The sequence below is a fragment of the Cryptotermes secundus genome, unplaced genomic scaffold (assembly GCF_002891405.2).
Source record: "Cryptotermes secundus unplaced genomic scaffold, Csec_1.0 scaffold666, whole genome shotgun sequence".
NCBI lineage: Eukaryota > Metazoa > Arthropoda > Insecta > Blattodea > Kalotermitidae > Cryptotermes > Cryptotermes secundus.
Window position 1 is genome coordinate 99 of NW_019731229.1, and position 72089 is coordinate 72187.

General features: G+C 39.1%; 1 protein-coding gene across 3 annotated transcripts; it reads left to right on the forward strand.

The window, feature by feature from the left end:
- The first annotated feature begins 17330 nt into the window (after positions 1-17330).
- On the forward strand, positions 17331-46424 carry LOC111866586. Of its 3 annotated transcripts, XM_023855673.2 has the most exons (7): positions 17406-17488; positions 23972-24132; positions 34408-34530; positions 36771-37004; positions 41026-41416; positions 43731-43978; positions 45537-46347. In XM_023855673.2, the coding sequence occupies exons 2-7, from the start codon at positions 23992-23994 to the stop codon at positions 45753-45755; spliced, it is 1356 nt and encodes a 451-aa protein (XP_023711441.1). In that variant the 5' UTR covers positions 17406-17488; positions 23972-23991; the 3' UTR covers positions 45756-46347. The 3 variants fall into 3 exon arrangements, with proteins under 3 accessions (XP_023711440.1, XP_023711442.1, XP_023711441.1); XM_023855672.2 differs by lacking the exon at positions 23972-24132 and having other exon boundaries at positions 17331-17488; positions 45537-46348; XM_023855674.2 differs by lacking the exons at positions 23972-24132; positions 36771-37004 and having other exon boundaries at positions 17331-17488; positions 45537-46424.
- The last annotated feature ends 25665 nt before the right edge of the window (positions 46425-72089 follow it).

The following is a 72089-nucleotide window of genomic DNA, read 5'->3' on the forward strand; positions in this document are numbered from 1 at the left end:
ACACTGAATTTTGCATAAATATTCAGATTATGACAAGAAAATTTGTAGTTAGATGCAATGAAAGGTGCCGGAAATCACTAACTAATAGAAATTCGAGAAAAAACGCAACCTAACTGCGTAACTGTTACTTTTTAAATTACGATGTCATCTCTCTACAGAGGGAAGGGTTTGATACTTGACATACACAGCCAAACTTTGCGTACAAATGCCTCTAATACTATCAGCATATCGGTATCTCGGTCTGACCAATCATTTCCTGGTTTCCATAATGCAGTTATTTACATTACGATGCTGTGCCAACGCATAACATGACACGTGGACGAAGCTACTGACGTATATTTCGAGCATTCGCCTGAAGGAACTAAGGAAATCCACGTAATATAGAAAAATCTCATATAAATGTTTGTAGATTTTTGCCTAAAGCGTCCCTTATCTTTGTCAGATTTATAATAAAAGAAAACTTTTATTAAGTTGTAGTAAATTCAAGACATCAAATTTATTGAAAATTCATCTAGCGATTCTGAACTCAATGTCACGTGTTTTTCGGTGGTGTGACTATTAGACGAGATATGTATTGGATGACTGGATTTATTGCACACTTATACGACTCGTTACCACACTTAAAAAATCACTATATGAGACACTATGACTTCTCTGCTTGTTACATTCTTCACTAGCCGTTTCACGGTAACGGGTATTAACAATGGCTATTCCTCTGCTTCCGTGTTCAGGTCCCGTAAAGAACTCCAGTCAACTGTCAACTGACAGCTACCAACTATCGCGCCATCTCTTCTCAGCCTCCCTTGCAGAACTCAGCTGAACTTCCAACTCTCAACATTCTCTCAGTCATTTAACTGCCATCCCAAGAGACAACCTCGATTATTAATTCAACTGGCCTGGGATCCTCGTTAAACTATAACCTCGGCGCGGATGCAACAGAGAACACCTTTCCAATCATTATAGCTTGTTGTTGCTTGTGTATTTCTTGCCACGGGAACATGTTTACCGAGTCGTTGCCTAGCAATAAGGATCTAATCCGGTTACACTAGTCCGACTTTCAGGCGTCATGTCACATTACTATACGGGGACAGACGGACGTATACAAAGATAACGTTCAGTTTCGGACGGGTCAAAATGGTACTACTATGCTACAGAAGCGCTTCCCAGAGCTGTACGATTGAAGGAGAGTCCAAATGATCGGAATTCTTTGAGATTCGCTTGTATCTCCTGCGTACATAACGAAAAAGAAGAAATGCCTTCCTCCTAATGCGATGGACGGGAGAGTAGGGTGGTCGCCTCGTTATGAAGAACGCCGTTAGGGTTCAGTTTGTGCTGTATGTTCCTGTATTCACTGTTAGTTGAACACTCATTATTTTAATTTCCCATTTACAACATGGATACTCTGCGCAAAAGTATCGTATTTAACAGGATTACTTGGCCGCGCCATAGCTCAAGCGGTTATTTGCTAGCTTCCCATCGCGGCGGCCCGGGTTCGATCCCGGGTCTGGTCAAGTGGGTTTTCTGGTGGACAAAGTGGCGCTGGGGCAGGTTTCCTCCGAGTACTTCGGTTTCCCCTGCCAATCTTCATTCCACCACTTGCTCCACGATCACCCTCACCTATCATTTGGGGCTGGTACAATAGGCCAGAAGTGGCCGCAGTACAAGGGACTTAGCCCCACCCCAGTAGCAATAAAAAAATAATAACAGGATTACTTTCTTTAGAGATTCGTAGGTTATTTTGCGATGTTGTGTATCTGCGAAAGGTTACTTATCATCTAAAATAATAGTAAATTGTAGCAGGTTTCTGCAGAAAGATTGTAGAAGAAGTAATTAAAAATATCATCTTGAAACGAAAAAATGCTCTTGGATTATTTACCAGAAGGAAGAGATTAAATGAGACACCGAGAGGAGTATACACATTTTGTACTAACACAACACACAGAAGTGTTGCTTAGAAGGCTCGACTTGGCTTTGGAGACAGGATGGCAATAAGTTGCTTAATGCTTTCAGGATGCGACGCATTACTTGAGATCAATTTCGTAATGTTATGTTATATGTATGTTGTCTTGTAAATTTTCAAAGAGACGAAAGCGTCCCTATTTCCAGATAATTAAAAAAATACTGTAATTATAGTACATAATTTATAGAGGTATTTTTCATTAAATATCTTAAGTAATTCTCGAGTTCTTATATTGTTTCAATTAACGTTCCCTTCAGTGTAATAGTTTCTCGAAAACAAACTTCGCTCTTGTTTTAACGAAGTGCATTCCCTTTCTTCCTTCGGTTGCTGGTAAGATTTCAAACAGAGAAACACAATTACTTTGTATTCCTTTAGAGAGCTGGAAGGACAAAACTTTTTAATAATGAAGGAGGAAGGACCAAAGAGGATGTAGCAAAAGAGCATTCGCCCCTTTCATTAGAAATAACTAGTTAAACTTCTTTTATATTCGAACTTCGAAGTATGACACAGACACGCTACAGTGACGTATTTCATGATCGAACAATGTTACTGGAGACTGGAATAAGATTAAACGTAATAAAAAGTATTAGAATGAGACCAATTGGGCTCATGGATGGTGCACTTGAGGCGCTCGGGGCTTCCTCCCTCTTGTCAACTGCTCTATTCCCCTCCATTCCCTTCTGGCATATGTCAAAAGACCCACAGCCCTTGTCGCTGGCACAGGTCTTCATTGTCAATATTTCTGTGAGAGAAAGGGCCACACGACTGAGGAAATGCAGTGAAGAGAGATGTATAAGCTCGCGACAAAATATAGCAGGGGCCAAGCCAGTGGACTTTTCTCCACGGCCAGAATGTAGTTATAGCAATGTGTAGAAGTGGAAATGTGTGCTTCAGTTCGCAGTACAGAAACTGGGAAGACCAAGGCGTAGGTTGGTGGACAATATTGAAATGGATCTTAGAGAGATTGTATGGGATTGTATGGATTGGATTGATCTGGCTCAGGATAGGGACCAGTGGAGGGCTCTTGTGAACATGGTAATGAACCTTCTGGTTCCATAAAATGCTGGGAAATTCTTCAGCAGCTGCAGATTTGGCTTCTCCCCAAGAAGGGCTCAGCTCCATAAGTAAGTAAGTGCATGAAGATACAAATGCTTTACTTACAGTTTCACAATGTTATTAATTTGATGTTCAAGTCTAACTTGTGAGAGGTGCCAAGAAGAAAAGGAAACAGCCACACATATCCTGTGAGAATGTGAGGTCTTAGCTTATTTAAGATTCCGCCACTTGGGTCAATATTTTACGGAACCAAGTGACTATTTCGACGTCCCCATGTACAAAATCCTACGCGTCCTTCGAAGTGCAGGATTGTTGAGGGATAATCAGAAGGGAAGGCACAGTAGATCACTGTGGTCGCGGTGCAAGGGCCAAGAAAGGCCACCCCGTTTACATTCATTCATTCAATTTGATGTTCATATATATATTCGTTGCCACTTTAGAAGTAGAAATGCCATATGGCGTTAGGTCATAAATAATCCTCTTACTGAAGCTGATCAGCAGTAGAGATATAGCAGTTTATAATAGAGGAAAAGTAGTAAATTTTTCTTTCATTTTTTGGTATATTAAAATTAAATAATTGTTAATTAAGAATTGTAGAATTTAAGTCTATATGTGCATTTAAAAGTGTGAAAATATTAATATAATAGGGAGAGGTACAAGACGTCGCCCACGAACAAATGTCTTCATGAACATGTTGCCCTCTTACGCGAATATTACGGAGACGCAGGTACTGCAGGATTGGTTGTGACAACATTGGTTCTGCTCCCTGCTAGCTTGACGTGATGAAATGCTTTCAGTTTTTAACGGGTTAAAGTAGCACATTGGTAAATACTATATGTGTCGTGTGTTTCAACATTAGTAGTCTCGGCGTCTTATTCACATCTGTATTCACGAGTTTGTGATTTTTAGAATAAACAGCGAATTTTTCCCGAAGCAACACAATTTATTCCTTTTGTAATGGAGGCCCATTGTGATCTCTGTGAGGCAGGAATTTTATTTTAAATAATATTTAATGAGTTTAATCTTTCTGTTCTCTTCTCCTCCTTAACCCAGCTCATACAGAGGGGTCAGAATGTGGCATAAAGTTGGTGCCGGAGTGAGGGATGATCTGTCAATTCTGACAAGACGGAACTTGTGGTTTTTACCAAGAATAGGAAGTGGACGGTTCAAGAAACCCATCCTGCTGCATAATGAAGCAAGACTCACGGACAGTGACATGCCTGGAGATTACCTCGATGCTAAGCTGGCTGGAACGGAGCAAGTGAAACAAAGGATTACTCTTTCCTTTGGTTATGTCGCAGGATGTTATGCAAGGCCTGGGACCTTACATCAAAGTCTGCGAGTTGTTTGTACACGGCCTTAATAAGGTCTATGCTTACGTATGTGGCCCAGGTCTGGCTGCGGTTAAGGCCGAACCTGGCCTTCTGCTAAGCGTACCCATTGACCCGTGGCGAGGCCACTACGGCTCCTCTCGAGAGTGTGCTCAGCATTTGTCAGCAAAGGCGGAGGCCATGGTATCGACTTGCAGCCTCTGGTCTGGTAGGAGTTGGAATGTGGGCCATGCCCTTATCTTCACTGACTGATAAATTCGGATCCTATCTTTTAAATGAGTCAGGATATAAATATACCCATAATCACGCACGGGACTTCCTTAGAGATGGCGAGCCCAAAACGTGAGCATACTTGAAAGGACATTTCGATCCAAAGAGGTTGTCTGTTATACGGACGGGTTCAGTTGGTGTTCTGGGGCAGGCAAATGTGGGGGTAAACCCAGGGAAAATTTAACCCTTTCGCTTTGTGGAAAATCTTCTGTCAGGCCAGCGCAAAATTAATTAGAGAAACGTCTGTGGCAACATCTTTCAAAATTGTGTCTGTTGAAACGTTAGTCAGTTCCTCATGTTGTTTTGTTACTACTCGTTATTACGTCAGAGAGAACATTTAATGAGTTTCATAAACCACTGAACATCTTCTTCCACAGATGAAAAATAATTTTTCACTGTAACCTGTAGGCCTCGTAAATGTTCCACAACGTGTCAAGAAACGTCATCACTTACCTGATTTTCAAGTCCATTAGAAAATCATTCAATATCGGAAAACAGTCGTTGATAACTTTTGTAAATGCAAGTCCTCCAGAATTCCATTTTGTTTAGGAAGTCCTCAGTTTTTCCATATGCCTATATAACTGTGACAGGTAAAAAAAACATGGAATGTAAACTTAATTCATTTATATACGTGTATGTAAAAATGTCTGTTATGTATGCTTGCTAACCTCTGGAGAGCCACAAATTCTTGCACGTGTCATGAAAGCTGGAAGGCATGGTTACATAATGTAATAAAAGTTCTGAAATACACAAACTGAAAATCCAAAGAAAATATCCGCCCAAATTCCGAGTTCAGCAGTAGCGTCGTGTAACTGCCACGCATTTTGTCACAGAGAGTAATTAATATGCTGCTATTCAGGAGCTGCATAATGTGTAACCTTCATACCAAGTTCATTTAAATGTGCAGTGCTTGTTGCACTCATGGAAGATATATGGAATATTTCCAGAAAATTTTCTGGATGTATTGAAAAGAACTTGAAAAAAAACGGGTGCATATGTGAATGTTCTACTGAAGGGGATCTTGAGAATGTGGTGTGTGAATGTGTGTGCAGGATTCATCTGGCTCTGTGCTTGACCAAGTAATGGGCCGATGTGAACACTGTGCTGAAATTTCGGGTTCCACAAAATCTGGGAAGTTTCTTGCGTAGCTGACTGACTAGTAGCTTCTCAAGAGGACTACTCTTCTGCATGGAGTCTGCTAGTTAATTAAAATCAATCCTTGAATTAGACAGCGCAGCAACACTAGAAGAGGGATGCTACACCTCTCAGATGTTCGTGATAGCGAGGCTTCATGCTCAAGTTGAGTACTCAGGAGTGGCAAGCGGGTTGCTGCGCTTCACTCCGGCTGAGCATTCCTTTGATTCTAATGTGCCTAGCTTGCGCCTGCGTTCTCGGTGTGCAGACAGTCATTCGTAAAACAGGATTGGGTCGCAAATAGCGACCATGTAATCATATGATTCTGTGTCTGTCCCTTGTTACTTACACCAAAAGAGAATCGAGCAGGTTAGAGCAGTGATATGTCTTGTATTGAGATTATATACGGTTCGATTCTTGGCCTCGATATCAGCTACATAGACCAAGAATTTTCTTATTTTTCTCCAGTTACTTCTCTTGAGTACCTTGAGCGAAGTGGTAAGGTTTCTGAACTCTAATTCGAAGGTGTCTCATTTCGAGTCTCAGCTTAACACAAGCTTTTGTGACTGAAGTTAGAACACTGAGAGAGCATAATTTTAAAATAGGCTGTAGACACTTTTAGTCTCTTCTTGTATGTCCTTTCATCCCATTCGAAGCTAAATAACTTAAGACTTATAGAGAGTTGTTGTGAAACACAGAGGTCAATAAATCCAATCTTTCCAGGTGAATTATTGGAAAATATCTTTAAGTAGACGCAGTCTCTTTTCTCCTTGTAATAACTATTCATAATTTATGGCTACTTTCAGTCCTCACTCGATACCGCATAAGAGATGAAGTAGAAGTTACATGTCCACCACTGTGCACTCTAGGTTAGGGACAGTTCACAGTTCAAATATTTCTTCTTGCCATATTTGTACTTTGATATTCGATTGGTGTGATCATGTAACGTTATAATGCTCTACAGCTCACAATTTAGGCAGAGCTCCATGTAAAACTGTACCCAAATAGGAAAAAAATTTATTCAATATCTCACACATCATAAAACATAAACGAGCACATGTATTCAGAAAATACTCACAGAGGATACCTAGGGTTGCTACACGCTTGAAAATGCCACGACCGTAAACTGGAGTGTAAAGCGTGTTTATTTAATCTAATCTCAAAAAAAAAAAAAAAGATTAAAACGAAAGNCGCTTGAAAATGCCACGACCGTAAACTGGAGTGTAAAGCGTGTTTATTTAATCTAATCTCCAAAAAAAAAAAGATTAAAACGAAAGTACTGTACGTGTCCATATATTTGCCTCAACTCTTTTTCCTTAGACAGCTACTTGCTCAGCCTTCCTCATCATTTTAAAATATATTCCCCAAAAACAAAATAAATAAAATTAAAAAGCTGTCTCATTATAAGTTCTCCATTTTTATATACTTTACTCTCTGTAAGATCCAACGTTCCGAACCCCCCCCCCCACACACACACAATTTCAGATTTTCTTCAACATATAAGTAAGAAGCAGAGTTCTATATATTTTCTTCTTAGAATGAAGGAGAGAAGGAGTAAGATTTTTAACTGAAATATTCCATGAATTTCCTGAATTTGCTCTGTTCCTTCAGTTGATATAGACAATCTAGAATGTTCGACCTTTTGACACAATTCCATAGTTTTCTATCGTCAGTTTTTTCCTGGGTTCTGGCGATGATATGTGAAAATACATTTAGTTGTTAGCATATACAAGTGTGTGTCCAAGTCTAGCAGCCATACGAGTTTGTGTGTGTGTGTCCGACTGTAAACAAAATCTTGTGTCAAACTGTATCGAATCGCACTGGATCCGAACGTCGATGCGCGAGTATAATGTGTGCAGATGAACAATGACAAGTTAAGTTTGCCAGATTTTGCTATTTGTCGCTGCGAATGAAAGACGCTGGACACCAGTGCATCACAGCCCGCGTCACACCGCCGAACAGATTAATGAAACATATCATCGACACTTCGCATTAACTCATCACCAGAATCCCACCCCATCAATACATGAATCCTGTCCTTTTCCCCGTGAAGCTCCCCAAATTACTTCACCATTCATCTTAAACTTCAGAATCCCATGGTTCACCATCTGACAGAAATTATATTGTCGTCAATTAATTTGGCCTTACACAATGAGACAAAAAGCACAAATTAAAAAGTTGTCCCTGTTCTTAATTAGTTAAGCACTATGGCATAAAACTTATAGGGGAGTGGAGGTATAGCTCTACCTTTCTTGACCTCGGCACTAGATGGAAGTGAATGGTCAGTTTCACACCCCTGCCGCTTAACCGTCGGGGAGACCCAAACACACACACACAGACATACATAATAAATAACACGTACTTAATATTCATGTTATGTTCTGTGCTTTACTTAACAACGACGCATCAACTGCATATGACATATCTGAACTATGGGAAAATTATGCAATACTTCTACTAGAAAACTTATGATTCGTGACACACCAGTCAGAGACAGATATGACGGTATGGAGCATAAAATTAATTTAAACAATATTCAGAGATTCAGTTATTGGAGCACATGAAACACGTTGCATCCCCATTACGAAGGCCAGCCGGTGAAAGTGTTGAGGGATGCAACTCCGCCTCACTCCGAGAATTAGACGAAGCCTCGTATGGTAAAATACAGGGCACTTCAAGGAGTTAAGGAGAATGAAACACAGAAAAGTTGTGTTTGTACAACAAAATACAAGGTATCATATATAATTAATGTTATATTCAAGAAATATTACACCCTTAAAATGCTTAGGTCTAAAGTAAATATGATTTATGGTAAACATAGCGGACTTAATATTTGATGTTCATGGCATTACCTCTCACTTTACTAAGTTCAAGGTTCATTTCGAGCGTGGATTTTTCTGAATACTTAATTTTCTATGACATATATATCAACGCTGTTAATAGCTCAGACAATAGGCCTATAGCATCTAGCTGTAGGGTGACAAGTGAATACTAAATTGGAGAAATATGGAAGGGAGCGGTCGTGGACGAATTTAAGATATTATGAAGAAATTTGACTGGATGGACGGGCTCAGGTTAATATTGAACAATTTCTGTCAGGAGCCCCTGACCTCCTGAAAATGTACTAGGAAATCTACCAGTATTACTCGACCGTGAGGTTTGATTTCGGGTTTCTTCAGTTTTATTCGAAGCTCTATCAATCCTCATTCTGAACACCACAAACCAAAGACTCAGACTTCTGTCATCAGTTGCCTCCTCACGAAGACCATGATACTATCACCTAAAGAGTCGTTGAATCTGATTCTCAGAAACGCACCTCCTAAAATCTGGGAAACACCGCTCTGAGAAAGATAAATGCATTTTTTTTGCAGAAAATCTCATAGAGCTTAAGATAAAAGTAAAACGAGACTCTCGCCGTTTTTGCCACGGTGTCGTTTCAACAGGTTCGCGTGTCCGTTCTCAAGTGGTGACTGAACTGAAGATGAATAAATGAATTAGTGGATCGAATAGCAATAGACAGTTACACAACAGCTGAGACAGAATCAGAGAGTCTCTTGTGTCAATTGACTCACGATTAAGAAGTGCAAGCTCACGCTCTCATCCTCACAGACAGGGCAATGTAAAGTATAAGTTAACGTTTACATTAAATTTATAGCGTCATATCTATAAAATTTTGCTATTATATAACTCCAGTACCGGAAACTAAACCACTATAAAGTCAAACTTCCGAACTGCTCCCCCCCCCAAATGTGCGTAACTTTCAACAGACAACACAGCTCTTCTCACGCTTGAATTGTAGATACATTATGATCAGCAACTAGACCAGCGTTTGCTCGCCTATAACGCATCCTGAAGAAGACAGCAGCAGACTTCTCAAAAATGTTTGTGTCCACCTGCAAGACTACGCCTGCTTTTAATCTACAAGCCCACGATCTAACTCGCACGCTTTGTTACAACAGTGTTCGAACAGCGTATGTCGGCAACAGAGGGCCATCTTCCGTATTATGTTCAAGTTAATATGTAACTCAACATAAATGGACTCTGAATATTTATCAGTAACATTAATTGTAGTAATTCAAGTCAATTCATAATTTCTATGTGTTAACTCAAGAGTGTAACTGCGCTAACTCTGTAATTATGTATTTTAGCTAATTACAGAGTTAGCGCAGTTACACGAATAGAAAGGAAGGACACGGTACAGAAATGTAGGGTGGACAAAAATATGGAAACACCCAACAAAAAACACATTACCGTGACTAATATGGAGTAGGACAACCTCTGGCTTGCAGAACTGCTTGCAGTCTCCTTGGAATGGATAAACAAAGGTCCTGTGTGATTTGCAAGGGAATCTTGTACCATTCTTCCTGCAAAACATTGGCAAGTTTTGTTAACGATGATGGTGGTGGATAGAGCGCACGCAGATTGCTCTCCAAAACATACCACATAGGCTCAATAATATTGATATCTGACGATTGTGGGGGCCATGGCAGACGTGACACTTCATCTTCGTGCTCAGGAAACCAGTCCTGGACGATGTGAGCTGTGTGAACACGGGCATTGTCGTCTTGGTAAATTGCATCACCATTAGGGAACAAAGTTTGCACCATGGGATGGACCTGGTCGCCCAAAATGGTCACATAGTCGTTGGCAGTGACGTGACTTTGCAGGGTAATGATGGGTCCGACAGAATACTACGATATGGCTGTCCATACCATGATCGAACCCCCGCCATGTTTCACTNGCAATATTCGTCTGTCTCGATCACTCAACACACATTTCCATCCACGCTGGTGTTTACCGGATGCGGGTTTTCCAGTCTTCATCTATGCGATCATAATCTTGGATAGTGTGCCTCTCGAAACACCAAAACCTCGGCTACCTTTGTTACGGAAGCACCCACCATATGGGCCCCAACAATTTGCCCGCGTTCGAATACTGTTAGCTCTGACATGATGCCCTAAAAACTGCACAGAACACTGTCTTGACAACAGATGAAGCTTGGGCAGATATGACAGCGTTACCTACAAACGTAGCTAAAATAAACACTTCAATTCNCAACATATTTCGGAGGTTGTACAGGTAGTGGTGTTTGGCAGATACGACAGCGTTACCTACAAACGTAGCTAAAATAAACACTTCAATTCAGGCATGCATTTCACGAGGAGTTTCCATATTTCTGTCCATCCCCTGTACATTCATGTACGATATTCTAACGCGCAGTAGATGCAGAACAAGCACAAATTTATAATAACACTGAATGTAAGAGAATACACCGGGCTTAATGGTTACACTTTTTTTGTGCTTCTTTTGCTATGCGGGCATTATATGTATTGAAATTATACCGAAGCACGTTTTTAGTGACACCGCTGGCTTTTAAGATAACATTCTAATAAGATCCATGTTACACCCTTGGATATATGGGGTAAAGTGAATGGAAGCGACTTTAAGAAAACTCGGTAGCCGCTACCACAGTGCCGCAGCTACAGGGAAGCGGAACCAGTATCTTGCGTGTTTATTACTTGCAGAGGGGAAAGTGTTTACCGAGCCGTTGCTTAGCAGCTATAGTGGGATACACGTACAGACACACAGATAGGTCTCTTCTGGCTCCAGTATTCCTGCTTTCAGGCGTTAGAAGGAATATACAGGTACACAAAGAGCAAATTGATCTCATAAGCTTCTTTTCAACTTTTGAAATAAGGAAAAGAGGCTAAAAATTGCACATTTTCAAATATGTGTTCCAAGACATAGCTCCCACCGCAGAAATATGTTTAATTTTCAAATTTTTACTATTGGTAGCACGTTGTTAGAAACGAAGAAGTTCTGTTGGTGCCTACGGAATGTCTTTAGTTCAAATCTTCATCATCATCCGTCACGTACTTTCACATGGCATCACAAGCCAATGAAATAGGAAGCCAATAATATTTTCAAGTGTAGAGGAGTACGCGTGACGAAAATAACGGGTTCTAGATCGAATGAATGTATTAATTATTGTTCTTCTACAATTAAACACTTGTACTTACATCTTCAACACTTCAACTATTGGACGCTCTGTTATTCAAGTCTGTACGAAGCCAAGTCCAATTCTGTAGTAGTCTCCCATTCTCTCCGCTGAGTCTGAGTCTTATATTATGACCGACGGTCAGTCGGCCAGTCTGTCTTGGAATAAAGCACCCATCTGAGGCGTATTACCTGATTTTTATTACTGTCAGACAGTTGCAGACTTTTTGATGTAGGGCGCTCTCTCTGACGAGAGGACGGGTCTGTCTGTTACAGTTGCTGCTGACCCATCGCCAGCGCAGTCTTTCTCGGGTCCGAGTCCCATGGGATTCGCGACCATGTTTTACTGTCTCAGATTCGAGACTTCCCTTTTCATCGCCTCCTATGACTCTCAGTGCTTCGGTGGAGGTATTCGGCCCCGCCTCCACACGGGTTCCCTCTGCTGGCCACAACGATCTCCGTTTTACAACTCTCGGCGGCTGGGACAGGAAACACCTCCCTTAAGAGTTCCTTATATCGTATCTGTTGTTGACTGTCTTCCTAAGTACGCGTTACCACGTAAACACCTCTAGTTCAACAGTAACTAATTATGCTGAGCCGAGGGTTGTCACGGAAATGCATGTATAGTAATCCCATGGTAACCCATTGTCACGAGAACGTGCTTTGTTAATACACGTTGTATAGGAAATCAACTTCCGATCTGGCTCCACTATTCCGGCTTTCAGGCGTCATGTCACAATACAGCTGTAAGTTCGAGAATATGAATATAGTTTAGTTATGACTTTGAACTGAAATGACATCGTGAAAATGTTAAATATTGGTCTTCACAGCTTAAGAAAAGGGGATCTGCTCCCTTTATGCACGTTATCAATGTACGTGTATGGCCTCATAACATTCATTTGCTGTCTGTAGATTAAAGTGAATTATCTCACTTCCATTAAAGTCAAATCTAATTTTAGCTCACGCCCTACAATGACCCTCACCATGAGTAAAAACGGTTCTCTCTAATCAAAGGTGGCGAAACTCTGTTAAACCTTCTGTTAGCAGTGCATTAGCTTAATGAAAGTTTCAGGCACGAATCACGTGCTTACACTGAGAGGTCAAACCAGGCAATCTCATAGTGAAAACAATGGAATATCATTACTCAGGACAACTAGAATCAGATTTTTTATTAATCCCACGTTAACGGACCAAGAATGAATCCTTCAAAGGAAAAGGTCTCCGATTAAATTGTTTTATTTGGGTCCGCTCTTTACGAAACATACGACAAGACGCTTATATTGAATAAAAACACTGCATTCTTATGTATGCACACAATAACGCTGACTCCATGGATCTGAACCCTTGTTGAGAAGCCGCCAGTTGTGCAGGCACTCAAGAATTTCCCAAAATGTAGCCCGAAGATTCATTAACGTGTTCACGAGACCTTCTCACTGGTCCCTTTCCTGAAAGATCAGTCCAATCCGTACCACCCCATCTTATTTCTCAAAGATCCATTTTAATATTATTTTCCACCTACGTCTAGGTTTCCCTAGTGGTCTTTTTTCTTCTGGCATCCTCACAAGAATCCTATATGCAGTTCACTTCTCCCCATGCGTGCTATGTTTCCTGCTAATCGCATATACCTTTACTTCATTCTAATTATATTAGACGAAGAGTACAAATTATGAAGCTCCTCATTATGCAGTTTTCTCCAACCTCCCGTCACTTCATCTCTCTTCGGTCCAAATATTCTCCTCAGCACCCTGTTCTCAAAAAATAACTCACATTTATAAAATGCAGCATTGTGTCTCATGAGACTGAGTTATACTCGTATTATGGTGTGCGCAAGATAGATAAGGTTGAGAAACGTTGGCCTTTGTGTCTGCTGTAAGTACGGTTCAGAACAGAAGCGCAGGAGAATCGTTGAATTTAGGTTGGAGGAAGAAACAAGAGTCTAAAGAGAAGTTGTAAAATGAGAAGCTTACTGATTTGCGCTTCCCACTAAATACTTTTACAATGAATAAATAAAGGAGAATGTAGTGTTAGGTGCTTGCGAAAATATGTTCCTGAAGATGCAGGTAGTATAGCTCCTGACATAAAATACCCATCCCATCAACTAGACTGAAGTGTCATAATCCAAGAAACCATAATGTGGAACGGAACACGAGTTATTCATCACAATTTCGTTGCTTTACATGTGAAATTTCAAAGAAATGATACCCTATTCGTCGCGTTTGTTTTGCAAGAAAGCTGAAAAAAGAAATTTGATTTTTGGGTGATATGTATGAATATTAGTATTATCTTGAACTTCGAGAAATAGTGGTCTCTTTAAGATACAACCTGGCGATGTTTTGGAAAGTATATAAGAAATATTAAATTCCCAGAACATCCATTTTGACTGTGTTTACTTCCGAATGTCGACCCTGCAAAGCGGTGTCACTAATTCGAGTCCCTCATTGTGACCTGGGTACCGAAAATTCAGGAAAACGTGACGTGTCTGCTAGAGAAGAAACCCCTTATTTAATGCAGGGACCTTCGGAATATGAATCAAAAAATATATCCCTTGTGCATCCTCTTCCTCCAGTTCAATCAGGCTGATTTTTTGTAGTTTCTATAACGTCACTTTCCTAGCTCAGACTATAACGTCGAATGATATAGTGACCACTGAACGAACACAACACAAAAAACTGACAGGCAATATCGCTGCGTTGGTAAAGTCGGCCGATATAAAAGAAATGTATGCCGCTCCAAGGAAAATTATGCTGAATATTTGATGATAATAATGATAATGTTCAAATAATACTAAAATAAATATTTAGAATATATTTATAGATATATATTTTAAAGAAATATTTTTTTCTGTCCATACCATTCATTAAATTTGCTGATTTTATAATTCATTTAATGACCAACCACCATTTTACTGTCTACATCCCCCGCTAGCTACGGTCCTGCTGACAAGGCAACCAAGGTCGATTAAAATTGTCTATAACAACTGGCGAAAACAATTAAACTGCTTGCAGAAGGCCTTTCTCTTCCAATTTCATTAAATATTTTGTGGGGCAAATTTTGTGTAATTTAATTTTCTGTTGAATATAATACCTTTGGTACATATTATACATAATTAATATTCCTATACGTATAAGATAAATCCCGCGTGAAGCATGGATAAGAGTAATTTATATTCTGCTAAATGTATAATGAAATCAATTTAGTTACAGTCACGCTAATCAATGCTAATATATGAACTTGATACGCCAGTTAATGATGTTCTGCTTTGCGACGGATATCGAGTGACAAATATGTTCAGGTGCAGTATATTAAGTGTTTGGATACATTAAACCAGGCTCTATCTAGTCGGCCATTTTGATTGGAATACTTTTACCCCTTCGATAATAATTCTCCGAAGGTTCACTATTTGTCACGAAACAGAAAGTAAAATGTACAGTTCGTGCCGGCCGCCCTTTAGTCCCAGGAAAATTCCTGGTACTAATTTCTGTTAGAAGCTGAGTCGACACCAAAGCCATAGTGCGGCTGGACGGATTAAGTCAATTGAAAAATCCAATGATCTCATCGGGAATCGAACCCGCGACTTTCCTGCTTGTAGTATATAGCTTTCCAAGTACAAGAAGCTGTGACTTGATGGGTACAGGTCTGATATTAGAGGGTAAAGGAGATTTAGTACTCTTTTTGGAAGGGAACCACGAACAAAATTCCGACTTTCAAGTAGTATAAATGGTTTTATCAGTCTGGCTGAATTTATACAGGAAGAAGCTCCTGGAGAGGACCATCATAAATTTCGGATGGCTCGAGTTCGCGGTCCACCCAAATCAACTTGACAGTTAAACCTGTCAGTCACAACAAGTCAAGGAACTCTGAGGATACATATGAATCCCAAACCTTGCAACATGTAACTATACATAAAACACAGAACCTCGCTGTATATTTTGTTGTGACGTCCTTTCAAGATTTGAAGATGAGGAAAGTTATGCGTCCAAAAACGTCTGCAGTGTTGAAGGCACGTTTCGTTTTTTTGAGAATATGAATCGGCATAACCCGAGAATTCGGGAAAACAACAACCTTCATGAAGTATTTTTTTAATTGGTAGTGGGGTGGGGCTAAGTCCCTTGCACTGCGGCCACTTCTGGCCTATTGTACAAGACCCAGATGATAGGTGAGGGTGATTGTGGAGCAATTGGTGGAATGAAGATTGGCAGGGGAAACCGAAGTACTCGAAGAAAACCCGTCCCAGTGCCACTTTGTCCATCACAAATCCCACTTGGCCAGACCCGGGATCGAACCCGGGCCGCCGCGGTGGGAAGCCAGCGACTAACTGCTTGAGCTATGGCGCGGCCTTTGTGACGCAAATACCATTGACTTTTCCGAAACTTCCTGAGGGCATATGAGTCGCACTGTCTTCAGACACCCGCTGTTTGTTTAACAAAGTGTAGATTCATAAACGTGCATACAGGACATTTTAAGGGACACTCACTTTGCCGTCATGCAACAACTGTACATTATATGTCACAGAAACTTGATTTTATAACATAAACGCATTTACATTCCATTTCCGTGCCTCTGAGATCATGCACAATGTTGAAGTAAAACGTTATATACTGTATTTAATATGCATAATCTGTGTACATAAATAATTTGTTTATTACCTTTAAACTGACAGATGATAACTTGAAGAAACGTTAAAAAATTAATAAAGTAAAAAGAGAAGTAAGGCTGTCCCTGTAACAGGACATTAAGGCCCATTGAGTTATGAGACGTTGAGGGTCCCACAATATCTAGACAATCGGCTCAAAGATAGCGGTAAGGTTGTCATCCTTACGCACCGGCCGCGCTTTACTCTCCAGGAAAATTATTTAATTAATTCCTGGTACTCATTTTTGTTAGAGGCTGAGTGAACCCCAGGGCCATAGTGCGGCCGGAAGGATTAGGTCAATTGAAAAAAAAATCCAGTGACCTCATCGGGACTTGAACCCGCGACCTTCCGGCTTGTAGCATAGTGCCTCAACCAACTTCGCTACCGCGTGCCCCGGATAAACAATTAATACAAATAAATGATAATTTTGTAACTATAAAATTATTTAAATTAATAAATTCCAAAGAATATTGTATAATTGAGAATGAGTGACTTCTTCAGTCAGTGTAACAGGCCACAGTTCTGAAAGAAGCGCATGAGGTACAGAAACCCTCTAAATGATATAGGATTTTGCAGCGTATAAGCCGATAAATTTCCTATGTTGACAGTTCCTACATACATAACTACATGATATTTCAGCACAGAAACAATAAGGAACTCAGCGCAAAACAAAGTGTAAACATTTAGATATGCTGGCAAAATTCATTAACTTGAGATCGGCAGAGCTCAAAACTAAGACTCCGATGTCCATATTTGTGGATCATCGCGCGGTGATACACTGCAATTACATACGAAATAATTTTTCGAATGAATAGCATCATATAATGGAGATTTCCGGAGTTTGCGAATAGTATATAGTTGTTTCACAATGCGAAACTGCACAGAAGTAGCCAAGCAATTATGTTAACACCACCGTGTGCGCTGTCCTGTGTCTCTCTTGTAGCGGGTGCCGTGCTGGAGGAAATGCTGGAAGTAATCGGTGAGCGCCGGGCCCTTCACCGGAGGCACCTCCACATCCTCTTGCAAGAGCAGATCCAGAACATCAATCTGTCATGTGGCACCGGGGACGCTTATCATGGGTTTGAATTTATGAAGGAGCGGTGCAAGGTAAAGGCTGTCACAACTATTAAACACATGTTAGATAATCAGAAGCTTTCGTCCATAATACGTAATTTTAAATGCAGCAGAAATGCAAAGTGTGATATCACAGTTGTAAGCTGGGCGAGCGATATATATCCAGAAAACATATGTATTAATTTCGAGAGCTACCACACAAAGTAAAGAGTGTAGACACATCAAGGTAATCTAGGGTTTCCTATAGAAGACGAAGAACTTCAATAGCATTTAACAGTAAGCCGAAAATCTTGCTGAAAATTTATCCCTTTATATTTGAATTCCAAGTTTATAACAAAAGACACGCTATCGGCCCTAATTAATTCTGTGCCAATTAACAGATACTCTCAAATTCTAGAGGAACGGTATCGTATAGATTCACCTCTCATTCATACGTTTTAATTCTTTGACGCCAATACGTACAAAATAATGGCCATGCGAACTTTTGTGGTGATAGGTGTTAAAAACAATTTATCATAGAGTATTTTTGTGCAGAATCCAGTGCTCTGCCTCAGTCCTCAAATAAATCATAGAAGATAGAAACCTGATATGGTGGTCTCGTTACACAAAGCCAACTTTCACTAGCAGGCTTCTCGTTTATCTCACGCCTTAGGACCGAGACAAAACCAGTTAACGGCATAGAGTAATTTCTGAATTCTACGTTTTAATCAATCAACAGACAAGAGCCAAATGAGGTATCAAAACAGCTGCCTACACTTATAGCAATAATGATATCTGGGTAATAAATTGTATTTTCGTGAGTTGCTAAAACTGTTCTGACTACGTTTGTACAAATGTTACAAAATATAACGTTTTTCTTTTGTAAAAAAGAAAATGAATATCAATATGTCTTTAACCTTTTAAAACAAATGCAATTGGTTTGTTCAGCAAACGTCGCTGAAGTCAGCAATTCCACTAACAGTTCGTACAATGTCAACGTAATATCACAAGTTCAACATTTCCAGTTGCGTTGAGTTACTCAGATTGTTCTTGTGGTGAATGTTCTGCTGACTGTTTATCTCAGCAGCGTTCCGCAAATATAGAAGCCCGCTCTGTCTCTCAGGGAATCTACAACTTACAATTACACTCAGAACATTTCCAGTTGCGTTGAGTTACTCAGATTGTTCTTGTGGTGAATGTTCTGCTGAGTGTTTATCTCAGCAGCGTTCCGCAAATATAGAAGCCTGCTCTGTCTCTCAGGGAATCTACAACTTACAATTACACTCAGAACAGTTTCTGTTGCATTGACTGAATAAGTTACCGTTTTTCCTAGTTTAATTTTTTTTAACTTCATTGCTTGGAATAAGGATTCGTAGAATTTAACTTGGTATAACTGTCGTCCCAACAACAATTTCACAGTTTCAGATTCGCAAAATATGGTGCAATGTAAAGAACGTCTGAATTTGCCAGAGAGCACGGATACTAATAGTAAACTCAAATAACCTGATTTAAATATTATATCATCAGAAAAATGCTACATTTGGAGAATTGTTTTGTATGGGGCTGAAACATGAACACTTAGGGCAGTAGAGCAGAAACGCCTGGAAAGTTTCGAAATGTGGTGTTGGAGAAGGATGGAGAAGATCAGTTGGACCGATTATGTGAGAAATAAAGAAGTGTTATTTAGAGTCAGTGAGCAGAGGAATATTCTACACGAAATAAGAAAACGGAAGGCTAATTGGATTGGTCATATCTTACGCGGTAACTGTCTTTTAAAAGAAGTTATTGAAGGAAAGATAGAGGGGCGGATAGAAGTGACCAGAAGACGAGGAAGAAGACGTAAGAAGATGCTGGATAACCTTGGGGACAGAAGAGGATATTTTCATTTGAAGGAGAAAGCTCTAGATCGCATCAAGTGGAGGAACTGTTTTGGAAGAGACTGTGGACCTGTCGTCTTGACAGATTACTGATGAATGAATGAATCATCAGAAAGAAAACTATATATAGTTATTTATGCAGGCGTCTGAGAGCACCTGTACCCTCACGTAATGAATTTTATCTTCTATTACCAGATTGTGCTTACATTCACAATATCATAATTTATATATTCGATAGTAAACAACTATGAAGGATTTATAATGTACAACGAATATCGCATGTGTCTGCGGAAAAATGGCGCTGCTTGAAATATTTAATTATCAAAGAGCGTTGCTCTTATGTTCTCATCAACAAACCATTATTTTGCCACACTCTACCCCACAGAAGTCCGTAATGGAAATTAAAGCATTTTCTTAGACAATGCCATAATTATTCATATGCAACCACCTAAATTAATATTACGCCTCGCTGCTTCATCATTAGAACTCCGAAGTACAAAACAGATCTCTTTCGAAGAACAGAAATCATTACGTGCTTCGCGATCATTAGCGAGCAATTAAAATGTTGAAGAATATATCTTCTGAGATGTTACGCTGTGTATCTTGGTAGAAGATTGCAAGTGTTTCGGAGGGATATACTGCCATCGTCTTTAAGTTCAAATAAGCAAAAAAATAAAAATAAAAATACAAAGCTAGAAACAAACACAGCTTGTACCTAATGTTCTGCACAATAATGGCGTTGCTAAAGAGATTAATGTTCTTATTACTCATTTAAAAGAAAGAAAGTTTTAAATAAGCTAAGGCCTATAACATGAACTCACATAATTTGACGAGTGAGCGTCATGACGCTCGCGGCGTCGTCATTCTTCTAGCGAATTTCCTGGCTTCATATTTCCCAAAACCACAGTGTGCTCACCATTCGTCGTTCATATATTGTCCAGAGAGTTCGAATGTTCATTTAACCACTGAGTCCTGAACTTCTGAGCAGTTCGCATTCCTTTTTCATTTTCTTCTTCTTTCGCACCAGAAACAGCATTTGCTAACTATTTAAGGGTAACTGGCTTCACATAATTAATCCGATATTGAATTTCACGTAACTTAAACACGTGATACAACTCTACAGCGTTGTACCCAGAACTTTATATTATAATTTATATACGTACCTTGCATACTTATATGGCCTAATCTTCAGCAGCACACTCTCAAATGAACTACGTGTCACAGAATTCTTGGATATGTTATATTAGTATTCACCATACAAGATTCCATTTCAGTCACTTAACTCAATAACACTGCACAAGTCAACTGTTTGCCCATGGACATGCGGCGATCCTGCATTTGAACCATAAGAACCGCTAACGTATGACTCCTCTGACCTAGATGAAAACGGAACTAAAATGTTGAGTTCGTATATCGGACTTCATAAGTCACAAGCTTCTGTAAATGTTTTCACCAGTGTCGTTTAATTACGCCGTACCAATGCAGAAACACAATCGGGCACATTTTACTGACCAGCATTCATAGTCAAAATTACTGTAACTCGGGTTCTAAGTGGAGTCACCAATTGGCACAGCTGTCACTGCGATCACGTGTTCTGTCGGAATCCTAGATGCTGCAGTATCAGGCGACTTGAAGTGGCGTGCGTTACGACCTGGCTCCTCCTTCTCCAACTCCATTTCCGATGAGAAAATTGCGTTCCAGAAAATGCAGAACTGCCAATAAGTAGAGAAGGAACTTTTCTGAAAGCGTTCACGGATGCAAAAGCCATAGATTTTAGTCTGATCATGGAAAAATAACTTTGAAAACCAAAAGCCATACCTGATTCGGCGTTCAAATTATTAATGTAGCCTGATTTATAAACAGAAATCTATATTTGTAACAGAAAAAATCAAAGGCTTATATCACATTCACAACCTGTGTGAGTGGGTTTAGATTGTCAGCTGCTAAGGCTCACAATGCCTGAATAAAAGTAAGATTAATACAATTTTAACTAAACCCAATATTTAATAAAAACACTACACACTTGTCAAACTGAATAATGGTCTGGCTAAAGAGTGTGAAGGTGTAAAAAAGGAACTTATATAAGCATTCGCTTAAAAGTGATTTTAAAATATGCTNCTTAATACAATTTTAACTAAACCCGATATTTAATAAAAAAACACTACACACTTGCCAAACTGAATAATGGTCTGGCTGAAGAGTGTGAAGGTGTAAAAGAGGAACTTATATAAGCATTCGCTTAAAAGTGATTTTAAAATATGCTTTATGAAGGCCATATAGATCTAAAAGAAACAACAGAAAATACAGATTGCTCAAATAGGAAAAGAGAATACAATCAAATCAATAAATGTATGTAGACCTCAACAACAGAAAATCTGGAGTTGAAAAATACCAACAAAAAAAAAAAAGAAGAGCGTGTACATTGGCCAATGAATGCTTGAAATAACAATAAATGTAAATTGTTTCAGAAGAAGAAGAAGAAAACAGGGCATTCAGTAAACCCATTCAACCTCATTCCATGATGGAACGCCACACCGTTAGACACATAACGGAGATTATCTCATGAAAAGTCCAGCAACTCGTCATGACGGCAGTTTGGCGTTCTGTTTCATAAAGCGAGCATTCTCGTATGATATGTAAAATGGCAAGGTGAATTTCATACTGCTCACAAGGAGGCGGCCTTTTGTAAGACGAGTGTGACCAATTCGAAACGGCACCATGATGTCCTCCTCAGTCCTGTCGGAGTTGTGGTACGAAAGCGACAATTGCATTGGCGGTTTGAGGTTCACTCTCTGTGTCCATTGTCTTGCCAGGACGACGTAACGGCGTGAAGAATAAAGGCACGAACATCACTATAGAAGGTTCGGTCTGATGTAAGTACCGAATAGGGCAGCTTCTTGAACGGCTGCATGGGGCAGACCTGTGTGGCTGTGCGTTAAACAAAATGCAATAGTCTTCCGTGCCTTATGGAGAGGGAACACTTGCAGCAAAATCTACGAAAAGGCAGAAGAGTCCAGTAGGTCCCCATGGAGACTGCAAGGCACTTAGGGAGCCTGTGCACAAGAGTTGATATCCCTGATTTTATTTTCGGATGAAAAGAAGAGCTCGGTAAATGGCGTGATTTTGGCCTTATAGACCTTGCTAAATTGGCAGAGGGCAGGACGTATATTATGGCAGATGTTAAGTCTTTCCCGTATTTGGGGAGTGAAGAGTTTTAAGACGCCGTCAGTGTCTTGACTACACACGCCGAATTGTAGGACGATAGATGAAGAATGAATTGGAAATTGTTTTAAGAGAAGCTTCCTAAATCAATGTACTATCCTAGTAATTCAGATCGTTCCTGTCATAACACACGATACTTGCAGGAGCTGGGATAGTTCAACCAGTGTAACGACAGAATACGGACTGAACTACCAGGAATCAGGATTCGATTCCAGACAGGGGAAAGAGATTTCTCCCTTCTCCACACCGTACAGACCGGTACCGCGTCCGTTCAGCCTCCTATCAAATGGATACACGAGACCCTTCCTCCGGAGACTTAAAGTGTTCGAGGTGTGAAGTTGACCACTCACCTACGTCTAGTTAATAGTGTATGGACCTATACCTCCACTCTCCTCCACTTCTTCGTAGCACTATGCTTAAATATTTAAGCACAGGAAGAATTTTACGTTGCCTTACCTTATATTTTAAGTGGCATTTCAATCTTATGAAAAGAATGAAGACCAGTTCTGACGAAAATTAACAACCAACAACATAATTAAAGCGCAAAAAATGCATGGAAAATTTATTATACGTGGAGATCATAACATTCATGGGTTTTCAGTTTGGCAAGGAGAAAACTCATTTACAAGGAGCTGAAATTTTATGTGATCTGCTAATTATTTTCAAAGGAGATGGCCAAATTTCATGAATATCTGCAGGATCATGGAAGTTCTCATGACAATGCACACGGGAGTTTTAATTTTCAACTCAGATTTCAACATAGCAACCATGCGAAATTCTAAATTTGGGGCAACACTAAAGTCAATGAACACATTATTGCAGAAACTTGGTTACACTGGAGGTCTGGGAGCAAAGGTAAGAGCTAGATTGAACTAGCTCATATAGAGTCTAAAGACTGGGTATTTTCATGGCATTCATAAAGCTACTGATTCTGCAGCAGCACAGAATTTCTTGAAATTCTGCTACTGAACTAAAATTATGAGTCTGACGGTAAGTGAATGAGGCATTAATTTCACTAGCTGTGGTTAGGAGTGTGATAATGAATTACCTATTGTTCGGGTAAGTATAAAACATCAGCATGCATGCTGAGTTGCCCAGGTTATGACATATACCTGCATTTGTCCCCAAATCTCAGCAGTGGAATAAACGAGTACAGAGAAGTCTGGGATATAAAGCAAACTCTAATTTACCATCTCCTACTCATAATTCCAGTACAGTAAACTCTTCTTCAATTATTCTCAACTGAGTGTGTTGATGTTTTAGTCCACAAACAATTCAGTACATGGGACCTTAGGTTCTGAATTGTCTGTAGTGTGTTTTTCCATAAACGGGTAACCCAATGACTCCCCATCTTTCCCCATATTTGTGTTATTAACTCAGTTTTGTATGTATTCTGAACCCTGTTTGGTGCTTGCTTGTTTACTGTTTCGTGCAACAGCTCCGCAGCTACTAGAGGACATGCTGGAGGAAGTGAAACACGTGAGACACCTACGGCGCCATCACTTGCACGTTCTCCTCACCCCTCTCCTCACAAACTGGTCCTCTCATGGCATCGGAGACATTCTCATCGCCTTTCGACTTTTGTCCATCCGCTGCAAGGTAAATATACAGAGCGGATGTTACTGTGTGTGTTTTCATTTCTAATGTTTCCCAAGCCTGGAGAGATATTAACATACTGTCTCAGAATGTCGTGTCTTTTCGTGTGGCACAAAGCGTGTGTTGCTTTTTGCATAATCGTATTTCAGTTGATAACCTTTACGGAATATAGAGCAACTTCATACACAGGCTTAGAATAACATGCATATCCGCTAGGCCTGTACCGCTGAAATTATACAGTTTAAAACCCCATGTCTGACGACTGTTTTACTTTTTAAATACATACAGACCACACAATTGAAAATGTGCAGCAGCTATAGAAGGGCGAAGTAAGCAGAAACTATCGAGATGGCTGCCTCTGTATTAGGCTTTTCATGGATAGAATAATTCATTCTGTGCATACACGCATAATGTGTGTACTCATTTTTCGCACACATCTTGATGAAGGTATAACCACTATTTCATGGCCCTTCAAGTTACAGGCCCAAAATAATATCATTGTACCAAAAAGCAAGTAGATATTACATGTGGGGGATTACGCAATTCTCCATGATCTCGAGGATACAATCTAAAATATAAACAGTTAACTTTTTAATGCAGATTTCAGTGGCCGTGCAATATAACCTTCGGAAAATCTGAAACTATTTAAATATTCGCTAGTTCGAATTCTGCTTGTGACACAATAATTTCCTTTCTTTCTGATTTTTCATCTAAGTTTTCATGGTTCGTGTTGAATGATCGCCCGTCCAAGTAATCCAACCATTTGTCTGAACCAGATTTAGGAAAATTCTGAAATTAAAAGTTCAGCTATCTAATATGGTTGTAGCGCTAAGGGGAAGAAATATATTGCAATGCCTTTCGTTATTTGAATCGGCTGTTATCTAACCGAACGTCACCATTTATGACCTTAATGCCAATTTCGCTTTGTCCACGTGTTGTTTCACTGTAGTGCCATTGCACTGTCCTCTACTCAAATTCGAAATTTCACTGAACTGCGAGCTGCTTTAGATAAACCGCTGACTTGCTACCAGGCTGCACGGATTAACTCATGTTTCGCAGCACTTCCCGCTTAGCAGCTGGTTCTACACACGTCAGCATTACTCTTCCTCTCAACTCAGACCGCCCTCTTGAGAATCCCATTGCTTTCTATAGGCGTGGTTCTTCTGGAAATTTCTCCTAGATTCTTTAACGCCCTCGGTCGTCAGCCGCTGGCGAACTCTCTAACAGTACAGAAGGTGGAGGGAATCTCGATATTTCTATACGTTGTGCGTTCAAGTTCTAAGGTCTCCGATTTTTTTTCTCACACAATAATCATACAAAAAATTTGAAACTTCTGTCACTTTTCAACGTAATCTCCCTGCAGCCGTACACATTTTTCACAATGTCGACGCCATGATTCAATGGCCGCTGCGAACGCTTCTGTAGGAGTCTGTTTTGACCACTGGAAAATTGCTGATGCAATAGCGGATTGAAAAACGACATCCATGTCTCATCCATTGTCACAGTTGATGAAAAGAAAGTCCCATTCATGCCTTCATCATTGCCATGCGTGCAGCCTTGTGGTCATCCGCCAAAATTCGTGGAACCCACCTGGAGGACACTTTCCGCATTCGCAGGTCTTCATGCAGGATTTTGTGCACAGATCCCACGGAAATGCCAACTTTGGGGGCGATGTTTTCCACACTCAATCGGCGATCCTCCAAAACAACTTTCTCAACTCGCTCGACCATGTTGTCAGACCGGCTGGTGCGAGGCCGAGATTGTTTTGGTTCGTTGTCACACGACGTTCGGCCTTCTTTGAACTGTCGCGCCCACGAACGCATATTTCTCACATTTATGACACCATCACCACATGTCTCACTCAACTGGCGATGAATTTCAATGGGTGTCGCACCACGCAAGTGGAGAAAACGAATGATTACTCGCTGTTCTTGTAACGAAAACGTCGCCATTTTAAGTATCAAAAACACTCCTCACACTCGCCGCTACCACTAGAGTTCTGTGNTACGATAATATGACAGCGGTCTTCTGGGTTGTAGCATCGCGTAGTCTGGTAGATACGTAGCTTTATTTCGGAGGAAACAGCTGCCACATTTGTTTAATCTACCAAACTACAGTCTAGAAGATGGCATTCTTAATAGCTCATACGAATACGATTAGTATCCGTACTGACTGGTAAGATATATGCCACAACAAGCTACATTATATTCTGAACTGTTGCAGATTGTCACTTCAGATTCATGCCCCTGAATTATGATTGGCTGCGATGTTACTTTGTTCAGTCACTACTGATAGCTGCTGTTTTCTTCAGCCACTACTTCATCCGTTATAATCAGTGGCAGTGGTACTGGTACAAAATGTCCAAAATTTCGACCTCTACAAACTCGCTGTTTGACAGCAAGTGATATCTATTGTCATTTTGCCTAAATTACGTAGCAGTGAAACATGAGGAGGGAAGTCTTCCCTGCATTTAAAATCCTCAGAGAGTTCACATGTATACAGAGTGTCCGAGAAAGAATTCCTGAGTTCTAGTTATAAATACTTACTAACTGCTTTTATATAACAATTTTTTATTACCAAAACTATTAGAAAATATTATGAAGTTTTATTATCATTCAGTACAATTCAATTTGAACATCACTGAGAATTATACATACGTCGAAACGGAATTCCGCTTCACCCCACATCCGAGATGGCACATTCACAAGCACCGCACGACAGCTGTTGAAATATTTCGACTGAAATTGGGAAGAGATTCTACCCTTTCGCTATCCACGATGTCTGCAGGAGAAGTCCATGGATAAGTCAGGGTTCTGTGGTGGCCATTTAATCGTCCAAGAAAACGTTCGTACAGAGAAGTGTGTGCAATGCTGAAAATGAAGCCGCCATCTTCAGCTGCTGACAGCTGATGTTGATGGCCCCATCAACAGCTCATTTCGGTGCTGTTGTAACCACTGTTCTTGGCGAAAAATTTCCTGGTCATTGGATCGGCAGGGGAGGGCCGGTTAATTGGCCCCCAAAGAGTCATGACTTAATGCCCATGGACGTCTCCTCGTGTATAGAGAAAAGGTAGAGTCTTTCCCCGATTTGCTCTGAAAGATTTCAACGACTATTATTGCGATGTCTGCGGACGTGCTCGTTCGGGTGTGGAGTGAAGAGAAATTCCGTTTCGATGTTCGTAGGGCTGTCAATGCTGCTATCATTGAATTGCTTTATTGGTTATAAAATTTAAGAGACTCCATAGTAGTTTTGGGTAATAGAAATTTTTATATCAAAGCAGCAAGTAAATAATTATAACTAAAATTCGGAGTTCTTTCTAGAATATTCTATAATTTACCCATAAATATGTGACAGCACTGACAACTTAAAATAGCCGCTTCGCATTGTAGAAATTACAGCAAGAATTTCTCGGGTTATCCTCTGTATTACAAATAACAACAAAACAAACTCCTTGATTTTAGTCCGCAAGCGAACTATACCGACCGAGCGATCGCCGCTTATCAGCGAATTTAGTGCTAAATTTGCTGATAGATGGTGTCATGTTATCAGCGCAACGAATCCCCACGGCCCTTAATTTCGGTTTTCTAGACCGGAGCCGCTATTTCTTTGAAATAGCTCCTCAATTATCCTCACGAGGCTGAGGGGACCGCGTTCCAGATCCACTACTACTCAGAAAATCTAGTAGCGCCTGAAACCGAACCCGGTGCTCTGGATCTGTTGCCAGGAACTCTGACCACTAGACCACAGAGGCGGTTAGCCTTTGTATTAGTGGTTATAATTGATGTAATTGATTACAGTTGGTCTACGGCAGGTTCATTTCATTCTTCTTTGTAGCAGTGCAATTCACATACATGGATTATTTTTTAATTAACTTTTTAATAAGAATGTTTCTTTGAGCTGATGACTTTTATATTGCTGGTAGATAAGATAAAGCATTGTATGAATGTTTGAAAAACTACGCACATCCCGAATGACAGTTAAGAGTCGGAAAAACGACTACAGGTGTTTCAGCGCCAGCTGGTTGATTTGCGAGTTAATGTTGACGCTGGAAGAATGATAATGAATAATTCATTAGTTGTTTCCATATTTCCCTGTTTAGTGGCGCTACCAGTAGGTTTACTGCATAAGAATTTATTGACTCCATGGATGGTGTAGGAAAGATGGATTCATAAACCGAGGACCGAAAAATTTACAGGGCTAAAATGAAATACCGAGGGGTGTCCAAAACATTTCTTACAGACAGTACGTAACTTAATGGGACACTTTAATCTGGGAGAATTTCACTGAAATTTTGAAGGAGATATATCAGAATATTACGCCAGACCAACTCCAATATGAGTGGCTTATGACAGGTTAGCAAAAGAAAGACGAATCCACAAACGTCTGCAGATAGGCTCCACACTTTAGCAAAGCAAACATCGCAAGTTTCTCGAATTGCAGGAGTAGAGATTAAACAAAACATGTGCGGAGAGAAGACAGTTATCAGTTTTTATTTTTCGTTTACGGCCCGATATCTCGAGGTAAGAAAATTTCAGGAAGGCCTAAACCTGAACATTAGAAGGCACGCTGACAATAGCAAACCCAGTCCATGTAACCGCAGAAGCGGAAAAGAAATCTGAAGGTATTTCCGTCGCGCACACCTAAGATGGCGGGCATAATCCGAAACACAAGGAAGTTCGCGAGTCCAATTAATGAAATAAGCGATTCGGTAACTGGGATTTTACTTCCCATAAAGTACAAAGTTATAGCTCAGTCGGTATAGAGACTGGCTACGGGCTGGAGGACGGAGAAGTCGGAGTTCCAGTCCAGGTGAGGCAAGAACTTTCACTCCTCCAATTCGCCCAAACCGGCTCTGGGGTCCATGCAACCTCCTATACAATGAGTACCGGAGGATCTTCCCTCGGGGGTAAAGCGACCGGAGCGTGAAGCTGGCCACTCACCTCCAACTGGTGCCGAGGTCAAGAAAATGTGGATCTATGAATCCATTCCGCCGGTCACGGTAGCCGAACTTGGAAACCGAGATCGTGGGTTCGAATCCCACTCAGGGCATGGATGTTTGTGTGCGTTTTTCTGTGTTTGTCTACAGGTAGAGGCCTTGCGACGAGCTGATCACCCGCCCAAGGAGTCCTACCGAATGTCTAAGATCTAGAAAAACCGAAGTGAACGGAGAAGTTCATGGAGGTAGGCCTAGGCCCACTGGGGCTGTAGTGCCAAGGAAAAAAAAAATGAATCCACTCACCTATATGCCTTCATGGCGTAGTGATTAATTAGCTGAGCAGGGGGGACAACTTTACCTAAAGTACAAAGTCTGACTTACCAATGACAAGGTCATAACTTTCCTATAAACAGTAACTAAAGACCATTTAATAAAAAAATATATTTGATTACTGGAATGTTTCTTACCCTAGGTCACCCAAATCACAAGGACAACCCCACTAAAGAGACACGTTCGTATTTTTGAAAAGAGCGAATTTTCCCTTTCTTGTAGCAGCAGCTGTTTGTGCGCATGCGTGTGTGACAATATACGTACATATTCGTATGTGTATACAGATGTTCACTGAATTATGACACCGTGTAGTTCCGTTGGTGCTTCACCAACATTTCGGATGAATCTTCGACGTCCATCTCCATGATACAAATATTCTTCCGAAAGGCCATTCCGAAACATTTACATTATCTGCCACAATGCAAGGTGTCCGTTCATTTAACTGTGACTTCTTCAGCGGCTCTGTCTGTGTTTCGGATCATGTAGCTCCGAATGATAACGTGATTAGTGAATGATGAATTGAAAAGGATATGGAAGAAGGCTGTCATGGACTAGTCTGTGGTACCATCGTGGATTTACAAGGCGGGACTGTGGAAGAGGCGAAAACATCGGCCAGCAGAGTCAGTTCAAGATAATTAAAATTCGATAGGCCTATTGCTTTAATTGGTCATCGACACAACTTCAAAAGTAACTCATGTTTATTTAAAACCGCCATGTGTTTCGGCCTCACGGGTTATCATCAACTGATCAACTGATACATCGCCAATTACTTCATTATCAATGTTTCAGAGGGATCCTCCGGAGAAACAATTTTTCCCTGGAGATGGAGGCAGCAGATTCATCCGTAACGTTGGTAAACCATCCATGAAACAATACAGTGTCATTATCCAATATACTTCTATATACGTGAGCACCTATATCAAAATTAACAGGATCAATTAAAACATTTGTTTAAATGTACGTGTCCTAGCCTCACCGCAGAATTTACTTTATAAATTCAAAGTTTGTTTACATTTGTGAGAGTTGCAGTATGTGCCACCGTACTGACGGTACCAGTAACAACGCAGAACATGAAACGCATCCACTCCCAGTACTGATACTGTAGCAAGAATTAGTAAGAAATACTTCGTTGGAACCCAAAGACGATGTCGCAATTCGCCAGATCGAATGGGAGCGTTTTGTTAGAAAAATCCGTTTTCCATGCATGAACTTAAAAAATAGCACCCCGATCAGTCCCAAGGAATGTGATGTGTGTCTCCTGTCTGAAATGTAAGTGCACTCATCAATTCGATCAAGGGCGTACAAGCAGACGTTCGGAACTAAGTCGAGAGACCGAAGATGCGGTAATTCCTTTGTTCAGAGCCGGACAACGCAAGATACTGCAAGTCCCACACTTCTCAGACATGCAAATGGCCACCCATTTATCATTCCTCTGTACTTTATTTAATGACGCTGTCAGTAGCTCAAAATACGTAACGTCGATTGGCAGAGTAATTAGCAAGAAACGAATTGTAAAAGACGTAGGAGCAAGCTGTCGTCGGTCGATTTGGGGGCGATATCACGTCATTGTCCACTTGGACTGACAGAAATCACGGGAATTGTAGTCAATGTATCAGGTACTGGGACTGAATCCTGGACCTCCTTTAATTTGGAACAGGGAACCAATCTTCATTAAAAAAAATAAAGTAATTATCTCGAATAAATTAAATACATAAGCAGCCTAAGAAAACAATTCACACACAATTGTGGTCTGTATGGGAAACGAAGCTAATTTTGCAATAGGGCCACTTCCACAGTAACTAAAACTTTATTGGAACATATGTTCAGACCGTGCAAATGAGTAATTTGACGTTACTGACTCTAAAGCTTGACACATCCTTAATGTAAAAATAATGTGTTGATGCTTAGTACACCAAGGAGAAATTCGCTGACTTATAGAGCAATTGCAGCCAATATTATTCTTTCTTTCAATAATTTTAAAATGGTATGCTAAATATGCTTTTATGTGTTGGTGGGTTATAATTCTTTTTATGACTCAATCTAATAGAGTATTATTTTTATCATCATACTCCAATTTTCATCCCTCATTGCACATAGTAATCACTACGGTGTTTAGATTTTGAAGTAAGATCCTGAGCTTAGAAGGCCGCGCCATCGCTCAAGCGGTTAGTCGCTGGCTTCCCACCGCGGCGGCCCGGGTTCGATCCCGCGTCTGGTCAAGTGGGATTTGTGGTGGACAAAGTGGAGCTGGGGCAGGTTTTCTCCGAGTGCTTCAGTTTCCCCTGCCAATCTTCATTCCACCAATTGTTCCACAATCACCCCCACCTATCATCTTGGGCTGGTACAATAGGCCAGAAGCGGCCGCAGTACAAGGGACTTAGTCCCACCCCACTAGCATTAAAAAAATATCCTGAGCTTTCTTAGTTAGATGTTTCAACGATTGCAAAAAAAAAATTGCAACAGAAAACAAGCTTTGCTGACAAATATTGAAATCTAAGCATTAAATTCGCTACACTATGCCATCCGTTGGTCCCCAGCGATATACAGAGTGCAACTGAAAGGCGTGGACAAGTATTTTATGCGTTTTCCATGTACCAAAACAAGAAAATTATCTCTATCAGCACGTGTCTGGGAACATTTAATTTTTGAGTTACAGATGAAAGAGTTATTTGTACTTAAAGCTCAAACTATCCGCCATGAGATTCAACGCATGTCTGGATACTTCTCATTATGGACCGCAGCATCCGCTCAAAGATATTGGGGAAGTTACAGATAGTCTGACAGGCATCCTCAATGCCTCTTCGTTGTTAAAAGGAGCTGCATACACAAAGGGGCTTTTAGGGGCCCCATAGGTAAAAATCCAGAGGAATTACAGGGTTTGTCCGAAAAGTAATGTCAGTGAGTCGATTAAAGAACTTTTATGGATTAGATCGGTGCAACACATTAAAAGGCTTCAAAATAGGCTTCTTCTGCGTCGATACATCGATTCCAGCGAGATTTCTAGGCATCGAAGGCGTCATGGCAGGCGTCCTCCGGAATGTCCTTCAGAGCCTTGGAGCAAGCCTCTTTGACTTCGTCAACTGTCCCAAAATGATGTCCTTTCATGGGAGTTTTCAAGCGCGGAAACAAAAAGAAGTCTGGGGAGCCACGTCAGGACTGTAGGGCGGCTGGGGAACCGTTGGCACCTTTGAATCGGTCAGGAAGCGGGTCACGAGGAAGGCGGTGTCGGCTGGCGCATTGTCATGGTGAAGTTTCCAATCGTCCGCGATGTCGGGCCGGATGCGATAAACCCTTCTTTTGGGTCTCTTTAGCACTTCCACGTAGAATTTGGCGTTGATGGTTGTACCATGTAGTACAAACTCACATTTTCGTCGGTGGTGCTTGTTGATGGCCGTCCAGCGCGGGCTTCATCGCCGACCTATTCACGGCCTTCTAAAAAGGCCTTGTGCCACCGGTAGACCTGACATTTCGACAAACAATCGTCACCGAAGGCCGTCTTTATCATGGGAAAAGTTTCCACTGCAGACTTGCCAAGTTTCACACAAAACTTGATGGCAATCCTTTGTTCCAAGGAGCGCTGCATTGCGGCTTGCACGGGAGACAAAAACGAGTTTCACGGAAAAGCCTTTCGTCACTCTCAGGAAGTTCGGAGACGACTAAGCGACCGCGGGTTCATAAGCTGACTTCCCCCTCCACCGAGCCCAACCGGTCTGAGAGTGCTGCGACGTATAGTCACTTCACAATAAAATAACTGACATTACTTTTCGGACAAACCCTGTAAATCTGGTGACCCTGGAGGCCATGCAGTGGGTCCTCCTGCACCTAACCATCAGTCATAATACGTGTTGTGGAGAACATGTCGCACAGCACGGAGCACCATCATGCACGTACCACATTCGTGTTCTGACTGCCAGTGGAACACCTTCCAGTAGCTTTGACAAATCATGTAAGAGGAAATCTCGGTAGTGGTTGCCTGTAAGCCGGCGTGGAAAAACTTGCGGGCCAACCAACTAAACACCAACAATCTCTGCCTACATATTAATGTTGAACTGCTGCTGGTGTTTAGAATGAATTACATCATGAGAATTCTCTTCTGCCCACTGGTGCTGTTTGTGAATATGGATGATGCCATTTCAACTGAAACATGTCTGATATGTAAAGAGTACTGATGAAACAAAGAAAACCTCAGCACTTCGTTGAGCAAAACCTCGACAGTATTTCTCTCACGCTGGAAAATCAGCTTCAACTAACAAAATAAATATTTCCTTGCATGTGTTTATATGGATATTTTTTTCTTGTTTTGTTAGTGGAACTAGTGCCCAAAGGTTAGCTCATGTTACGAAGGTTGCCATCATGTCAGGGTAGAAGAGGAACCCGCATGAAAATGACGTGAAACCTGCAGTTGGACGGATTCTAGAGGACGGGTGGACTGTGCACAAGACTTCGAAGGGATACAAGGTTCCATCCCGAGTCCCTCTCTTAAGGAAAAGTACTCGTAGTTGATTTCAAATTCCACCCACAACATTCTAAAGAGAGAGCTGCTGGTTTCACGTCCAGTTCAGTAATGGTCGATGTTGAAAAGAAGGAATGCCATTTAACTTGAGCGAGGAAGGCGAGAATAAAATAGTTACATATACGTATAACTCATATCAAGCATAGTAGTTTGGAACTGCGTCCAACCGACGGAAGGCGATATGCATCTCGCATTGCATAGAAAAGTGGGGCAGGGAATAGGCCATCAAGTGTGTACCGAATTTTGTATATATTTTAGCTGTGACGGGACTAAAGAGCGGGTAAGTGCTCAGATAAGGATCTTGAAAAATCTGATATTTATGAGTGAATGAAAATTCCGTTATATTTAGAAAAATTTCGTCTTCTCGGATGTGGCGCCATATAGATTTTGTGTGATTGAATTATTGAATTGAATGATACATCCGGTTACTGAACTCAACAGTTTCAGAATGTACGGTTATAATTCTGATTTCGGTTGAGAAGGAAACTTGTTTTTTCAGAACCTGAGGAAGCTGAACGTTTCGTACCTGAGACACATGAACCCGAACGTGCTGATGGGCCTCGTGCCCTGCTTCAGCAAGTTAGTGAGTCTGAACCTCCGGATGACTCTTACTGTCGACCAGGTAAGGAAGAACAAGAAGGTCTGAGAAGGTCTTTGAGCTCTAATGTTTAAATTTACAGAGAGAGAGACTACGAGAACTTACCGTTACTAATGGTACAAATTAAAATTTACCTTCGCTTAATATTTCAGCTAATAAGTATACGCATATTCTAACACATGATATCTGTGCGATGTAACCTCAGGAGTTCGCGCAGGCGCCGTGTTCACAACTAGTGACAAATAAGGCAGTTCAAATACAATCTGTATATATAATGCTTATCCATTGCAAAACAAAACAAACTCCGTGGTTTTAGCCCGCAAGCGAACTATACCGACCGAGCGACCGCCGCTTGTCGGCGAAGTTAGTGCCAACTTTAGCGGGCAGAGGGTGTCGCGTGGTCAGCGCAACGAATCCCCACGGTCGTTAATTTCGGTTTTCTAGACAAAAGCCGCTATTTCCTTGAAATAGCTCCTCAGTTATCCTCACTCGGTTGAGTGGACCCCGTTCCAGACCCACTACTTCTCAGAAAATCTAGTAGCGCCGGGAATCGAACCCGGATCTCTGGATCTGTAGCCAGAAACTCTGACCCCAACACAACAGAGGCGGTCGATTATCCATTGCATAATAAGAATATTCTCCTCTGTGTATCAGTGAACACCGTCAAACAGAAAAGTACATGCAGACCTTGAATGATCGCAAAGTTCAAGTTTCACGTTCCTTCCTCCAAATGGTGTTCAAAGATGCATATATTTCAGAGGCACGCAAAATCACAGGAAGTTTTAGGGCCTGTGACATTCTCTTCTCAGAGTTCATTCCAACAGTGTTGATGTTATTTGTGATTAAAAATTCAGAATTATTACGAAGGTGACGTGGCATAGCATTACAGCAACAATAGTTTCTTAAAGCAAGCCACTAGAATGCCTCTCTCGGTATTCCTTGTCATTCATCGGTCACAACATGCTTATTTCATTGGATGCAATTTACTTCAACAAGAAACAGGTTTGTCTCAGTGACGAGGTGTCTCATTTGCACTTGGGTGTGGTCAATTTTCGACGGAAGAACCACCTATACTGACTGAAGTTCTTCGTGGTTTTCCTCATTTTCTAATTTAGATAAGTGTCAGGATGGCATTCCTATCGCAAAAGACCCACCAACCCTTCCTCCCACATTCCACTAATTTATCATTACTAATATTCTTCTGCTTGTTTTCTTCTAAGACATGACTCACCACCGCTGTGCAAGGCCTCAGCATTTGATACACGTGCAACATTAAAAATTATTTCTAATTTCGACAGGCCTCACCACAATTCACGCGGTTAGTCGCCACATCGTGGCGGCCCGGATTCCATTAGAGAGTAGCCCATGTGAGACTCACGACGGACAAAGTGTCCCTGAGACAGGGTTTTCTTGCACTGCTTTGGCAATTGTCACTTCAGTGCTTCATGCACACTTATCTTCAGAGGTTAATGTAAAAAGCCTTTTTATGCCTGCAGTACCAAGTCACTCTCTCCATAATTTCAATTTTAATGTAAAGGTAAACGTAAAGTTATCCCGCAGTTTAATTCATTAAGCACTACAGCATGAAGGGGGAACGCGGTAGCATAGTTGCTTGAGATATTATGCTACAAGCCGGAAGGTAGAGGGTTCCAGTCCCGATGAGGTCATTGGATTTTTCAATTCACCTAATCCTTCCAGCCTCACTATGACCTTGGGGTTGACTCAGCCTCTAACAGACACGAGTACCAGGAATTTTCCTGGGGTTAAAGGGCGACAGGGCCGTAAGGCTGACAACCTCACCACCATCTGTGAGTCGACCGTCCAGATAATGTGGTAGCTTCGACGTCTTACAACCCTATGGGCCTTCATGGTCTGTTATAAAGATAGTTTTACCTTACTTTTTACTATACCATAAAGACTTATGGGGGAACTCAGCACTAGATGGAGCCCAGAGGACAGAACCCCGATAGAAGGCTGGGTGGGCTCCAGATATATTCAGGGGTGGAAACGAGAAAATCACTTGTCCCTGACGGGAATCTAAACCCGGCCATTCAGCCTGTAGCCTGTCCCTATACCCATCGTGCTATCCTATAACTGAGCTGTTCCACTCCGGATGTAATGAAACAAATCTTCAGCAATACAGTGCCGTTACGTAACTCCATGATCAACCACAAGGGCCGGGACAGGTCAATCGGTACAGTGGTGTAGATCAGTAATAACAAAACTGAACAGTTGCTAACAGATCTCTGCGTTTTGCGTTGCAGCTGCTGAGTCAGATCGGCTTGGCGTGTCCTAACCTACTGGAACTGAACCTGGCAGCGACACCCATCACGGACAAAGGATTAGTGCAGCTGTGTGTCGCAGAGGACGGTCATCGGCTGTGTCAGAACCTGCGTCGCCTCGTCGTGGCAGACACAGCAGTCACGACTGCCGGAGTCACTGTGGTGCTCCAGTCTCTGCCCAACCTACGGGAATTCGATTACGATCACATATTTGATGTAGGCCTAAGTGCAGCCTGGTAAAGCAGACAATACTCATGCCTTGCGCTTCGCACAGAAGCAAGAAGCGGCGCGATATATCCTGCACAACTTCCTATCCCTTGAACATGTCAAAGAAATAGTGTTAGAAATTTTGCCGCCTATATTGTGTATCTAACGATAACACATATGTCGGTAAAGCTCCTATCTTGTGTTCTGGGTCTATCCGGTTCTACTCTAGGCAGGGGCACCAGCTCAGCTAACAAACTTACGCACTTAATGGAGCAGGGGCCTTCTTGAGAAAAAACAAGGAAAATAAACTGTCTATTTCTTTCTATATCATGTGATATCTAAGCTGTTCTTGACTAATCCGGTTATTCTGATAAAAAATGAGTCTAAAATTTGTAATAGGCACAAGTATCTTGTTACGTCTGCAAGATATAGACGTACGTACCACTCTATAGCAATTCAAAGTAATGGAGTTATTTTAATAAGAATCGTTTATTCACTAATTAAATATAATCTTATATCACTGCTGATAGAATCTATAAATAAAAAACTGTGAAGAAATATAAGAGTGAAGAAATCTGCGCTGTCATACAACATTACTGTGTCCCCATTTCGCATTAAAAAATCGGTTCTTTTATTGTGCTTTTCCCTTGATGACTGGTGTAATCGCTCGGCTAATCAAAGACTCGTCAGTTTTTTACGGAATCAGCTATCCTGAGTCAGATGAATTCAATCCACACGCTCCCTCCCTATTTGTTTAAGATTCATCTCAGCATTAACCTCTCGCTTAGATCTTCCAAGTGGCCTCCTCTTTTTAGGGCTCTCATCAAAGATATATGCATTGCTTACATACGCAATGCGTGCTGCATTCGCCGTCAATCTTCTCCTTGACTTCATGATCCTAGTAAAACTCTATGAATGTACAAATAATGAAGCTCTTCTTTATGCAACTTCTCCGACCTCCCGTTAGTTCTTCCCTCCCAGGTTACTGACGTATTTCGCAGTTGACTGAATGTGGTAGTTCCGTCGACATGTCGCAGCACACACTCAGTCGAATTACGTATGTTTCATTTTACTTGTATCTCAATATATATTTCGGCCTAATTTTCCATCATCAGGCTGACTTTACTTGAATTTTCCACTAGTCAGGGTTCCTGGCTACAGATCCAGAAATCCTTGGTTCGATTCCCGGTGCTACCAGATTTTCTGAGAAATAGTGGGTCTGGAACGGGGTCCATTCATCCTCGTGACGATAATTGAGGAGCTACTTGAATGGAAAAGTAGCGGCCCCTGTCTAGAAAACCGACATTAATGACCGTGGGGATTTGTTGCGCTGACCACGTGACACCCTCTATCCGCTGAAGTTGGCACTAACTTCGCAGACAAGCGGTGATCGCTCGGTCGGTATAGTTCGTTTGCGGACTAAAGCCACTGACTTTATTTTTATGCACTGACCAATGCTTGTATTTGAAAAGTTAGGCGAACTGGTGTTAATGGCTGTAGTTATTGTGATTAATATTTGTAGTAGACTTCAGCCTTTCCAGTCGAATGTCGGGAAAATTGAATTAAGAATTGTACAGTTTCGCGCGTCTCCTTCACTCTTTTCCCGTTATCACACACATTCGAGCAAAATTTTACTGGACGATAAGCAAGGACTGAAGTTGATACAGAATCTTTAATTTAGAGAAATATTTCGTTGATTGCAGCTACATTCTGAGAAAGACCATTAACTGTCCGTGGATACTGCTACATTTTGTATAATTCTTGAGAATTCGGTGACCCCCTTTACAGTAGTTCGCGAACCCGTAACTGTGAAATACACGTCTAAGATATGCCACGAAATGAGATAAACTGAATAGGTTTACCCTATATGATATCACTTACTTACTTATGGAGCTGAGCCCTTCTTGAGGAGAAGCCAAATCTTGAGCTATTCAAGAATTTTCCAGCATTTTATGGACCGCGAGGGTTCATTACAGTGTTCACAAGAGCCCTCCACTGGTCCTTATCCTGGGCCAGATCAATCCAATCCATACCAACCCATCCTATCTCTCTAAGATCCATTTTAATACTGTCTACCCACCTACGTCTTGGTCTTCCCAGTGGCTGTTTCCTTCTGGCTTTAACACTCTATATATGATATACCACCATAAAAATTTCGCACGTAAGCTGATGATAGATCATCAGTTATCATGCCGAATATTCCTCACAGTCATAAAAATTTTGTTGCCAATCCTCCAGAAAGCGCTGATATAAAATCCACAGCTTTCAAAAACAGACATTTGAACATTAACCGAATGGCTCTGCTGTTACTCTAACCTCATATGTTCGCGTAGCCATTATACGAGTACTCTATGCAGCATGGAGTTAAAATTATGCTAAGACGAAAAAACTCAAGTCCCATGCTTTCGTTCTTAATATCACGAAAGTTGGTGCGCATGGTGTGGATGTTGTAGCCGACCCAAACCAGGGCCACAACCTCTGCATCCACCGTCATCTCTGAGTACGGCAATCAGCGGTTTCGGTAAAGCAAGGTTTTATCTCAGGGAATATTTCGTGTGGAGTCTTAGTGGACGCAGTGTAGGTCAAGGAATTCTACAGATCAGGAGAAAACGAATTGAAGCAGTAGCTAACAGATTGTTATTTGATATACAAGTGATCAATCTATTAAGTTCACTGGCACTTATGTAATTAGTACACCACAACGTTCAGTTTTTATAATTGCAATAGATCATCACACGTGGTTTAACTCTACTAAAAGTACATATAGCAGTCTAAGGCATGCACTGTCTTCGCTCGCTCGGAAGCCGGGATCGTGGGTTCGAATCCCGCTCAGGGCGTGGATGTTTGTGTGTGTTTTTCTGTGTTTGTCTACAGGTAGAGGCCTTGCAACGAGCTGATCACTCGCCCAAGGAGTCCTACCGAATGTGTAGGATCTAGAAAAACCGAAGTGAACGGAGAAGTTCATGGAGGTAGGCCTAGGCCCACTGAGGCTGTAGTGCCAGGGGGAAAAAAAAGTACATATAAATGCTAGTGGTGCAGGTCGTAGAGGTACAATTGAGAGACGAAATATTAATGAAGTAGATGTACCAGTCGAAGTGAAATTAAGAGTCACGGGGCCCGAGAAGAAGTAGGATTACAAGTACGAATTTAAGTCGCAGTAGATGTAACAGAAGTCGCAGTGGAAGTAACCGATGAACTAATGGCGGAAGATTCGCCCTCGTTACCGAAAACACGGATTTAAATAAACAAGCAGGAGGGACTTGCTGAAATCTGTTTAAAAATTCCTTATTAGATCCGTGTTCGCTCCCAAATGCTTATAACAATCGGATTGTCTATTTTGATAAATGAATGAAAATTCTGATTAATCGGCGCCAGTACCCCCCCCCCCCAACNGTCCATCCGCGTTTGTGACTTTCAATTAGAAATAAAAAATAGTTTCGCTACAATAAAAACGTGACAACACGCTAAACCGAAAGATATCTTTGTCATTCTCTACTACAACTTGCGAGAAAACAAATACTTCCTCAACAACTGCTTCGACCGCTATAACACGAAACGTGTATGGTCATATTTTGGTATCTTTTAATTATATATATCAGTGCATGTCTTGGGTTCAAAGCTGGGCTGCACTGTCACAATATCGTCTTTGAATGAGGAAGTGGAATTACAGACACATGAAGTTTGAAGATACGATTCTGAAAGAGAGGGAGAATTTTCTTTCCGAACAACAGTCAGAAATTCTGCACCGCATGTAGTTACTTCCTAGAATTATGTCCCATTACACATCAGCAACTTTAATGAGTCAAATTTAATCCAACCTGCGAAAGTCGGCCAAAAGGAGGGTGCAAGAATAAGTACCTACAAAGGCACGATTGTCAAATAAAGCCAGTGCATGTTAGTGGCATGGAAATATATTCGTATGTAAATCTGCTAAGAAAGCATAAAGTTTTATGTGTTTATTGTCTAAGAAACTAGCAATTTATAATTTTTCAATTTGCGTTACACTGTACTAATTATGGCACTATTGCAGGTAATGGACTTGGTGGAAAACTGGGACCGGGGTCTGGAAACACGGCTGTTCATGTCAGCAGGAGTTCGATTGAGCGCTGAACCAACGAAGCCCCCTTCACGTCTCCCTCTTACAACACTCGTCTCAGTAGCAGAGCACGTTCGCATTCAAAGCCTGGAGACCGCTGCACGCCTGTGTCCTGAAACTCGCACTGTCACACTGTCTAATGCTTGGCTTCCTAGTACAGCTCTCTATAAGCTAATGGTGATGGAACACCTCACGTCACTTTCCCTCACTAACTGCGAAGGGCTAACATTAGATTTTCAAGAAGGAGTTCTACCTTTGCTTGCTGTGTGTGGAGAGAGACTTCAAAGTCTCATCCTTGCCAATTTCACGTATGTCGACATAGCAGGTAAGCTGAAAACATGTTATCATTGAAACTGCATATGCTGATATTCTCTATATAAGCAAATAAATGTGATAAAAACAGATGAGTTTCTGTCAATTACTCATAAAATCACATATTCTAATTAAATGCGGTGGCAAAAACTGAAAGTCCTACATTGATTATGCATTGGACACAATCCTGACCAGATCCAGCCAGTTCACATTTGCAAAGAGTGGGTGCCATGAGACCATGAAAAGTTCCACATTTTGCACAACTTTCCATTTCCTAAAGGTTCGTCTTACATCACAAATATACTCATTAAGTCATAAAAGTACAGCCTAGAAATCTTCGATGTAAAGTTGTTAAGACGGCACGAATGTCCTTTTCTCACATTTTCGTTTCATTTATTCTTGGGCAGCTTACCGCAAACATATTTTCCACTTATAAAATGTATTTATTAAATGGAAAAATCTCTGAGTTCTATAACTATTACCAACGTCCTTCGAGTCACATCCTTTGGTAAGAGAAAAATCTTAGCTGCCCAATCAGTCAAACTTTTTAAAGTATACCCTACTGGGTTAAATGTGAACTGGGATAGCACAGCCGGTATAGCGACAAGCTACTGGCTGGATGACCGAGGGGACAGAATTCGAGTCTCGGTAGGGTCAAGAATTTTCTCTTCTCCATGTCACTCAGACTGTCTCCGGGGTCTACCCAACCTCCTATCCAATGGGTTCCGGGGGCTCTTTCCCCGGGGGTAAAACGGCGGGGGCGTGAAGCTGGCCACTCACCTCCAACTAGTGCCGACGTCAAGATATCGTGGGTCTATACATCCACTCCTCTATACGCTTTCACGGCATAGTGTTTACTTAGCTATGCACAGGGACAACTTTAACTTTTACTGGGTTAAATGCTATGTAATCTGAAGGAGGCCTACGTTTCAAAGGAACACATCACTTCAATATTCAGGGACGAAGAATAAGCCAAACAAGAAACCAGCAAGAAGCAAGTTACTTATTTCTTGCTTTGCTTAATTTTTGGCCCTGAAGAAGGAAGTGATATTTTTCTTTGAAACATTGCGCTTCTTCTGAATCAAACAGAGTTACAACTCAGAAGACTCTCTCTTTTGCAAGATTCTATTTCTAACATATGATGGGAACTAAAACTGCCATGCAGGAAGAGACCACCTATCTCTTGCCAGTTCCTTGCTTGGCTGATTCTTCAAACCTGAATATGGGGATGTTATGTTCCTCAGAAATAAGCTTCTTCCAAATTTCATGATGTTACTGCCCAGAAGACCATACTCTTCATTGCCACCACTGTGACAACCTCAAATCCAGTACAGTCCAAATTTCTTTACTGACATCACTGAGGTCAAATTAACAAATGTTTCTGCTACTTATTTTCATTCTGATCAAACTTAAAATAGGTTTTATTTTCTTCTAGTTTCAACTGGAAGACTTAAAAAAAAAAGACATGCTTGAGTGCCAGTTCATGTAGGTTACAGGAAGGAAAGTGTCAAACTAAAACAATGTATCCAAAAAATAATGGCGAGGTTTCAGGGTCTCTGGCAGAAGTCACTGAATATGAAAGCTGAGTAACTGTTGCCAGGCAGGGCCTAGTGAAGACTGAGAAAATATAGTGCACATTACAGTGAATAGTAAAGTGTGGGAACTAGTGAAACTGTTGTAGTTATTTGTCGTTATGAGTTATAAGGCTCCAATAAATCCAATTACCAATCCAAATCCTGTGTTTAGCCACTTAACACATGATAATATATGTGTACAACTGATGATGGCCTTGTGTGACCGAAACATGTTGTAAATTTACATGAAACCATGGACTAAGTGAAGTTTCACTGAAGATTGCATTGCATATATGTATCATATACTAATATTTGGTGAGGAGTACAAATTATGAAACTCCTTGATGTGATATATTAGTAGTATTTTATTTTATGCTTTCAGAAGCACAAAACGCAAAACAGCTGGATACTCTGAAAAATGATTTGGAATATTTCTCACTCAGAACCCGGAACACTTCCAGAAAAACACTATTTATTCTTTAATACAGCCATATGCCAGGCCAAAAGTGAAATGAGGAATCAATTTTACATACTGTGCTGGTTCATCATGCCAGCTACACAGCTCAGCATTGGGTAGAATGATAACTTGCAGTAATAAATATGAGAACTGCTTTGGTGCCAGTCACAGGAAGTCCCATATTAACTTCCTGTGACAAAACCTGTTTCTCCATGTTAAGAAGCCAGATATACAGCACAACCTACAAAGCACACATACAATTTTAATAATATTTAATAAAGACATTTATTTTCTAGGCATAGGAAGGGCATGTCTCGACCTGCAGAATCTAGCCTTCTCAAATATTGCCGAATATGAACCTGTAGGACAACCATGTGATGAATGGTTCAACCAGCTTCATGCTCTAGAATTATGGTCAGATCCTCATGCAGATCTTAGTCCCTACATGATACGACAACTTCTGCTTTTCAGCCCAAACATGACAAATATGCTGTTCAAAGGATGTGAAATACTTTCTGATAAGCTGATGACAAGCATATGGGAGGTATGTATTAATTTCTTTTTAATCCTGCCAAAAAATTGTTTCCAAGAGAGGTAGAGACCCATATTTTGTATGAACTGGAAGGTTTTATATAAAATACTTAAATTTATTACAGAAGAAACAAGAAGGTCTGGGAAGAACCAATTGCCCACTTTCCTTTCACTGTAATATGAGAATCTGATAAGACAAGTAGAAAGAAAACTTTAGTATGTATGCATAATAAAGTCAATAAAATAATAAAATTTGAGAGGTTGCAGTGTTGATACTACTGATGGGAGTGACTTCTGAAGTATACTGTTGAGATGGCCTCAGATAGCATGATACACATACACACAAACACACCGACAGAAAGGTGCTCTCGTAAACACGCTTTTATTTTTTTGAAATGAGGAAAAAATGCGATAAAAAATGTAAATATATTTTGAATCTCATCTTCATTCTGTTTAGGATACATTAACTATCACGGCAATAGCTGTTCCTATTTCTCACTTCATCTTCCAGTTACCTTTACAAAATTACCCTAACTTCTTCTATGTGTATGTCAACTTGCCTTGAGCAGATCACATTTTAATGTTTGAATATCATAGTATGCTGCACTATTTTAGATAAGAAATAGACAACAATTAAAGTATATATTTAAGAACACATAGCCACAGAAATTATGTACTATATGTATTGATTTTCTCTGTAAGAAAGTGCTTACATCCAAAATATTTAAAAAATAATAAGTATAAAAAGTTCAGGATTTCAAATCACACAGAACAGCCCTTATGTGCCACCCACCTACAAACCTATCACTGTTTACTGGTGGCTGCTGTGCTGTGTGTAAAGTAACTGGAGTGAGAAGCTGACAGTTCACTTAGTACTGATATCTCAAATGAGTGAAATCTTACATATGTGACCTCTACATCATCTTTATTTCCAAGTCCTCAGGTCCAGAGGTATCTTTACATTTTAAATATACGTGTAATATGCAGTTTTGAATGTATGGCCGATTAATTCTGCAACACATTTATTTTGGGTCTCACATAACTGCACAATTAATAATATTTTTTTATTGCTAGTGGGGTGGGACTAAGTCCCTTGTACTGCGGCCACTTCTGGCCTATTTTACCAGCCCAAGATGACAGGTGAGGGTGACTGTGGGCAATTGGTGGAATGAAGATTGGCAGGGGAAACCGAAGTACTCAGAGAAAACCTGCCCCAGCGTCACTTTGTCCACCACAAAACCCACTTGACCAGACCCAGGATCGAACCCGGGCCACCGTGGTGGGAAGCCAGTGACTAACCGCTTGAGCTATGGCATGGCCATTAATAATATTACAAATATTAAGTGTACCTACCATTGTACTGAAAGTGAGTAGAGTTAGCAAGTGTTCAGAGATAGTTGGTGAAAGAATTGGAAGCTATAATACTGAAGCTATCTTTGAATTTTTTAAAATAAGACATTGAGATTTGGAAATTACAACTATTGGACTTGGTACTAAGTCAGAGGTTCAGAGCTTAAGTGAGTTATAATTCTATGGCATAATAAAGCTCTACACATCTGCTTTAATTCTAGGTGAATCCAATGCCAAAGCTCTCTCATTTGACACTGGACCACTGCCACACAATCACAGGAAAAGTCCTGCAACATGTGCTGAATGCTGATAATGAGTTGACTGTACTGAGAGTCTGGAGTTGTCTTAATATCACCAAATGTATCCATACTGAGTTAGTACATCACATTAAGAATGAGAATTTGGATGTGTACTTTGAGTGGTTTGAATATGATGATTAGAAAATTTTTCAGTTGTGCTCAAATCACTTCAACAGATCTGAGTTTGAGTGTTCTCATTTTGGAAAACAGAACACAACACTTAATCCTGAACTGGGATTTGTGGCTCTCATCACAATTAACATTAACATTATAGTCTTCTGAGCATGATGTTACAATAGGCTGGTGCATAGTTACCAACATTTCAGGAAATGTGCTGCCTCCATCTTAAAGAAAATATTTTAATTGAAGACACTTTCAGTATGGCTTGTTTTCCACAAATATGTGACACTTTTGTACAAATGTGTAAAATGCAATTATTGTAAAGCGAGTTTTATCTGCTGAGAAATATATTTTCATGTAGTACAAAGAAAAATATCTGATCTCCTAATAATGTTCAATTGAAATATAACTGATCCTGAATAAAATAAATTAGAATTACTTAAGAGCTGCCAGTGCAAATGTCATTTCTTAGAAATCTTCACATGAACGAATGTGATGAGCTTCGTAATATAAACAGTATACGCTACAAATGGTTATTTTTTACATCTGTAAAAAATTTCATCTGACAATCTTATAACAAGCATTAAACACAGACAGCAAACAATATGTATTTTTTATAATTTCTTTCTTTATCTGAGAATTCTATGTGAAATCAATACAATTTCCAAATCAGCTTCTTCAAATTGCAGTGAAATTTGGTGAAGATGTAGACTTATAGAAGCAAGTGAGAATAACATATTCTAGCCTAGCATTTTTCCTGTGACATGGATTCAAAACTAAAATATTGTCTTTTTTTAACTAAAGAGCTATCAATTTTGTCTGGAATTGTACATAATAGACTGATTTTATACTGGTCAGAAACAGATTCTTTTCCATTTCTCCATATAGTGAACAGTCTCCAAATGTAATTCCTCACTGGAAATTACATTTTACTAGCTTTCAAATGAGCTCCAAATATGCTCTATAGATAAGTTAGAGTTACAGCAACATTTTCAAGCTGTTTTAGAGGAAGAAGTCAAAGTTTCTGAACTTGAATTCATGCTACAGAGATATTACAAGGTGTACAAGGGCAACATTTCTTAATTTTCACTGACTTCTATACAGTTTGCATGTTACGGAATTCACTGAATTTTAAGGACTGGGATGAAGTCATTTTCATGTGATGACTCGACATGGAATAAGTCTTCTGGGCAATGTTTGCATCTGTCCTGTGATACAACAGACAGTACAATTTCTGGGCTCTTTCTTCACATCTGCACATGGTATTTCGTCCAATGACAAGTTTTTTAATATTCATAGCTAACAGTACAAATGTTGCACAACTTTCTTGCATCTGCACATGATGACAAGCATTTAACACTTTAAATGCTGAGCGGCCATTCTATAGGCCGCACTGGCATATGCGAAAATTGCTGCGCTGCCATTCTGTAGGCCGCAGTGTCCAGCAGTTTCTAAACGTGTGTAATTTCTTACTGTGACTTCAGATGTCGTAGCATTATATACCACCATGTAGATCGATGTTTGAAGTCCAAGAATCTCGAGTTTGATGTAAATTGCATTAAAAATCGACCTTCTATGATTTTTTCCCCCAATCGATCACAGGATAGGGCAATGAGCCTCTGAAGGTTTTTATTTCATTGTATTTGTACCTTTGGCCTACAGATGGTACTTGTATGCCCTTCATCTAGAAGAATGATGCTTCAGTTTCGATTCTGTTCCAGTCTCGAGACCCTCGAGACGATTCTATCGCAACAAATTTCCAGTAAGTTTCTCCACATTTTCCGCGTGAGGTATTGTGTGTGCATTGTGTGCGTTTTCTTATTTACAATGGCTAAGAGACAAGTGAGAGATGATGACATCCATGGTTTGTTGGAAGAAAATATTCTTAGTGATGTTGAGTTGTCTGATAGCGACGACATCTCCTCCAACACCAGCAAGAGTGATTTTATTCCACCAACACCCAGCCCTCAGCCAAAATGGAGGTGCACTTCACCTGCGCACATCAGTGAAACAAGTGACAGTGACCTTGATGACGCAGTGGAAAGCATTCCTGTCTACATGTGTGACTGGGAGGAGGTTGCTGAGAACAGCGATATTCAACCAGAAGTCCCTTTCTGTTATAACGAAATGCAAGGACCAAAATATATCCCACCCATACCTATGACACCAATTCAGTACTTTTATCTATTTTTCACCACATCACTGCTAAATTCCATAGTTACCCAAACAAATAATTATGCAAGAACTTTCCTTCAGACCCAGAAAAATATTTCTCCTCATTCCCAGGTACTAAAATGGAAAGACATTACACTCACAGAATTGAAAGGTTTCATTGCCTGCCTTCTCAATATGGCAATCAAAAGACAGCCAACCATTTCTTCATATTGGTCTACAAGCCCAAGCCAAAATGTTCCTTGGTTCCGTAACATGTTTTCCCGCGACCGTTTCCAGCTCATCCTGAAATTTTTCCATCTGGTGGATAATAAGAACTTGGCAGGCCCTAGACAACCCGGATATGACCCTTGCGCTAAATTCCAACCCTTGATTGACCAAGCAAATTCACTTTTCCATTATGTGCCACACCAACAACTTAGTGTTGACGAAAGTTTAGTTGGCACCACAAATCATACACAATTGATGCAATATTTGCCTAATAAACACCATCACCGTTGGGGAATAAGACTGTGGATGTTATGTGACTCAGTGTCGAAGTATTGTGTATCTTTTTTTTTGTATATCGGGGGGGCCAAGAATGGTGAAAACACATCAGAAAGAAAAAAAATATGGATTAGCTTACACGGTTGTAATGAAACTTTTGAATATGGGAAATTATCTTTTGTAAAGGATATCACATTTTCATGGACAATTTTTTTATGAGCATCCCACTTGCAAAAGAACTTTACAAACTCCAGACTTTCATAACCGGCACAATAAGAAGAAACAGAAAATGGTTGCCTGCAGCATTCGGAAATAAATTTCAGGTCGGTCAAACACAGTATTTCTGCAGTGGCCCAATTCTGTCTGTAGGATACCACGAAAAAAATTCTCAACGTTTCCCAGTTTTGCTCCTTTCCACACATGGTCAAGCTACTGAAAGAGAATACAGCCGAGTTTGTCGTGGTAATCAAAAAACTGTGAAAACCCCCCAAATTATTCAGTCCTACAACAAATTCATGGGTGGTATTGATACTTCAGACATGATGTTGTATTCCAACATCGATGAACGTCGTACGATAAAATACTGGAAGAAAGTGTGCTTCAATATTTTTTCTTGAATGGTACTCAATTTGTACATATTTTTTATGGAAAATATTCCAACTGGTTCGAAACCAATGTCTCGGCTTGATTTCTACATCAAAATTATAGAATCTCTAGGTGAAGAGTGGATGCAGGAGAAAAGAAATGTACCTACAGCTGGACCATCAGATGCAAGGGAAAATAAGGAGAAATTTTTGAGAAAGTTGCCCCCAGGAAAACAAAAGGATTTTTGTGTTTGCAACAGAAGGACAAGACTCGGGAAAGGGCAGAGAAGAAGATCTTGCACAATATGTGCAACATGTGAGAAGGGCCTTCATGGTCAATGCTTCCCTGAACATATATGTACCAGTGGTACATAGTTCACTTATGCTGTTTCACTGATTCTACATGCAGAGAGAGTGTGAAGTGCAGTCTTTTAAAAATGTTGATACTATGAATAAACTATTGGGTGTTTAATTTTCAAATTTTAACATCATATATAAAATGAACAGAGCTATCAGACAACAGCAATAGATTGTTATTTTTTCATTTATTTCATGTTTATATTATTCTTCAAAGTCAAGTTTTCGTTTTCTTTCTAACAAAAAGTATAAAAAATATTTTTTATTTTCATAATGTGCTCTGATAGAAACAAAATCCTTCCAGCATAACAATATACATTCATCTGGAAACAGCAGGGAATTTTTTCAGTTTTCTGACTCCAAAAATTGGGTGAGTAGAATTTATTATAAATATGCATGTAATATTATTTAAATGACATTTAAATGGCATAGCACTTTTCGCGTATCTCTCCACGACGACGTTAGCACTCAAAAGGTTAATACACACAACAAATAGCCCAATTAATGATGGATAATGTTCACACAAGGATGCACCTGTCACATCCTGTAACAAGTTTTGTATTACACGTGGTAATGTGTAAAAATGTGTACAGTAATTTTTCACATTTTCAATAGAAGACAGCTATTTTGTACTGAAAGAATGTCCTCCTTTACCCAGAACTATCTGACAGGTTTTGCAGGTAAACTCTGAATTCCATACTTTTATTTCTATTTTTACATCTCTCAGCTCTCCAATTTTTGTAGGAGATGGAAATGTATGAGAAATAAGATAGGGATATTTTAAACAGAAGAGGGTATACACAGAGACACTAGATATATGATATACCTAGACATGATTTTGATGAAGTATGAGAAATACATTTTCACTTTCACTCAACATAGTCTCCCTTGAGGTCGATGCACTGCTTCAACTCTGTAGACAAAGATGATACCACTGACCAATGAAAGCCTTTGGCTTGCTCTTCAAACTTCCCCAAAACAGAAACCTTCAAATTCATCATCGCTTAGAAACCAACATCCACACAAATGTTTTTTCAACTTCAGAAACTCTAACAGTCTTTGGAGGTCAGGTCTGGACTCTACAGTAATTGGTTTAATTATGAAAGCTACAATCCCTTAAGGGAGCCTCAACATCTCACAACCCTATGGGCCTCTACAGCCTGTTACAGGGACAGCTTATCTTAGAATGTATTTCAAATGGAAATACGTCATGCCACATCTAGCAGTTATACATTTCTTACACTGGTTACTATAAAACATACGAAGGTTACACAGGTACTCACTGTCGTCACGATTCCAATGCTTTTCCTATGCATGAAATTGTCTTAGACCTGAATCTATCCATTTGACAGCAAAGTACATTTTACCTGGGGTTGTTTCTTCAAAAACATTTTTTGTCTGCATTATTTCTCCTACGACACAGTTTGGGAGAAACTCAGTGAGATGGATAGATAGTTGAACATTTGTCACTTATATTGCCCATACAGATGGATGGTTTAAATTTAATAATCCCAAGCAACAATGTACAACTTATGAATCAGCACCGATGAAATGTTTTGAGAAAGTGTTGCTTGTACATAAACATAGTGGAAAATTATTTTAAATTTGTGACCTTCTTGGATTCATGATCAACAAAATTATAGGCTGTTTTACATGGAGTGCATATCCACACTAAAACATCTAAGCCATTTAAGCAGAAGAAAAAGAAATGTAAATAAATACTGAAAATTGTTATGTTCAAGTTCAATGATATTGTAAGATTTGAGGCTTTCACGGTGGTGACTATGAAGAAAGCAGTCTTTTGGGATTTGGCACCATGTATAAGTGGTGTTAACCGACGTTTCGGAGGAACGTATCTTCGCTTGCAGAATTCTTATATTTTCTTCTACCCTGAAGATGGAGGCGAAGAGCGAAGAGACCGTGAGAACCAGTAAAAGCTTTTACCGGTTCTCATGGTCTCTTTGCTTGCAGAATTCTTATATTTTCTTCTACCCTGAAGATGGAGGCGATACGTTCCTCCGAAATGTCGGTTAACACCACTTATACACGGTGCCAAATCCCAAAAGACTGCTTTCTTCAATGATATTGTTGGATATGATCTTGTAGATGTTATATTATTATAGACTCACAATCATTTTTTTTACAGTTTCCATACAATGTGCATAATTACAGTACCGATTCCTGGGAGCAGTACTTCACCTCCTAGAAACCAACAGAATTCTGGACAATACCATATTGACACTACAGAAAAATGGGAGTGTCTATGTCACATGACACAATGCAGAACTAATATGACAAGACTACAGCAATTGTAGCAGTAGTTGATCAGCAAAAACAAAATTAATTAGATATACTTTGATGGTGATTTCACATTTTATTCTAATACACAAGGTGTACTAGCAAAATGAAGTCCATTAAATTAAGGGCTGTAAGTTTTGTCATTAATATTTTTAAACATGGTTTACAATTTTAATTTGCCTCTTCACATACAGTGTTAGTTCTCACTGGTTGATCCAAATTCATATTTTGTCAGTATGTTTTATCTGGGATCTCGCATACTAATTTCATCAGAAACCAACAGAGACTTCAGAAAATGACAGATGGTTCAATGTCCTGACAGTGACGAATGCTCATAAGGTGTTCTCTTACACATGCACATACAGACTGACTGAAAAGTGGGCAAGGTAAGAAAACTCATAATTAAGCTCACACAAAATAAAAAGAGAAAAATTTTTAATCCTATTTCCAATGTTTATTTAGTGTGTGATTAAGGTAAACTGTCCCTGTGCTTAACTAATGAAGCATTGCACAATGAAGGCATATAAGGCAGTGAATGTATGAGATGAGTTTGATGTTAGCATAAAGGCAGCCCATAGAGTCATCAAGCATGTTTATTTCCATCCTTATTCCACATCATAATAAGACTTCAATCTCAAGCAAATACAGACACCAGTATACTGCCTTCATAAGACTATTATTTCATATGCAGTTTTGAAAACTGTATCCTTCAAATTATTTCTTCCAATTAAAAAATAAATAACTACACAATAAAACAAAAATCCAAAGGTTCAATGCCACTGGTAGACCACTAAGTATTCTTTTTTGTTTAAAATTCTGAGACATGCAGCATATAACATTACATATGTATAAGAAATGGACACCACCCTTTCTGAAGGATGTATGCTCCAGATATTGAACAAAATTGACATCTCTGTGCAATGGAGGGCCAAATGGTGCGTAGAATTTATACAATGTTCACAACTGTTATACCCTCACCAACAAGAACAGTAGCATTTCTTGGAGTCTGGGTGAAACTTAAAAGTGTTTTGGCACCCTACATCATACCCTTCCATCCCCTCATCAGACCAAATGCCAAGCTTAATTACCTGGAACAATATGATTTGTTGCTAGCTAGAGCTGCTACACACAAAGAGCAGCACACATCACAACTGCAAATGTTATCTGGTCTAAATTCAAACTCAGCAGTTTTGCAGATAGCCCTGAAGTCATCATCTTATGATCTGTTTCCTTACTTTAATTCCCTCCCCCCTTTTTAAGTTCATTTCTAGGATTAAGGTGACATTCTGGCCACGCCACGGCTCAGGTGATCGATCACCAACTTCTTGACATGAAGCCTGGGTTCAATCCAAGGGTAGCCCATGTAGCGTTTATGGTGAGCAAAGTGGAATCTCTGCCCATTATTATTATACCAATGTTCTATACTCATCTATAATCTGAATCTGGTACAACAGGCATTGAGGCCACATTACCACAGGACTCAGTTTCATTAGTTTCATTGTTTTAGTAACAAATTTGCCTAGAAATAAGGATAATAGCATAAACAATTTTAATATTGCATAGTTTTTATGTATAGTGATGTAAGACTGTTTTTTGATATAAATTTAACACATTTTTTTATATATTTTAATGATTATGAACTGTACATATATATTTATATTTGTGTTGTACTATAATAATTATGTGACTGGTTCTATATCTATGTATATGGATTTATGGAATATACAATAAATGAATGAATGAATGAATGAATTAAATTCTTACAACTAAAAGCATTATACTGAGAGAATAAATAAATACAGTTAAATTTGATCTCCTTGAAGGCAGAAGGGAAAATCTTGAGACTAAAGGCTTGGGTGAAGCCAGCCCCATGGTACCAACATGCTTGTCCTTACCTTACCCATTACAAAAACAAAATATCATTAATTACAGGTTCGTACATTGCAATTTATTGAAGCTCTCTTTTGTGATTACAAAAATGCTATATACATAATTATATAATACGTATGATGAAAGCCCTTGGACTCTCATTTAAATTTATTGTGAACCTTAAAAATCGACTTAGTTCGCAGGCTACTGAAGGTTTATAAAAACAAACAAATAATGCAATATGCTAAGCAGAGTGATCAAATTTATCAATAAAAACTATATGAAACAAATAATCTGCTTGGGGCATAGGTCTCTCACAATAGTGAAGCTACAAGATTTGCAAGCATGTTGTATAGGAAGTTATCTTTATAACACTTGTATTTTGAACATCAACCAAGTACAAATGCAGTGTGTTGCCTGGGACATGAGACAATATAAACTTTTTGTTCCTTTACATCTGTTTAATCCTGACTTACACTTACTTAATATTTAAATATTTAATATTTTCAATATAAATACTGTATAAATATTGGAGTTTCAGGTAAATAATGCTTCACATCCCTTACCAAATGTTTAAACATTGCAAAAGATAATACATGGTGGGAAAATTACAAGCTTTAAATCCTGACCCAAGCATCAGCAGAAATGGTTGGTTGTCATATCAACCATAAACAATTCTGTGACATCAAAATAACTGTACAGTCAACATATCTCATAATTCTTTAAGAATTAAAAGTGTCAACCATACCACAAAACTGACCTTCCATTACACTTCTGAAATTCAAAATACTTTTGTTGACTGGGTACCATAATGAAATGTGTCAGGATTCATCACTTTACATGGAAAGAAAGAACAACATTAAGTTTACAAAGTTACCTGATATTATAAACTGAAGTTTCTACATGCAAATTCCTGGACAGTATCTCAATTAGGCCATAACTCCTTAATTCAAGATCCTTTCCAATTCATCACTCATCCTACCATCTAATACTATACAGCGTAGATAATGACAATGCCATTAAATAAGCCACAAAACAAAGATGATACACGATGTTCATACAACTGTCACAATCTTTTTAAATTCCCATAATTCCATCTGTAATCACTAGGTATTTAAAAACTGGATGACACTTTTTGTAAATTTTAAATATATCTACAGGCAAACACAAAATAAAAATAAGGGGGAAACGTGTTCTCAGGGTAATTTTAATACCACACACTTCAAAATAAATTATATATATAATACTATGATTCCAAAACCATTAAGCTTCAAACGTTTTTTTACAAGTAACACGTTCTGTACCAAACCACTGAGTTGAAAGTGTTCACTTGAATTGAATACGGGCAGGTTCCGCTGAGCTTAGTCACTGCTCATCAACCATCCACATAAAATTCATAGATGACATTAGTAATTACTAGTAGTCTTATTTCTCTGAACCATGATATGTATCTATCAACTGATGATCATCAGCTGATTGGAAAATGCTGTGGTTTTAGAGAAATAAATAACTGGTAATAATTAATATGTTTATGTATGTTTGTGGATGGTTGTCGAACAATAAGGACTTTCAACATAAGGATGCAGAAACTAAATATTATCAACTGGACTTGCCAAACTTGGCAGAACAAACTGGGGGGGGGGAGCTACAACTTTGAAAGGACAGTTTAGTAACAATCCTGTATTTTCACATCCTGCTGCAACTGTTTAACTTAACCTCCATGTATTTATCATCTGTCAATCTTGCAACACTTGTTTATTCACTACTTAATTTTAATTTTAGTTTAACATTATACGCTTTTGACACTACATCTTTCGGCCCCAAATGGCCATCATCAGGTGTCTTGATATGTTACAAATATTTTATTAAATTATGCTAAACTGTTACACTGTCTTAGTCCATGTTAAAATCAGATGCTGTAGTTCTCTTTTCAAGGTAAAACCAGATAAAATCCTTTAAAATGGCTTTAATAGAAACTTCAAAGGATTTTATCTGGTTTTACCTTGAAAAGAGAACTACAGCATCTGATTTTAACATGGACTAAGACAGTGTAACAGTTTTAACATAATTTAATAAAACATTTGTAACATATCAAGACACCTGAAGATGGTCGTTTGGGGCCAAAACATGTAGTGTCAAAAGCGTATAATGTTAAACTAGAATTAAAATTAAGTAGTGAATAAACAAGTGTTGCAATATTGATGGAATATAAATACATGGCCCTTAAGTTAGTAACAATCGCAGAAACCAGGACAAAGAGCAAGTCCACTATCATTTTTTCTATGTAAGCTCAAGAGAATCTAATTAGAATTATAGATGGATACACCATTTCCAGCTAGGTCAAATAGAATCAAACATACTGCATAAGTTGCTAAGTCTAAAGAAACTAATCTCTTTCAAAATATAACTTTAGGAAACTCCATTACTTTAAAAGATGCTACAATTCCTATTCACATTCTCTTATTCCAATTTATTACAATGTTAAGACTGGTTCATGTGCTTGCTTTGAATTCAGGATTTGTAGTTTTTCAAAGTCCTTCCAGGCAAACACCAGTAGTGTACTGTAAAATAGGCTGCAACCACTTTATGTCATATGTTTTTTAATTAATCATTCATATCTCATCTTACCACACAGCTGAAGAAGTACTATTAAATAAGTTTTCAACTAGCAATAATCGCACCTCGGATAAACCTCATTGGTTATGAAATTAATAAATTCAACAAGTGCATAAATCCATACCACATCCACATACAATCATTGACACAGTATTCTGCTTTTGTAACTTAACCAGGGGAACTCACCAGTGGGGCATTCTACAACAGTACATAAGGCAGAGCAATGCACAAAACTTGCATAAGTGTTACTGTTACTGTGAGATGAGACATCTATGGGTTGCTACACCCTTTTAAATATTGATCTCTCTTCACTGACCTCCAATTAGAAAAACTTTTGTCACACATCTCCCACCACAGACATGCTGAAGCCACTACAACTCACCAAGTGGGAAATATTTGTTGAATTCCGTTCCTTTCATCTGATAGCATAATGGGCCCACATTATTAAACATACTGAGGGACAAATGCTACCAACAGATTACTACAAATAATAATAAATAGATACAAGGTTTACAAAATAAGAATTTAATTTAACTCACAATTATTTGTATTTATATGCATTAATTTCAATACATGTTCACAATGCCCACCTTCACCAATTTTAGGAAGTATATACTCAAATGAAACATTAAACAGACAGGAAATTAAGGCAATAAAAGGAATACAAACATCAATGAATACATGTTTAAACACATTCTCATTTGCAGATGACAAGGTAATAATGTAAACTCAAGGATGAATTACAGGTATAAGCTCATGAACTAAACAAATGAAGCGGAAAATATGACACAAGAGTTTCAATAGGAAAAAAAGGTGGGGGGGGGGGGGGGGANGGGGGGGGGAATGTCACACTTCACACAAGAACCCAAAACTAAAAGATAAGCAATATAATCATTTGGCAAGTCAACACATTCAAGTACCCTGGATACCATCATATAAAGAGGAAAGATACAGATGCTAAAATGACTTTCTAGAACCAACAAGCCCTATGCCACTTCTTCTGCCCTTTAACTGGTTTCACTATGGCATCTTCTATGGGGACCTCCTGTTGTGCCACCTCTGGTTTCCTGTCCAGTGAGGTCCGCTTTTCTTCTTCTTGCAGATGTGCCTCCATCATTTCTCGGCAGGCCAACATCTCTTTGTCTGTTTCGGGTTTAATTTTGGCCATCCCACTGTGGCTGGTGGCCAACTCTTCTCGCCAGGTTTTTCTATCTGCTTCCACCTTCGCCTGATCGGAATCCAATTTTGACAGCATTTCTTCTTTGGCCTTTAGTTTCTCAATGCGCTCCTTCCAATCCGTCACTCTTTTACAGTTAGGCTTCTCTCCTGTTGAGACGAGTCTGTTCTCCATCTCCTGCTTGGCCTTCAGACTTGCTTGTTTGGCTAAGTCGATGTATTCTTCAGACACCTCCACATCAGTCGTGTATTCACTGTTATCTAAAAGAGCCTGGATATCATTATCCAATGAAATTAGTTGATCCAGGGTCTCCCGTAGACGGTCTCGGTAGTACTCATAAACCTCATGTGGGGTGCTGGCAGTGGATTCTCTTACAAGGGTAGTGAACCTTGTCGTTTCTGCCCTTGCTGTGAAGCGTGTCCTTTTTAGCCTCCCGAGTTCGCTGTCCGCCATGTCAAGTTGTCAGGGTATCTCCAAGTACAATCTCACAAGCTAGTTGATCGTCCGTATGGGGTCTGTCAAAAGTCAGAAGTCGGAAATATCGACAGAGCCAAGTTGAAGTCAGCGACCGTGGGCATGTTTGTTTTCTCCTTTCCCGCGAAGTCTTGAAGTCTAAATGTATCACATGTATCCCTCTCCCGGGTTTCAGCACCAAAAAATGTCGTGAAATAAGACCTCGAGGAGTGCATTCTTGCAATGTCACTTTATTACTAAACACCATAACTACAATTCACCGTAAGTAGAACACAAAATGCTGAACAAGTAGTTTCACAGTTGCTCTTTTCGTATTAACAAATCTCACTAGAATGTAGAACTATTCTGCTCTCTGTTCTGGCTAACCACTGCCTTCTGCTGACACATACACTGCCTCCACTTGGCTTCCACTGTCTTCTCTCAACACAACACATACTGCCTTCTGTCGGCGCACACTGCCTCTGCTCGGCTTCCACTGTCTTCTCTCAACACAATACACACACTGTCATGCTCAGTCCTCGGCCGGCTTCTTATACTGTTCCCTGTTACCCTAGCAGCAGCAGTGTCCACTGTTATGTCACAGCAGGGAAATGTTTACCATCGCGTTCCTAGCATAGCTCCTCTGCTGTTGTGTCCCCGAGGGGAAGTGTTTACTGGGCTGTTGCCCCTAGCAGCAGCAGCGGCTCCTATGCTCTTACGTCACCATGGGGAATGGTCTACCCGCAACACATGCATTATCACGTCGCACTGAATCCATGATTCCCAACAGGGCAGAACCATAATTACAGTTCCTGACACAAAATTTTGAGATGAGCAGCAAAATATCCTTGGATGAATTCTAAAAAAATTAAGATATTAAAAGAATTAGAAACAGAATCTGCATTTTAGAACATTCGCAGGCTGGCCCATTTCCACTGAATTGTCCATGTATGTATAAGAGACTTCAGGGGAGTGTTTGCATTTTTGTACATATAAAATTAACTCACCCAAAATTTTATAAATAGTTCTCACAGTTCACATTCATGGATTATAGCTGTTACCGTTTTTCCATTAAATCTCCAAAAAGCTTCAGACTGATTCTGTACTGCTCTCTCATCCTATAATGATATATTTCCAAAGAACAGCAACAGTACCCACATTATGTAGTCAAGAAAATAAAAGGATTGGAAGTTATCTTTGAAACATATTGTCACATGTATTAGTGACTAAGACACAGGTTTCGAGTGGCAATCAATTTATCAGATAACTGCCAGTCATAACTACAAAAACAATAACATTTCAAATTAGAACTGGAACAATAACACACAAAGTACAGTCTTGAACACTTCAATTCTAATCTTCGTTTGTAGCCTCAGGAACCCTGCTATTGGATTCTGTCTGTTATTCCCTTATCTTCTCTACTCATATAATATTCTCTTGAACAGTGTAGAAATCACAACTGCACTACACTCCACACTAGTCTCTCAATTGCCTTAAACTGTCCTCAACTTAACGGCTGAACTGCTGTTCTTATCCTGTAAACCTCTTTATATAGCAACCACACATACCACAGAGAAACACAGCCTCTACTGTTGACGAAACTTGTTTACTGCTTGTTGCCTGGCAATGAAAAGCCTTTTTGCCTATTGTTAGCCAAGAATTTTTTCTTGTGGGAACGTGTTTACCTAGCTGTTTCCTAGTAACCGATATACGTTACATTGCTCCCTCCTTAAGGCTGCTCATCCCGAATAGCCTAATGCTGTATCACCATTCCTTTTCTTCCGATGGCTGTGCTTGCAACATTTTCTTTTTCTCTGGCTTGGTGTTTTTCTTGTAGTTTTTTTCTTTTCTGGGTTGCGGTCACCATTCTCCATCTGCTACCAATGCTTCCCCTTCAAGAGCACTCGTTGCGAGCGGCACCCTGACAAGGTTACGGATAATCCATGTGTCCAACATCAACCCCTTACTGTCCTTCTGTCATTTCCATTCATGTGGCCGAAACTAACCAGAGTCGCCAGTGCTCCCACATCTCCTGCTTCTCTTACACCAACTATGCAATCAGGCTCTTGAACCGTTTCTGAGGTGGCCGAACTTTCCACAACGTCCAGTTATGGATTTTTCGTAATGCGACAGATGATCCAGCTGTTCGCTTCCCAAACTCCAGTCCGATGGTTTATCCGAAGACCTTGTTACTGTTTTCCATACTTTCAGTCATTGCTGTTGTCTATTGCTCCATCCTCCGATACTGCTGGCGGTTTTCCTCTCTTTCCTCAAATGTAAAGGCTACTCAACATCTCGGCTCCTTATGCCCTTGCTGCATTCTGGTTTCAGCTGACGTCTCCTCATGAACATCCGGCCTCTCCAGATTTCTTGTACCACACTGGCTTTGGTACAATCTTTCTGACTATGTTCCTCTTGTACCATGCCACTCTGACACGGCAGATCATCTTACTGCAGCTGACAGTCAATCTCTTCTGGGAATCACAACTTGCCTGGATCCTTCCCTTCAGCTTATGGTGGCACCCCCACGGCCAGATTTCGGTCCCTACACTGCTTCCTCAGTCCTCTGACCAGCATCACTGTGGCCTCTTCCTTAAGGAACTCTTGATGTTCACCTATGGACTGCATAATTCCTGCTGAATTGGGCTCAATCTTCTCTGTATCTGCCTCTGTCACTTTGTGGCAGGAGGTCCTCTCTTTTTGACCATCATTCATACTGCCTTCCATCCTTGTCTCGCATGGCTTTCATTTTTGCTTGAGTGGCTTTCATTTCTGCCTGGATAGCTTCCATTTCTGCATCCATCTTTTCTCGCATTTTTGCCAGCATTTCAATTATTTCTTGCATCTCCATAATGTAGCGATATAACTATACGATACAACCTCAAATCAAATAATCAGTAATCAATGTGGTAACGTCAGGGTTACCAATGTGGGATATAGATGTTAGTTGAGACAACCATTTAACTATAACAATAAATGTTCACTACACTTACAACTGGTAACACAGACAAGCAGGGAGTGTGTCTGAAGAATACCAGTGGAGCCTCCTTTCATGGTGGTTAGCCTGGCCTAGTGATGACAGTGCTGAGTGGAGGCCCTAAAAAGGGCCGTTTTGTTTAGCCTCCATTGGAGTGAGCGAGCAAGTGCAGTGTGTTTCCTTGCGACAGCCCAGTGTTCTTCCTTTACTGCCCTGCATCTTTTTAGTAGCAGCCCAGTGTTCTTAGTGGCCACTAGGTGCTTAAGAGCTGGTGGGATAGTGGTGAGTCTGGTTGGCTAGGGAACATGGCCCATGTGCTGGCAGAGTCGGCTGTCTACGGTGCATCAGCTGGCAGAGTCAGTGCGGCACTGTTTACTGGAGAGTGGAACTGTGTTAAGTCTCCTGCTTGCAGTAAAGCGTCGACTGATGAAAACTTATCATAGCCAGTTGGAGGCCTGCATTTTTATACTATTACCGCTGGGCGGTGCGTGGACCAATTGGCGATGGAGCTGTGATTATGGGCGCTGAATGGATAGCACTTGTGCTGGTGTCTAGAGAGCCAGGCTGCAAGATATGTATAAATATTTCTGCCATTGTGAGCGCTGATTGGATAGCTCTTGTGTTGGTGTCCAGAGAGCCAGGCTGCAAGTGATGTATAAATATTGCCCGTTTTTGGTGCAATGCAGGAGTTGTCTGTTATGCACTGTGGGAGGTGCCCACATGGTTTATTAAACAAAGCTTTCAGTATTATTCCTATATAACATCAGATGATAGTATGATTGATGAATGATGAACTGGAAAGGGCTTGGAAGGAAGACTAATGGCCTGCATGAAGTACTTACTATTGCAGCATTTACCTGGAGGGAGTGAGAAAAACACAAAATGCCAAGGACAGCCACTGACCCAGGCAAGATTCAAACCAAGCACCTCCTAAATATAGGTTGAGAGCATAATCTTCAAACCAACCTGTCTGATATGATGACTGATGATTTGCTGATATAAAACATTCACATTTTCTGCCACAGCTGACATGCATTTTGCATTTCTCCAACAAAACACCTGGCAACATTAATGGCAAATACAGAGCATCAATGTACTCATTAATGAGGCCAGACTTTTATGATACTTTTGTTTCTGCTCATCAAATCAATCCTGGCAGTACAAGGGCTAAATCAACTTTCAATCACTGCAATAGCACATTAATGTGCCTTCATATATTATCAGTCATGTGTGCCTCACCAATGGTATATATTAAAAGGCACACTACGGATTTGGAACATTTATGTTCAAACAACCAGAGAGTAAAAAGTTTCTGGAGATGATCAACAAGTCTGACTCATGAGGGATGCTCTTTGGCCCTTCAGTGCACCCATTAGTCAGACTTGTTAATAGTATACTACAAATTAAAGTGTACTGCAGAAGAATACAGTATAGGATGCTAAGCATAGTGCAACTGTCTTTGAACTTCTATTTGAGAGTCAGGCAATAAACACATGTACAATTCTCATCTTCACCAACACATATATACCAATTTATCATTAATAGCTCTCTCTCTCTCTTCCTAACACCTTCATGCTAGATCAAAGTAACTTTTATTGTAAATTATTCTGTTTAATGTGAAATTTCATTTTATTTAATATACAATTTCTTCAAATACAGTGCGTTCAGTCAAGGAGGAAACTTCTCAACACTGCTGATCGGGCCCAACATTCCTTACAGATTGCTGCTGTAACTGCCAACAGAATGAGTCATTAGCGCTGATAAATGCACCGTCAGGTGGTGTGATCTTGTCACTGTAGTTAAGTCACATTAACAGTCAGTCTGTGTTAGAGATGTCGATAGGCGGTCGACATTTATACTGAAATGAAGTTCACTATTGAACAGCATGTTTATTGTTGAAACTTTTGCAAGGAAAAAACGTACAGAACATGTATCTGTAAGTTTCATCGTAAATATCCTGATCTGCCAGTTCCCATGAAGATGTGTGTATCCAAGCTTGTGAAAAAGTGGCGAGCCACAGGTTCAGTGTGTGACATAGAGAAGCAAATGAAGAGGATTGTGCTGACTGAAGAAAAAGTTTGAGATATTGAGGCACGACTGCAGATCAGTCCTTGAAAATCGTTAAAGACGCTTAGCACATGAAACCAGTGTTTCGCTTGGATCTGCTTTCACAGCCACAAATCCAAACAAATTTCACCGGCATAAAATAATAGTTGTGCATGAGATAAAACAACAAGATTATGCTGCAAGAATTCATTTTTGCAATTGACTGAGGCGTGGTTTCACGTTAGTGGTCATATCAATGCACAAAATGTCAGAATACGGAGTGATGAAAATCCTCATGCTGTACAGCTAGAGCCATTACATAGTGAAAAGGTGGGGGTTTGGTGTGCTGTAAGTCCACAGTGAATCACTGGCCCCCTATTTTTCCATGAAACCATGAACTCTTGACTGCTACATTAATGATATACTGAATCCGTTCTTCAACCAGTTGACAGCCAAAGAAAGACAATACGGGTATTTTTAGCAAGTTCAGCTGTAAGTTTGAAGAAGTTCAGGGAACTTTATTAGAGGAGGTAGTTAAACTCAATGAACGAATGATCTCCCCAGTGCTGGGTAAGAGAGTTAGAAGATGACCAGTAAATATGGGTGATGATTTTTTATGGTAATGCCTCAAAATGTATTGAATTTGGAGACCTCATGCAGTAGTTGTGACCTTAGTCAAGCACCAAAGATTAAACTTAATGATACTATGATAAGCTCTTTTAATTTATTTCACCAAAACATTAGAGGTCTACAACTTAAAAACTGATGAACTGATTTGTATGTTAATTAGTCATGACTTTTATTGATCAAACCAGAAAATTACTGTTTAATCTCCCAATTCTCATGATCATTAAGAAATGGTGGAGGTGTTTGTATATATTGTAAATTGGATATGGACTGTAATCCAATTGATATAACACAATATTGCATGTAAAAGTTGATTGAGGCCTGTGCAGTCTGATTAAATATTGGTAATAATTATTTTATAATACTATGTATTTACAGATCTCCTTGTGGAAATGTAGAGGAATTTATTAAGCAATTCAAACTAATACTGAAATTTGTTTACAAGCCTAAACTTGAATTAATAACATGTGGAGACTTTAATGTAAATTTTTTAGAGAATTCAAGTATATCTCTTCAGCTTATCTCACTATTTCAGACGTACAATCTGTTTCAGGTTGTCGAATTTCCAACTAGGATTACGACTGATACCAGTACTGCTACCGACAGTATATTTTTGGATTACAGCAGATTAAATACTTTACAGGTGTACTGAGTAATCAATGGGCTTTCAGATCACGATGCTCAGTATTTACCTGTTAGTAATGTTGTGAATCGCCAGAGGAATAAGAGTGGATTAGTTAAAAGAAGAGTTATATCTGAGTCTGGCATCATTAACTTTCAGTGAGATGTTGAGTAGGGAAAGCTGGGAAAGTGTTTTTTTAAGTAATCTTGATGTTAACACAAGTTTTAATCTATTTTTTAATATCTTTTAATGATTTTTGAAACATGTTTTCCAGCGAGATTTGTCAAAAATAATGTATACTCTAACCAGTGGATCACTAAAGGAATTAAAATTTCATGTAAGCGAAAAAAGTATTTGTATTTGATGATTAGATCTACTAATTACGCAGGCTTAAGGGAGTATTATACTCGATATTGTAAGTTGCTGAGAAAAGTTATCAGAAGAGCTAAAGCTATATATTATGAGAGAATAATAATGGCTGCATCTAATAAATCCAAGGAGTCCTGGAAAATCATAAAGAGAGAAAATGGTAGAGAGTCGAAGAAAAAACATTCATATTCGGAATTGAGAGAAGGTAATGTAATAATCGATAGTAGGAATGAAGCTAAGGCATTTAACTCATATTTTTTGAGTTTAGTTAACAAATTAGTTGGTCAGAGTCCTAATAATGTATGTTTTTTACCACTTTCATGTGAGTACTCTACAGATAACATTTCTGAAACTGTAAATATTCCAGTTACTGAGGCAAAAGTATTAAGCTCGATAAATTCATTAAAAAATAAATCTTCTTGTGGATATGATGGGTTGTCAAATAAAATTATTAAATTGTGTGGTGAACAGATAGCAAAACCACTTACTTATATTTATAATCTTTCTGTAGGTTCAGGCATATAGCCTGACCGATTGAAATATGCAAATATTATACCATGTTTTAAGAAACGTGATGTTACTGAAATTTCCAACTACGAGCATAGACCGATATCTTTATTGACAAGTTTCTCTAAATTATTTGAAACATTAGTGTTTAGCAGGCTTAAACAGCATTTTATAAGAAATGATAATCTGGCTCCTGAGCTGTATGGCTTTCGTAAGGATGTTTCTACACAAACTGCAGTCTTTAATCTAACTGATACTGCTCTTAAAGCATGGAACAATAAGGAGTTTGTGGTAGGTATTTTTTGTGATTTGACAAAGGCCTCTGATTGTGTAAGTCATGATTTGTTGATTCAAAAGTTGCAGATGTATAGAGTCAAAGGGCTTATTTTGAAATGGTTGGAGACTTATTTAAAAAATAGAATTCAAAGAGTTGTGCTGCATACTTGTAATTTGACTATTACAATCTCTGAATGGAAATCTGTAAGGTTTGGTGTTATACTCCGTATTATGACTAAGACTAGATGTAGAGACTCTTGTAGACAACTTTTTAAAGATTGGGAAATTTTACCATTTTATTCTCAATATATATTTTCTTTGATGATATTTGTTGTGAGAAATAAGCATCTTTATAAAACTAATCAAGAAATTCATGGTCTAAATACTAGGCACAATACTGACCTTCATTTTCCATCTGCTAGATTAACAATATATAATGAAGGGACATATGCTATTGGAATGAGGATATTTAACCATCTTCCTATAAATATAAAATCATTATCATATAAAATTGAATTGTTTAAACCAGCATTAAAGAGATATCTTTGCTCGTGGTCATTTTATTCATTAGAGGAGTTTTTTAATCAAAATAATTTGTAAATACTGATTGGATGTAAATGGGATTAACTGTATGTTATATTTTTTAATTTTAATTATGTTTATTACTTAGTATTATGTGATATTGTTTTATGATTGTGACGAATGAACTTGGAGTAGTAAGAAGTAAAAGGTTGTATTTCTAACAGTGTATGAATCTATGTTGTTATGATATGGCTTGATTTAATGTTACACCATGTATCTTTTTATGTTTTGTATGAGATTGTATAAGTTTGACTAGCTCTATATCCTATGGGTGCTAAAGCCCCTGTACAGGATTTGTGGAGTTATTTAATAACAATAAACAATAAACAGGGATCTGTCCTGGGACCAATGTTGTTTAATGTTTATATTAATGATTTCCCAGGTACTCTTTTAAGGATACAGCACATACTATTTTGTACGTGGATGACACAACAATTTTAATTACCTCAAATGACCTAAACTCTTTGAATATTAAATTAAATAGTTATGACTAGGTTTTCAAGCTGGTTTCGAAATAACAATCTGATACTTAATTTGAGTAAAACTCACCTGATTAAATTTGTGACTCCTAAGTCTCCAGAGTATACATTATCGGTAACATATAATAATTTTAGACTTAAAGATGTTGATAATGTTAATTTTTTAGGTATGTATTTAGATTGTCAACTTAATTTGAAAAAACAATCTGAAAAATTATTAAAGAAACTGAATATGGCGTGTTTTATGCTCAGGAAGTTACAATCCCTCGTCAGTGAACAAGCTCTTCGAATAGCCTATTTTTCTTATTATCAGTCTCAGCTTGAATATAGTATATATTATATTCTGGGCTTCTTCTCCAGTTATAAAAATTTATATGTTGCCCAAAAAAAGAGCGATTAGGGTTATGCTGAGATTGAGTTAGTGTAGAGAAGGTTTTAAGAGGTTGGGTATTTTGACGGTTCCTAGCCTATATATCTATTCTATATTGATGTTTGTTGTTAGAAACCACAATTTTTCCAAACCAACAATAATATTCATCATATAAACACTAGACAGTTCGGAAAGCTACATGTGTCATCAGTGAGATTATCTTCAATCCAGAGAGGCATGTTATATTCATCCATTATGGTTTATAACACTCTTCCTCAAAATATACAAAGGATGAGTGATAATGTGAAGATTTTTAAACACACACTGAAAAGTTTTCTCACAACAAATGTTTTTTATTCAATAGATGAATATATTTCTGCTAAGCATGTATAACATTTAATAACTATATTCCTTGTAATTCTGTTTATGAATGACAATGTAAATTATGGTTATTTGGTGCTTCTGGTTATGTGTGGTTGTTTGCTGTTGACACGAATGTACTTCTGCAATCAAGTCTTATTTTGACGAGTTCAATATCCAGTCCAATTTGGACAACAGATCACTGAATTTATGAATTATGTATGTATGTAAAGCACTACAGCACATATGGCTAATACATCCGTGGTCACAATATGGGAAGTGTTTGAAGACAGAATTATTAGCAGGTATTGTGCCACAACGATTGTGACATAAAAATTTCTCTTATAAATCTTACTGCTACCATCATTTTGCTGTCCCCTGATAGGGGTCAGTGACTGTACTCACACCCTATCGGACGTTCATAGACAACTCTTAACCTGTGCGGTGGAAATCATGCTTGCACTAGGGGGATCCACAAATAAATTGAGTACTCACCAACAACAATAACGTAATATATAATGAAATAAACACCATTATAACAAACAACCTGTCAATACACACAGAACCTTCGATTAAACCCCTGGTTTTAAATTCCTACATTTTACTGTCCATAATACGCTAAACCTAAATGGTACAAACCAACACTTTTACTTGTAATTTCAAACTCAGTACAAGGATTATATGCTTCTACTATTCAAACTCTTCATACAGCCAGGAATTATTCTCATTACTTAAATTCTTGTCCACTACTGCTACATGGTTTCTGCCATTACCCAAAGTCCAGCTACTTTCCACAAAAAGAACTAGCAAAGTCAATCCTCCTTGAAATGTGATAGCCAAAATCATTCACCTTTTCATGCAAGATTCTATCATTTTGTATGTAACAACTGCATACATGTTGATGAACAAAACATTCAAATGCATGAGCACTTTCACATTTCTTTAAATTACCAAATTCACATGATTAGCATTATCTACAACCTCAAACCAACATGTCAGTATAAATACAAATGGTTACCATCCAAACCAGATGCTGGTATCTAAACCATTACTCAGAAATTCAAAATTACTCTGTTACACTCCAAGGTTTATACACTAAAATAGTTTAACCAATTTTATCCTAAAAACCCATTAACAAACCAAAATCATTGAACCAGAATCATATATTGACAATCATCAGTGATCCGAAAACAGGCAGGTACTCACGCTCACAAAAGAGGGAGACATCTGACTGTTCTAATCGACCCTTAAAATCAGAGCGTTCATGGCTCCTCCCATCCGAGCCCCTCAAAATTCAAAATCATGAAAAGCTGCTCGCGCAAAACCAATAGTCAGCAAACTGTGCGGTGGCAAGACTTGCCTCATGTAGTCTCTTAATTTGTCAGCAATTTCTATAGACTGTACAACTGACACTGGATGGCTAAAAAATGTATGGCGTCTCAACTCTGGCTTCCGGTGGGTTTCCAACTTGTGGTTCACCCAACATATTTAAATTTATAAAACTTATAATTATTTTCTAATTAATAAAACGTAAATTTGACCCCCTTGTTAGGATAAAGCATACCCATTAATAATCTGGGGCATAACACAGGGGAATGTGGCCTCCCAGATCTCCAGATCTGTTTTTGAGATTTTTATCTTTGGGGAAACCTAAAGGGACAAGTCTACAAGAATAATTTTCGCACCACTAAAGCTCTGCAGAATGAAATAACACGTGTAATTAGTTTAATTATCGTACCGATTTCAGAAAGTGTTGCATAATTTATTTATGCAATGCAAGGCTTGTTTGCAAGCAGAAGCACCTCTTATAAAGCAATGTAAGTTTGTGTTATCTTTTTACAATATTCTTATAATGTGTGCATGTACAGAAACTGATGTGAGGGAATAGTCACAGAGAAACATTTCATCAACTCTACACTAGTGAGAGTGCGTACATTTATCAGCGCTAATGACTCATTCTGTTATCGACAGTTACAGCATCAACCTGTGAGGAATGTTGGGCCTGGTCAGCGGTGTTGCAAAGTTTCCTCCTTGATTGAATGCCCTGTATAACATCTGTGAGTTGTACTTTAGTCAGTAAAATTTTAAAGTCTGAAGAAGAGTCACAAACTAGGAAACACTTCCATAATCTGGAACTTTGAACCTGGACAGAGTAATTAACCTATACATTATCCATGATGTTTACTGTGGTTTAACAATTTCATTTACATTAAACTACCAACCATTTACAGACTATTGTATATCAGCATACACATTTCAGGACCAAGCGCCTTCATGAGTGCTTTGCACAGTCAGTTTAGACAAAACTGAAAAGCATTTTAACATCTAAAATCATCTTAACTTACCCATTATAATTCCAAACTTAGCCTTTTATTTCAGTTCTGTAATATTTCAAGTTTATGAAGTCTTTCATGTTTAAAAACATTTAAAAAACAGTGACTTCAATCCCGGTCTTAAAAATTATGCCACTGCTGCCACATATTAAAAATAATTCTCTTTCATTGTTTTGTAAGCCTTCACAATTTGTTCTTCTATCCCACTGCCTCGTTGCTGTGTACTGCTCCAAGGACCTCTAAATATGCCACAAACTGAATAACAAACTGCCTTCTGTACAAGCTTAGATGGGGAACAGTCCAACATGGACCATATGGGTTTGGTAACAAGGACGACGCAGTTCAAGATATAAGGCAGAAAAGGATGAGAGAGACTATATGCAGAAGTGAATGAATGATATAACAAAATCAACATGCAGCAAAGAAAACTGAAGAATCAACGTGATCAGTTTTCATGGATCCTTAAAGGTCACTGAAAAGTGGAGAAAAACGACAAAACATTTTAACACAAAAGATATAAATCCAGACATAATCATTTAAACAATTCTTCGAACAGAGAAAAATCGGTTTTAGTGATGTTATAAAAGATCAAACTATGAAGGCCAGAAAAACTGTGACAAGAAAAAGCTTTCCAGTGATACAAGAACTGGCATAATTCTAATATCAAAATTAAATTACTATTATTTTACTTTTTCTCACTGTACAGACTCCCAGAATTTTATGGAATCGAAAGGTTAATTGCTATGTTCTACTTGAGATGGAATCCTGGGAAGATGTTCTTTTATATGATGAAGTAAATACCTCTTACAATACTTTTTTGAACAGATTTTTGTACTATTTTGAAGGAGCTTTTCCTTTAAAGACAGTTCATAAGAAAAACTGTAATGAGATTAAATGGATTACCCAGGGGATAAAGGTGTCACATTGGGAAATGAGACTTTAAAACACTTTAAAGAAAAATACAAATTTTTCAAATGATGTATTAGAATACATTAATAAATGTCAGAAAATCTATGAAAGGGTTATAACAGAAGCTGAAAGAAAAGAAAATGATAGGTTTATGTTAAGTTCACATAACAAAACAAAGGCAATTTGGCAAACAATAAATAAAGAAACTGGAAGTTCTCAGCAGGGCAACTATATAACTAGTTTAAAGAATGGAAGTGAGGAAACATCAAATCCAAAAAAAATAGCAGACATGTTGAATTCCCTTTTTATTGAAAGTGTTAAGATCTTTTAGCGAATAATATAAACCATTCTCCAGTACAAACCTCGCAAACAGAGGATTCAATATCAAATAAACACAATGTTTTGGCTCCCTATTACTGAAATTGAAATAGAGGTGGTAATAAAAAGTCTAAGAGGTAAACCATCTGCAGGCTTTGATGAAATTCCAGAATATTTAGCCAAGAGATGTTCACATTACACATATTTTCAATGCCTCTTTAAAATCGGGGGTCTTTCCGGATAAGATGAAAATAGCTAAAGTAAGACCACTGTATAAAAAGGGGACACACAGGAAGTTTGTAATTACAGGCCAATATCAGTTTTGCTGGTTTTCTCCAAAATACTAGAAAAATTGGTGTGTAACAGGTTGATATCTTTTGTAACAAAATATACCATATTAACAGAAGAGTAAGATGGATTTAGGAAAAACAAATTGACAGAAACAGCTTCCCAGACCTTCACTGAGAGTATACAGGAGGCGATGGATAGACAGTTACACGTTATAGGAATATTTTTTGACTTGACAAAGGCATATGATGTGATACACCATAATGTATTACTAGATAAATTAAATTACTATGGAATCAGAGGGGTTACTAATTTATGGTTTAAAGCTTATTTATCTCACCAAGTACAATTTGTTGAAATAAATCACCTGAATAAAAATATCATCCAAAATACATATTGAGAGAAACAATACATGGGGTACCACAGGGGTCAATTCTGGGACCACTACTGTTTCCTTTGTATATAAATTATCTCCCGCTAAATGTACAAGGTGTGGAAATGGTATTGTTTGCAGACGATATTAATGTACTTGCTATTGATAAAGATAAAGATGTAGCTCAATAGAAAATAAATAACATCATGAAACAGCTTGAAACATGCACTGATATGTTGGGATTTTGGACTTTATCCATCGTCCTGGTTTTTAAGATAACAAATAAAAACCAGGACGATGGATAAAGTCCAAAATCCCAACATATCAGTGTGTTATACACCATCGTCAGAATCCTATAGTAACTACTAGCTTGAAACATGGTTTCAGGTAAATAATCTTTACATAAATATTAAAAAAATTTCTGCTATGTCATTCCATCTTAATAACAATAGGTTTGCAGTTAGACCGCAGATACTCTATAACAACTTGGAAATTGCTTACTCATTGGAACTGAGATTTTTAGGTACAGATATTATAGAAAACCTTAAATGGAATACCCACATCCAGTCATTATGATCAAAACTTAGTAAAACATCCTGTATAATTAAATCACTATGAGGAGTTTTGAGTCCAAATATGTTAAGAAGCATTTATTTTGGACAGTTCCAATCGTTACTGAGAAATGGAATATTACTATTTTGGGGGGGGGGTGAATGTGATAGTATAAAGGTATTTAAAATGCAGAAGAGCGTGTTGCGAATAATTAGTGGACTTGGTAAACAAGAGTCATGCAGGCAAATTTTTAAAGATTATGGCATCCTCATGGTCACATCTTTGTATATCTTAGAGGTATTATGTGACATAAAAAAGCACAAAGCAGATTTGATCCAAAATATAAATATTCATA

Excerpts from the sequence above, each read along its gene's own strand:
- LOC111866586 (XM_023855672.2), top strand. The coding sequence starts at position 17,345 with ATGCTGGAAGTAATCGGTGAGCGCCGGGCCCTTCACCGGAGGCACCTC. Across the intron at positions 34,531-36,770 it reads TGACTCTTACTGTCGACCAG|CTGCTGAGTCAGATCGGCTT; the intron begins GTAAGGAAGAAC and ends TTTGCGTTGCAG. Across the intron at positions 43,979-45,536 it reads TGATGACAAGCATATGGGAG|GTGAATCCAATGCCAAAGCT; the intron begins GTATGTATTAAT and ends CTTTAATTCTAG.